The 57,491-nt window shown below is 43.4% G+C and overlaps 4 protein-coding genes and 1 pseudogene across 11 annotated transcripts in view; 4 read left to right on the forward strand and 1 right to left on the reverse strand.

The window, feature by feature from the left end:
* Positions 1–11,610: 11,610 nt before the first annotated feature.
* LOC116587660 (olfactory receptor 1F12) lies at positions 11,611–12,555 on the forward strand. Its single transcript, XM_032338288.1, has one exon. It carries the CDS (start codon positions 11,614–11,616, stop codon positions 12,553–12,555), a length of 942 nt encoding a protein of 313 aa, XP_032194179.1. The 5' UTR covers positions 11,611–11,613.
* Positions 12,556–26,663: 14,108 nt separating this feature from the next.
* ZNF165 (zinc finger protein 165) lies at positions 26,664–34,300 on the forward strand. 5 transcript variants are annotated; one of them, XM_032338181.1, is made up of 5 exons: positions 26,664–27,088; positions 28,235–28,290; positions 30,392–30,875; positions 31,163–31,298; positions 33,309–34,300. In XM_032338181.1, the coding sequence occupies exons 3-5, from the start codon at positions 30,465–30,467 to the stop codon at positions 34,211–34,213; spliced, it is 1,452 nt and encodes a 483-aa protein (XP_032194072.1). In that variant the 5' UTR covers positions 26,664–27,088; positions 28,235–28,290; positions 30,392–30,464; the 3' UTR covers positions 34,214–34,300. The 5 variants fall into 5 exon arrangements, with proteins under 5 accessions (XP_032194072.1, XP_032194073.1, XP_032194071.1 ...); XM_032338180.1 differs by lacking the exon at positions 26,664–27,088 and adding an exon at positions 27,104–27,852; XM_032338182.1 differs by lacking the exon at positions 28,235–28,290.
* A 9,449-nt stretch (positions 34,301–43,749) lies between these two features.
* On the forward strand, positions 43,750–49,379 carry LOC116587577 (zinc finger protein 501-like). Its single transcript, XM_032338178.1, is given in 4 exon segments — positions 43,750–45,584; positions 45,713–45,842; positions 47,774–48,106; positions 48,109–49,379. Coding segments are annotated over 4 exon segments (1,461 nt in total). The 5' UTR covers positions 43,750–45,185; the 3' UTR covers positions 48,708–49,379.
* A 3,021-nt stretch (positions 49,380–52,400) lies between these two features.
* On the reverse strand, positions 52,401–52,717 carry LOC116589458 (annotated as a pseudogene).
* A 4,584-nt stretch (positions 52,718–57,301) lies between these two features.
* The window catches only part of ZSCAN16 (zinc finger and SCAN domain containing 16), a 12,048-nt gene continuing 11,858 nt past the window's right edge, over positions 57,302–57,491 (forward strand). For 3 of the 4 annotated variants that reach the window (XR_004284535.1, XM_032338207.1, XM_032338208.1), the window contains exon 1: positions 57,302–57,491. This exon is cut by the window's right edge and continues 676 nt beyond it. The gene's annotated coding sequence lies outside the window, so the exon portion shown is untranslated. The other variant, XM_032338206.1, reaches the window with a different exon arrangement.

Here is a 57,491-nt window from a genome sequence, read left to right on the forward strand (position 1 = left end):
AAACAAAAACTAAAAGAATTTGCAAACACCAAACCAGCCCTACAGGAAATATTGAAAGGGATCCTCTAAGCCAAGAGAGAGCGTAAAGGTAAAATACACCAGAAAGGAACAGAAACAATATACAGTAACAGTCACATTACAGGCAATACAATGGCACCAAATTCATATCTTTCAATAGTTACCCTGAATGTAAATGGAATAAATGCTCCAACCAAAAGACACAAGGTATCAGAATGGATAAAAAAAAAAAAAGACACATCAATATGCTGTCTGCAAGACACTCATTTTAGACCCAAAGACACCTCCAAATATAAAGTTAGTGGGTGGAAAATATTTATCCACACTAATTGACATCAAAAGAAAGCTGGGATGGCAATCCTTATATCAGATAAATTAGACTTTGTACTGGTACAAAAACAAACACATAGATCAATGGAACAGAATACAGAGCCCAGAAATAGACCCTCAACTCTATGGTCAACTGATTTTTGACAAAACAGGAAAGAATGTCCAGTGGAAAGAAAACAGTCTATTCAACAAATGGTGTTGGGAAAATTGGCCAGCCACATGCAGAAGAATGAAACTGGACCATTTCCTTACACCACACACAAAAATAGACTCAAAATGGATGGAAGACCTCAATGTGAGACAGGAATCCATCAAAATCCTTGAGGAGAACACAGACAGCAACCTCTTCAACATCAGCCTCAGCAACTTCTTCCTAGAAATGTAGCCAAAGGCAAGGGAAGCAAGGGCAAAATGAACTACTGGTATTTCATCATGATAAAAAGCTTTTGCACAGCAAAGGAAACAGTGAACAAAACTAAAAGACAACTGACAGAATGGGAGAAGATATTTGCAAATGACATCTCAGATAAAGGGTTAGTGTCCAAAATCTGTAAAGCACTTACCAAACTCAACACCTAAAGAACAAATAATCCAATCAAGAAAAGGGCAGAGGACATGAACAAATATTTCTGCAAAGAAGACATCCAGATGGCCAACAGACACATGAAAATGTGATCAACATCACTCAGTATCAGGGAAATACAAATCAAAACCACAATGAGATATCACCTCACACCAGTCAGAATGGCTAAAATTAACAAGTCAGGAAATGACAGATGCTGGTGAGGATGCAAAGAAAGGGAACCCTCCTACACTATTGATGGGAATGCAAGCTGGTGCAGCCACTCTGAAAACAGCATGGAGGTTCCTCAAAAAGTTGAAAATAGAGCTACCCCAAGACCCAGGAATTGCACTACTGGGTATTTACTCTAAAGATACAAATGTAGTGATCCGAAGGGGCAGGTGCACATGAATGTTTATAGCAATAATGTTCACAATAGCCAAACTATGGAAAGAACATAGATGTCTACCAACAGATGAATGGATAACGAAGATATGATATATATAGACAGATAGATACACACACACACACACACTCAAACACAATGTTATACTATGCAGCCATGAAAAAATGAAATCTTGCCATTTGCAATGACATGGATGGAACTAGAGGGTATTATGCTAAGCAAAATAAGTTAGAGAAAGACAATTATCATATAATGTCTCTGATATGAGGAATTTGAGAGGCAGACCAGGGGCATCGTGGCAGGTAGGGAGGGAGAAAAGGAGCCAAGATGGAACTGAGGAGAGAGACAAACCATAAGAGATTCTTAATCTCAGGAAACAAACTAAGGGTTGCTGGAGGGGAGGGGAGTGGGAGGAATGGTGTAGCTGGGTGATGGACATTGGGAAGGGTATGTGCTATGGTGAGTGCTATGAAACGTGTAAGACTGATGACTCACTGACCTGTACCCCTGAAACAAATACTATATGTTAATTTAAAAAAAGAAAAGAAAATTAAAAAACTTTTAGACACTAACCACTGTATTCCAGAAAGCCTGTGGCCCCTTTCCCACCCCACCAATGCCAAGCTGATGTGATTTCATGGCAGCCTGGTGGAGATGCACAAATGTTACCAGCACCCAGGAGTAATGTGACCACGCCTCCCCCCTGCTGTCAGTGAAGGCTCTGTGGGGAGGAGTAAGGAGGCACCTATGTCCCTCCCAGCCAGTGTGGTATTAGTAGAACCCTAGTGGGTTTACATTCGTGGGTCCCACAGGGCTGAAGCAAACAATTCTTAACTGGCTATCCCCCCCAGGGCAGCAAACTGACACACCCACATATTCTGTGAAAGAAGCCAATTTTCGGATCTTTTTTTTTTTTTTTTAAAGATTTTATTTATTTATTTGACAGAGAGAGATCACAAGTAGGCAGAGAGGCAGGCAGAGAGAGAGAGAGGGAAGCAGGCTCTCTGCTGAGCAGGGAGCCCGATGCGGGACTCGATCCCAGGACCCTGAGATCATGACCTGAGCCGAAGGCAGCGGCTTAACCCACTGAGCCACCCAGGCACCCCAATTTTCGGATCTTAATAGCTGCTGCATTGGAGTGGGGGGTGGGGTTGTAAATGAACACCCACCTAGGGGCCAACTTCAAGGCTTTCCAAAGTCCTGGAGGCCACAGGTACCATCTTCACTGTGCACCTGTGGGTCTCTGTGAAAAAAGCTCCTGCACACGTCTAGCGTTTCAGCTTTTGTAGCGGCTGCCTAGAGGACACATTCCTCCAAAGCCTCACTCTGGTGGCCAGTGGGGCTTGTGTTCCTGGGTTCGACAGGACAATAGCAAAACAGAGACAGTTCTTCGCCAGCAATGCAGAGAGAGCAGCCAGACATGCCATCTGCCCAGCTTCCCTTGAAAGAGGTATGCTTATAGACTTTCAAACCTGCTGTCTGATGCCTCCTTCCAATCAGTCTACATCAAGGTGTTTTCTGAGACACAGACAGGTCCGTGTCTTTAGGGACACGGACAGGTCCTGGCAAATCCTCCAGTACTAGGGGCTACTTAGAACAAAATGGAGCAGAAATGTTTTGCAGCTGTTGACCAGCTACACCACTGCCTGGGAGCAAGCCTGAGAGAGAGAGACAGAGACAGAGACAGAGGTGGAGGTGGAAGCACAGTTAGGAACTTCTTTAAGCTGCTACATTTTCAGGATCTTTTGTTCTAAGGTCCTTTAATTCACCTTACGAGTTTCACACCCACTTCTCTGGATTTTCCTTCCAGTTGCATTTAGACTCCAACCCTCCACTGCCCAATCATTACATTTTGATGTGCCTCAAACCTTGGTCTTATGTGCTCTTCTTTCTCTAAAATCTCTCTCCATGAGATCTCCAACCTTATGGCTACAAATGTCTATGACACACAAAAACTTGAAAATCCCTGTTTAGAATCAAGATCTTTTCTATAGGGCCCCAGATTCTTTGTCTTAGTCAGTGCTTTTTCAGAAAACAGAACTTGAAACAAAGGTTTGTGCACAAGTACTTCGTACACAATTTATACAGCATCAGGAGTAAAAGGAGGGGAACAGAACAGGGAAGAAAAGTGGGCTTGTCATCAAGTTTGCCACCAGTGTGAGTAACTGGGTGCTCAGTCACATCTATGCCCTTGAAATAGGTCTTAGGGAGATCTATTACCCATCAGTTCCCATTCCCCACTAGCCATATTTCACTCCATGGGGTACTAACTGCCCCATGATCACTAAGCCATCTCCTTATCCTCTACCAAGGTGTGGGAGCATTAGAGGAGCTGTAGAGGCCCAAGATGAGGCATTGTCAGGTTGCACCCAAATAAAAGTAGAGCTCACAGAACTAACTATTGCACCAGTGGTTGAAATCAGAAAAATGTGAGGCTCTGAAGATCTCAGGTGGTACTCAAGAGTCTCCTGAAACAGTCCACCCCTGGCAACATTAAGATCCCTTTGTGTCCAAGCAGAGTCCCTTGCAAGGTAGCTGCCAGCACACTCTCTATAAAATCTTTTTTTTTTTTTTAAGTACACTCCACACCAGGCCTACCGATCAAGAGTCAGATGCTTAACCGACTGAGCCACCCAGGCGCCCCACAATCTCTATAAAATCTTAATGCAAGAGATTTCGTGGAGTGCCAGACTGGCTCAGTGGGTAATCTTGGGGTTGTGGGTTCCATCCCCGTGTTGGGTGTAGAGATTACTTGAAAATGAAATCTTTTTTTAAAAAAAAGAGAGCGATTTAGTAAAAATACTATGATCCCAAGCTACAAGCCATTCAGAAGCTGTTGACCAAAAATAGATTTGATTTATCCTGAGCTATCACTTTAGCCTGTGTAGTTTGCCTGGAATGGTGGTCCAGACATTTATCCTCAAGAGAACTATACCATTCCTTGTCTTCCTCTTATATAGTCATGGTTGCTCTAATTCCACATTCACACCCAGGCTCCAGATACAGGCCTTCCTTTCCTTGTGTGTAGCATCTGCATGATCTACACAGCCACCTACATGATAATCAAAGTCAATCATCCCCCTCCAGTTTCATAACCCCTTTCTTCACCTACTGGTCTAGTGGCATGAGGAGCCCAGAGTAGCCATGAGGTAGTCATAGCTTCAAGTTCAGTGAAACCCCTCCTGTGGTAACATTCTCTTCCTTAGGATCAAATCTGGCTGACCTAGAGGTACAGGTATGAGAAATACAAACTCTAAAAGCATATCATTTGGAGAAATGATTTTTAAAAAAGGGGGGGGTGTAAAAAATAAATAAGTAAATAAATATAGATCTATGTTGATATAGATATAAATATAGATAGATACATTTATATATAGGAGATTATATAATCTCCTACTTTCATCTTTGGTTGATTGCAAAACTCCCCACAGTTTTGCCCTCCTTCCTGAATCTGTATCTTTTTGCCATGTGACTTTTAAGTTTCTCCACCAAGAGGCAGATTCTTTCCCCATCCTTTGAAACTGGTTAGTCTTGTGACTTGCATTGCACAACAGAATGCAGTAGAAGTGACATTGTGCCAGTTTTAAACCTAGGCTTCAATATACCTTTCATGGTTCTACTCTCTCAGAAATCTTCCCCTACCATATGAACATCCTTCTGGAGTATGAGAGATCACATTGAACAGACAGGTGTCATCCCATCTGTAGCCATTCTAGAACACTAAGTCCTAAATGAACCCAGTTACAGGTATGTAGGGGTTTGAATGAGTCTAACCAAGACCAGAAGAGCTACCCAGCTAAGCCTAGCCCAAATTGCTGACTCACATATTTGTGAAATAAATTATGGTTGGTGTCTTCAGCTTCTAAGTTTTAGAGTGGTTTGTTATATAGAAAAATCTAACAGATGCACACCCTTTGACATCTAGACACATAGGCTGTAGCACTGGGGACACACTACCATATATGGTTATTTTTCCATGCATATACACCATCCTGGAATATGGCATCCCTAAACTTCTGAGTGTTATCTCCAAGCTGATATATTAGCTGAAGTTTTACAAGGCCATTTCACTGTTATATCAGGCTGAGTGCTTTGTAGGATTAAGTACATGATAAAACCACTGAATCCTGATCATGTGCCCATTGTCTCATCTCCTTTGCCAAAAAAAAAAACAAAAACAAAAACGCGGGGGGGGGCCTCTTGTCTCAGGCAACACTGATAAATCAAGTATTCAGAAGCTCAAGGATGATGTTGTTTATAGGGTGCTTCAATCAGGGAAGACAAATCCTATATTTAGAGAATAAGTCAACTCATGTTGCAAAAGTTTGTTTCTGGTGAAATGTTGGATATTTGTTGTTTTGGAGCTTCTTGGAAGGTGGAAGGGGAGATAAGTGTTACAAGCCTTCCTGGGAGTCTGTGAACAATTTCCAGATCTTTTAATTCCTTGAATCTCCCTGGAGGATTATGTGCCACGTACATTATCCCTAGGGTTGCAATTGGGAAACCCACAAAGGGGATAAAGTAATTATTACTGGAGCTGAGGAAGCTTGGCAAGACTGGGTTCTCAAGCACTGCAAAGAAGCTATAAACGCCAGTGCTGGAGAGTCCTGAGGTCACTTCAGCTCTCACTGCACCAGATATAGCTGCCCAAGAAGCATCCCATCCCTCAGCCTTGTACGTCCTGGAGGAGGGGCAACATTCTCTTTTTAAAAACTTTCCCATTACTCTTGAGACTTAGAAGCTAAAGTCTCTTCTTAGAAGATTCCTGATATGAGGATCTGGTAAGTGTGCTGGAAAGTGAGCAGATCTGAGAAGAATGGAGGAAGCAAGTCTTTACCTAAGTAAGACAAGTTCAGGTTCTACTCAAGGCCACCAGGCATTGTCTATCATACAGTAATGCCATTTGTGGACTGAATGAATGAGTTGATTAATAAATGGGAGCCCTCCCTGTGAAGGTGTTAAAGCCTAGATTCAGTAGTGGTTTAGTGAAAAGTGGATGAGATTTCAAATCAATTAACTCAGGTCCTGGCGCTGTGAACACCCAGTGAATATATAATGAGGATATGTGACCTATATTATAGAGGTATTATGAGGATTAGCAAACTATGAGAGCATTTAGTATGGCATCTAGTACTTGATAGTGGTAAGCTTTATCTTTACTGTTTTCTTATCTTGGTGAAAATTTTATTATTTTTATACAATTTCAGAATTTACTCAGCAGGTTTCATGTACTTTCCATTGTTTTATCATTTTTCCAGAGTGAAAACATTTGGATGATAGAAAGTAGAGAAGAGGGGTCTTTAATGTTATCACTGCTACCCCATCCTTATGCACGAATGAAATCAATAAAATCTGTGTTTACACATCCAGAGTATTTTCACATGCCCATAACTCCTTCTTCATGTCTCCTATAGATTATTGAAAAGCTCTTTCTGTTCCCTCCAGAGCATTTGTTTTCTGGAATATTTCTTTTGTACATTCTCTGTAAATGAATGTTTCAATATTCAGATCAGTTCTTTAACAGAATCATACAAAGAGCTTAGGATAACAGTTAACAATAAGCTTGGGTCCAAATGAAAGAACACTAGGAAGATATGTATCTGCAGCTGGAAGAGTTGGGTAAATGAGGACCAAATGCCAATGGGCATGAACTTAGCCCCATCTAGGAAGAGTCTTCAGAACTGAGTTTAGGAAGAACTGCTAGGTCAAGAAAGTCAAAGGTGCAAAGGTGAGAGGGAAAATAAATAGGGGATATCCTTTTAGGTGGACAACGCAATTAGCAAAGGAGTCAGAGTTGAAGTAGAATGTTAAATGACTCTTGCTTTTCCTTGAAAATCTACTTTAATCTTCCTCTCTTCAGGTAGGTTTCCTCTGTTATTTGGTCCACATAGCATAAAGTGACAAGGGCCCAAATTCTAAATTTTTGTATCTACTTTGTCCAAGAACTAAGTCACTTCACGTGGCCATTTCCCCCACCATCTCCTAAGCTCCTGGTTAGGGCAGGACTTTGGCAGGACTAGGGCAGAGACTTGGATGGAAGAAGAGCGAAGACTACAGTGGCTTTTTTCTCTTGGGTGTTTCTCTTGAAGCAGAAGTGATGGATTTACACACTAGTAGCAACTGACAAGGCAGAGAGGCATTCTACAACTTACGTGTTAAGTGGAGAAAGGCATGGCACTTCGCATCCAGAGAACCCAGTCATTTGAATTTGTATGTAGACTGCATTTCACATTTCTGTTATTCAATCACCGGAAAAATAGTTCAACAGAGTTTCTCCATTTCCTTTAGTTTCTGTCACCAGACTCTCCACTGCTTTGGCTAAGATACAAGACAATGGCGCTAGGTGGAGAACCAAGAATAGAACCCCAGGGATGCCTGGGTGGCTCAGTTGATTAAGCAGCTGCTTTCGGCTCAGGTCATGATCCCAGGGTCCTGGGATCGAGTCCCACATCGGGCTCCTTGCTCGGCAGGGAGCCTGCTTCTCCCTCTGCCTCTGCCTGCCTCTCTGTCTGCCTGTGCTCACTCGTGCTCTCTCCCTCTGTCTCTGAAAAATAAATAAAATCTTTAAAAAAAAAAATTAAAAAAAAAAAAAAAAAGAATAGAACCCCAGATGGTGTTGTCTTGCACACTCTGGCATGCAGCCCACTCCACCCTAAAAAAACAGCCTCTCTTCACAGGCAAATATAAATCATTGTTTGAGAAATTGGGTTTCCCTAAGCAGAGATGAATAATATACAGTCTATGTGCCCTCCAAAATAGCATGCTGGAAAGGAAGAGTTATGAAGTCAAAACAAAACAAATATATAAATATTTATATCTATACATGTATTTTCAAATGCTATGTAAGCTGGAATTAAAGTCACTCTAAAGTATACATGCTATCTGATATAAGAAAAGTCTTCTGAGAATTTTAGAGGTATATTCATTTATTCAACAAATACATATTGATCTGTATGTCTGCTGCATTATCAGACAATATTCCACCCATATATTGGTTTAAAAAAAGGATCAGTTTCCTGCTTTTATGGACCTCACATTTTATTGATGCATATCACAAAACAAATAAATTGCTTTATATGAAACAAGAAAATTCCAAGTGGTTGTGATACGAAGACAAAAAGCAATAGAGAATGTCTTGGGGGAAGCTTTAGGTAAGGTGGTCAGAGGATTTCAAAGTGAGAAAAGCCAGGGAGACATAAAGCTTCAGTGTGCATTAGGAAATTCTAAGGGTGGGAAATTAGTCACAGCAAGTGATAAGACTAGGCAGGTAAGAAAGGGATAATGAAGAACCGTGTGTGCCATGATAAAGAATTGGGAGTTTGGATTGAAGGCAATTGAAAACTATTGGAAATTTTTAAGAAGGGAAGGAGGGAAATTCTTGTTTTAGAAGAATAATTTCTTAGGTAGGATGAAGAAAGATTGAAAGGGGAAGACTACAGTCTTCTTTCCTTCCTGCCTGCCCTCCTGGGAAGGAAGACTAATGGGAAGGTTATTGCAAGTATCCATAGAGGAGATGAGAGTCTGGCATAGTCAGTATAACTAAGGACAAAGAAAAGCAGTATGGGTGTGACAAAGTCGGAATACCAACATGGCTTGGTCGTGAACTGCATGAGTCAAGGATAACTCTAAAGTTCCTGGCTTTGGTTTGAAGCTCCTCAAGGATGGAGACTATACCTTTCTTATTCACTGATATTTCCCAACGCCCAAAACAGTGCTTTAGTTGTAGTAGAAGTTAAAAATCTATTTGTTTGGGGGTGCCTGGGTGGCTCAGTGGGTTAAGCCTCTGCCTTCAGCTCAGGTCATGATCCCAGGGTCCTGGGATCGAGCCCCGCATCAGGCTTCCTCCTCTCTCTGCCTGCCTCTCTGCCTACCTCTGATCTCTGTCAAATAAATAAATAAAATCTTTTTAAAAAAATCTATTTGTTTGATAATATTCTAAGTTCCCAAAAATAACATCAACAGAGGTTAATGATTGATTGGAGGTAAGTAAAAGAGAGAGAGAGAAGTCCTGGGCTAACTCCCAAGTTTTCTATTCTTGAACAACTGGACAAACTGTGGTACTGTTCATTGATAAAGGACACATGGAGGTAGGAATGGTCTTTGAGCAGGGAGAATATGATGGACTCATTTTGGGAAGTATTAGACATAAGATGTCTGTAACATCCAAGTAGAAACATCCAGAGAGCACTGGAAATACGAGTCTGAAGATGAGAGAGAATTGCGCCAGAGAAATAATTTACAAGAGAGCAGCATATAGATAGAAAAGCCATGAGAGTGAATAGAATCACACGGGAATATGGGTAGGATGGAAAGAAAAGGAAGCATAAGACAAAACAACAACAACAACAAAAACAAAACAGAGAAATGCCTACATTTTATGGCTGTCAAAGGGAGTGCATTCTGCAAAGGCAACTGAAAAGGAATGGCCAGAAAGATCTGAGAAAGTTGAAAATAAATCCAAGGAAGAGTTTCTCAAGAAAAGAATTCTAGGAGGTCTAAAAACAAAAGGACTAAGAAGTAAACATTGGGTTTTTCAAGACTCCAAAGAGCAATTCATTGGTGTGGCTGAGGCAACAGCCGAGTGGCATGTGGGTATAAAGAAACGAAGTCCATGACGAGTTTTGCACTGGGGAGAGAATCAGGAAGATACCCAGAGGTAGACATGGATCTGGAAAGGGAAACCAAAAGTGGGAGAGACCTCAGCTGAAAGTCAGAGTCCAGCAGAGCAGGAGAACATATAGATTACAGAAAGGAGGAGCTGGGGACAACTGACTGGCTCAGTCAGCAGAGCAGGTGGTTCTTGATCTTGGAGTTGTGAGTTTGAGTCTCACGTTGAGGGTAGAATTTACCTATTTAAAAAAAAAAAAAAAAGAGAAGCTGAGGCTCTGGAGACTTGGGACAGGAGGAAAGGAGAGAAGGAATGATGAGTAGAGATGCAGATAAGTTTCCTGTGTTGGTGGCAGAAAGTTGAGCACATCCATCTGACCATGGCTCCATTTTTTCTGTGATGTGAAGGGACATACTGGATGTTCAAGGAGGGAAGATTTACAATAGCCACTGTGGAGACTAGGAAAGAACCTGACCCTCCCAGTTATGGCTGGGTTACCAACAACTTGCATTTATTAAGTAATCATTCTTTGCTGAGAATTTTGCACATATTGAGTCATTTCATTTGTACAACAACCTTTAAGGCAGGTGTCATTATCACACAAAGGAGAATTAAGATTGTAAGATTCGGGGTGATTAAGTGCCTTGGTCACCCAGCCCACAAGTAATGGGGTCTGGTTCCAACTGGGCCAGCCATAGCCCACATTCTCCAAGAACTTTTCTAACTCTCAGGGAGCCCTCCATTCTTGGGCAACTATCTCATCTGTGGATGTGAATGTTTGTCTCTTAATTGTTTTCCAGGGTAGTATTTTTCATCTACGTTTTGATCCAAGTTTCAGGAACTTTCCATTGAATTGTGTTTTCTATAACACCAAGACATGCAGTACCCAAAGTAACCACGATATCTTATAAACATGAACCCAGTTTTTTGTAGTTATGGTTAAAATGCTACAAAAAAAAAAAAACCACTGAAAGGGAATCCTGTAAATGTGCCCCCTCCTTTGATATAACTTTCTCTGTGTTCTTTTAGTTTTAACTACTAAAACTAAAGTAGTTACTACGTGTGTTATATAACTTTTTAACTATTTTGTAAATAATTTCCTATGTTGCTCATAGTCTTCATGTAAACTATTTTGGGGAGGCTTAATTTTTTTATGCTTGTCAAACATGTTACTGTATTTCTCTTTCGAATTTTAAAAAGCTAAGATGGTTTATCTTCTTATAAATCCTAAATAGTAGATGTCTGACGGATGGCTCATAGGATATTGGATAAATATCTGGAAATTTTTTCTCCTTTAAATCTCAAAGCTTGGCTTACAGTCAGTGTGTCAGACTCATGGATGTGTTCCAACACAGGGCTGGCAGCCAGGAAACCACACAAAGTGCAGAATGTACAAGAGTCACTATTGACATCACAGGTAGGAAGAGGGGAGAGGTATGAAGGTCACTTGGACGTCCTGGTGAGGTGAGGGAGGATTAATGAAAAGTCGGCTGATGAAATGGAAAGACATACCCACGGTCAGCAAAGCTCAGGAGAAAGTACCAGAGAGGAGGCAGGATGGCCTAAAGAAAATATTTAGTAAAGGAGACAAGACTAGGTGAATAGACAAAAAAAGGTGGGGGAGGGGATTTTTTTTTTCCTGTCAAAAGTATTTCATCCTCTTGGTTTTCATGCAGATATATCCACTCAATGGAAAAAGGAAACCAAACCAGTGTCTCTGGATTTCTCCTCTTGGGCTTTTCAGGTTGGCCAGAGCAACAGGCTCTCCTCTTTGTATTTTTTCTGTGTCTCTACCTAACAGGGATCTTTGGAAACTTGCTCATCTTGCTGGCTATCATCTCAGACCGTCGCCTCCACACACCCATGTATTTCTTCCTTTCCAATCTCTCTGTGATAGACATCTGTCTCCCTTCATCTACCGTCCCCAAGATGCTGCTGAACATCCAAGCACAGACTCAGACCATCTCCTACCCTGGCTGCCTGGCTCAGATGTATTTCTGTATGATGTTTGCCAACATGGACAACTTCCTTCTCACAGTGATGGCGTATGACCGTTATGTGGCCATTTGTCACCCTTTGCATTACTCCACCATTATGACTCGGCGCCTTTGTGCCTCTCTGGTGGCTGTGCCTTGGGTCCTCGCCACTTTGAATCCCCTCTTGCACACCCTCATGCTCACCCGTCTGCACTTCTGCTCTAACAACATCATCCACCATTTCTTCTGTGATATCAGCTCTCTCTTCCCCCTCTCCTGTTCTGACACCAGTCTCAATCAGTTCATAGTTCTGGCTGCGGTGGGGCTGATCTTTGTGGTACCTGCAGGGTGTATCATGGCATCCTATATCTTCATCATCTCTGCTGTGATGAAAATCCCTTCTGCTCAAGGAAAACTCAAGGCTTTCTCCACCTGTGGATCTCACCTTGCCTTGGTCATTCTTTTCTATGGCGCAATCACAGGAGTCTATATGAGCCCCTCATCCAACCATTCATCTGAAAAAGATTCAGCCACATCAGTGGTCTTCATGGTCATAGCCCCTATGTTGAATCCCTTCATATACAGTCTAAGAAACAGTGAGCTGAAACGGGCATTAAAGAAGGCTGTAGGTCAGACCAAAACCATATCCCAGTGATCTGTACTGACTGAAAGGCGTTCAACCAGAAGCAAATCCTCATGGGTTCATCATTTTCATTCTAGTCATAGTTACAAAGCTGTTATAAAATACCTAACTAAACTTGGCAATGACCTAAATTTGCTACCTAATCACAGGCCTTATATATTTGAGTTCCTGAAGGTATTATTGTTGTGGGCAAACACATTCAGACAAAGCCCCTGAAAATCACAGTAAGAATATGAGATCCACATTTGAATGCATGGTAAAGAACTCCCAGATGGCTCAGGTCAACACAGAAACATACCATGGGGAGTGTGGAATACAGAAGCCCCTGCAGGCCTGTCCTCCGGGAGTAGACAGGAGTGATGTAACCACATCATCATGCATGAAAAACAATAGAGAGGAAAACTATCATGTAATAAAAGGTTCAAATCATAACTGCAATGAGAGGTTAAAGAGAAAAGATATTGGTGAGGGTATGAGAGGTCAAGCAAAGCTTTGAGAAAAAAGCCGCACTTGATCTGGATCCAGGATGTAGGTGATTTTTACATAGAAACAATGAAAATGGGGTGCCTGGGTGGCTCAGGGGGTTAAAGCCTCTGCCTTCAGCTCAGGCATGATCCCAGGGTCCTGGGATCAAGCCCTGCATCGGGCTCTCTGCTCAGCAGAGAACCTGCTTCCTCCTCTCTCTCTGCCTGCCTCTCTGCCTACTAGTGATCTCTGTCAAATAAATAAATGAAATCTTAAAAAACAACCAAAAAAAAAAAAAAACCAGAAAAGAAACAATTAAAATATTCCAAATCCAGGAGAAAGCCTTGTAGGTAAGCAGGAGCATGGTATGTGTGAGTAAGTGTATTGAATAAATTAATCTGGACTGGTGAAGGAGCCAATGAGGGATTGGTGGGAATGAGGGGATGGATTATTTCTCACCCTAATGTTTTTTATATTTAGTCATATTTTATGATTATATTGTATGTATTTCCTATAACCTGTCTTTATTCCCTGGTGTAAAAAGCACCACTTATATCTTCCTTGTATATATGTATATAAATCTTATGATGGTGGCAAAGAATGCCTGGAAGACTATTAATCATCATTTTTAAAATTAAAAGTCTGGGGCACCTGGGTGGCTCAGTCTGTTAAGCATATGACTCTTGGTTTGGGCTCAGGTCACGATCTCAGGGTCATGAGATCAAGCCCCACGTCTGGCTCCACACTTGGTGCAGAATCTGCTTGAGATTCTTTCTCTTCGTCCTCCTCTGCCTCTCCCTCTGTTCATGCTGTCTCTCTCTCTCTCTAAAATTAATTAGTTAATTAATGAAACATCTGTGCTGTTATTTAGAGTTGCCTATATGAGAAACGACTGCACCAGCAATTGATAACATTTGCCTCTGTGATATTTGATTCGGAACTCATAGCTGATTTACAGATTGTTTTCTGGGTCCATTGTGCTGTCTAGCGCCATGAAAAGTGCCTTTTTCCATATGCCATATGTCCCGTATTTTAAGTCATACTATCCAAAACATCTCTTCAAAGTTGGTTAAAAAAAAAAAGTAAATAAATAAAATGCTCAATCATTTTCATATATGTAATAATTAACAGGCAGAAATAAAGATAAAAACTGATTTTTTAAAATCCTGCTATAAATGTTTGTTTTGTTTCTTTATGATGAAAAGACCATTTACAAGTTACCCTTGTGTTTTTTACTTTTTTCTTATGATACTGAGATCAGAAAATTTTGCTGGAGCTTGGAAGGACTCATGTAAGCAACACTGACCGGATGGGACAGAGCAGCACTAACTCTAAGGGACCCATCGAATCCCAATTCGCGGTCTCTTAAAAGACCTTTGTATGCATCAGCTTTCTTAGTTGCAAAGAAACAGAAATCGATGCTGCTTAATTAAGCAGAAACAGAATTTAATCAGACTGTTGGGTAATTCATAAAGATGCTCGGAGGGCTGGAGAACCAGGGCCACGAGCACCTCATGAAGGCACACACGTGAGTTGTGTCCTCCCGCAGTGTCGGCTTTATTCAGTCATAAAGCAAAGGTAAATCACAATTGTAAGCAGGTTCAGGATTGCAAACGCAAGGACAGCTGACCACGTGATTACACCTGGCTTCTGACACAGGACCCCGCAGACCCGGTAACAGGAGGGCGCGGGAAGTCAGCGAACCACACGCGACGTCAGCTCGTGCGCGCGCAGTTGGCATAAGGCCTGGTCGGGTCCTGGGTCCGGTCCGGGTCGGGTCCCGGGTGGGGTCCTGGGTCCGGTCCCGGCCCGCTCCCGCGCTGACTCTTCTGCTGTTCCGGCGGGGCGCGCTCTCGGTTCTGTGCGGAGATCCACGCGGCAGAGGCTCCAGCGGCTGCTGCCTGTCTTAAGCTCAGACGCAGAGGGGTCAGGCCTGAGGCGTCTGGCAGTCTGCTGCCCAAATCCTCCCTTTTAAAGGGTGGCTCAGTGGGTTAAGGCCGCTGCTTTCGGCTCAGGTCATGATCCCAGCGTCTGGGATGGAGCCCCACGTCGGGCTTCCTGCTCAGCGGGGAGCCTGCTTTCTCCTCTCTCACTGCCTGCCTCTGCCTACTTGTGATCTCTGCCTGTCAAATAAATAAATAAAATCTTAAAAAAACAAATAAAAATAAAAATAAAGGGATTTAACCGGTCTTGGGTCTCCGCAGGCTCCTCTGGTTCTGCGCATTATCAGTTGTAGGGTAGAGGCTGACGTTGGTCCGAGCGGTAAACCCCGCTGCGGTACCTTAAGCGCTTGTGTCGCTGCTGGGCACAGGCCCTGCCGGACACAGGCTCCTGCTTGACGGGAGAGACTCCGTTTTGCTCTCTTCGTGCACACCAGGATTCCTCCTGGCAGGTTCTGTAAGGGACACAGAGGAATCAAGTATGTCTTAGAGCAGGATGGGAGTAGTAGTTCGGTAACATAGCAAAGGTACAATTAGGTTGTTTAACCAAGTTTTCAGTCGAAATCAAACAAAATCAATAAAATTCAAACCATGTAAGGTAAAGAGCACACCAAATCCAAACAAGATAGGTATATTAAAATGAATCAAGCAAACTCAGATAAAAACTCCAATTCAAGGGGCGCCTGGGTGTCTCAGTGGGTTAAAGCCTCTGCCTTTGGCTCTGGTCATGATCCCAGGGTCCTGGAATCGAACCCCACGTTGGGCTCTCCGCTCTGCGGAGAGCCTGCTTCCTCCTCTCTCTCCCTGCCTGCCTCTCTGCCTACTTGTGATCTCCGTCTGTCAAATAAATAAATAAAATCTTAAAACAAAAACAAAAACAAAAAAAACCCTCCAACTCAAAGTCATATCTAACTGAATAAAGTCAGACAAAAAGAAGGTAAAAACACAAAAAATATGTACAGAATCTTCAACATAGGCTCTCAGCATATCCAGAAAAGAACAATGAGGGTATGGTTAATCAAAGTCTTTCCTTGATTTTTTTTCTTGTTAAGTTTAAGAGTGCATAATGTTCTAATAGCATATTTAATAAGATATATAACAAAAATGGTAACTAAAACTAATAGAAGAATTTCCTTAATAGATTCCCAAACATGTGTAGAGAGAGAATTCTATCCCATCTTTTGTTATTTTAAAGGATTATGGTCAGACCACGAGCCAGAAAAAAAAAATCACATATTTGAAGGGTTTTGCTAACAATTCTACAAAGGAAATTTTATTTATTTATTTAGTAAGAATTTTATATGATTTCTTATGTAAGTTTTCTCTGTCTTTGTTTAATGCAACTGAGTTAGTATGAATGGGGGCTGAAGCGGCATGAAGGGCCTGCGTGGCGTGTGTAAAGTGCATTAGCTTGTTGCTTAAGGTTTTATGGGCTACTTTGAGTTCTTCCATGTTTTCGTCCAAAAGTTGATCAATTTTGTCGGTTTTATCCCCAGGCATTTCTGTTTATTTTAGCATGGCAAGATGTTGGGAAATCTTTGTATGAATATTCTGAGATATAGGTGCCCATTTTGGTAATATTTATTAAATGTTATGTTAATAGCATACAATATTTAATACATTCATTGTGATGATAGTAGTAGCTTTCATTTTAGTATGATTAAAGAATGTAACCTCTGAAGAATCATTAGCACAAATTAACCAATTAAAGTGTCCCATGTCCAAAAACATTTTCAACAGATGTTCTTGTTAAAGGAAAAAGATTAGCTTTGACTTCCAACTCATGCCAGGTATAGTACGTTATTAGGCCCCTGAAATGCCATTTCTTTGGGTAATAAATATCCATCAATCCACAGGGGTGCATGTGTTGCTAGAAGTGTAGTACCACCATATGTTTGCTGTGATACAACTTATGTGTCATATGCTAGTAGGCTTTGACCTCCTAATAGTCTTAACAGTGAAAGTTTGCATTGCCCTGTATTGTCACAACCAATGGTCTCGAGGTGTCTAATTGTAAAAGAGATTCAGCCCAGTCAGAAGAATACATTTTTCCTGTTACTTTAATGTTTCTAATATCATTCCATGCTCTCTCAAGAAGGTCATTGATTCTGTAACAACTATTTTTTAATTGTTCATTCAAATAAAAATTTCTCAGATTAAATAAATTTTGTTGCAGACCTGAACCTTATGGTCAATATTATAATTAAATTCCAGTTGGTGTGCATGACAATCATAACTAGTTGAGACAATAGAATGCAATACTTTAAATGCTGAGGAAATTTTGAAACCTCAGTTCTCAGCCATAAACATCTAAATGGAATGCAGAGAAATCTCATTAATTAAAGATCCAACAGAAAAGTTAGGATAGCAAAATAAACTGAAAGACTGCAACAGAAATTAATGAATCACATAACAGGGGAAAAAAAAGACTTAAAAACTAAATCTAAGGAAAAAAAAAACTAAATCTAAGAGATGGATATCTTTTTTTTTTAAGAGATGGGTATTGATATGGGAAACAAAGGCAGGAGAAAAATTATTAAATTTCCTTACTACCTAGAGCCCACAGACAAATCCTTGAAACGGGCAGAGTGACATTCCTCTAGGGACTCAACTGCCTCAATGTTAATATTTCACTAAGGGCAAAAGGCAATCCTAAACTGAACCCCTTCCCCCAACCAGGATCTGCTTTAACAGAAGTCTGCTTTAAAATATAAAAAAGTAAGTCTGCTTTAACATATAAAAATACCTTTAGAAATTTCCTTTATCTCTAAATTTCTTTTATCTCTAAACCGCCCAAGATACAGTTGACAATCATCCTCCAAGCATAATGGCCCACTAATTTACATCTGAAGTGTCTCATGACTAAGGTTTCGTTAGACAATAATAAATGACCTTTTCTCAACAATAGCCAGCCCCCTTGAGGTCCTGGAAACCTTGCTTCCAAAATTCCTCAGAGACTTATGCTCTCCCTATCCCCCTCCCAACTTGAAAGTATATAATGGGCCACTCCTCTTGACCACAGTGTAGTTCTTTCTGCCTGTCCTGTCCCTGTGCTTTAATAAAACCAAATTTTGCACCAAAAGCAAAAATTTTGCACCAAAGAGGTCTCAAGAACTCTTTCTTGTATAATTTTTTTTTTCCTAAGTGAATGAAGCTGGGGCACCTGGGTGGCTCAGTGGGTTAAGCCGCTGCCTTCGGCTCAGGTCATGATCTCAGTGTCCTGGGATGGAGCCCCCACCAGGCTCTCTGCTCAGCAGGGAGCCTGCTTCCCCCCCTCTCTGTGCCTGCCTCTCTGCCTACTTGGGATCTCTCTCTCTCCGTCAAACTTCACTGCTGTGTGCGTGAAGTTTGTTATATTATTTTTTATTCTTGTCAATATCTTTGAATCCATTCACAGCTTTTAGAAAATTGAAAAGAAGAAAAAAGAGAAAATGGAAAGTAAATATCATGCAAAAAATATTTGGGGAAATTTCCAGTCCTAAATTTGTGTATTATCAGACTGAAAGGTTCTACTGACTATCCAGTATTGTGAATGAAAAAACTCTCTCACCAGGACATAGTACTGTGAAATTTAAGAACATCAGAAATAAAGAGAAGATCATAAAAGCTTCCAAAATGAAATAGATTACATTTTACATACATACATACTAGAGGTCCCTGCCACATCAACATTATAAAGAGAGCCATTGCATGGTGTTTCACTGTATGGACTGACTCTCACCAGTCCCTTATTGATGGACTTTGGGAATATTCACACACACCCCCTTTTTTTGGAGATTGTATGTATTTATTTGTCAGAGAGAGAGCCCACACAAGCAAAAGTGGCAGGCAGAGGGAGAAGCAGGCTCCCCACTGAGCAGGGAGCCCAATGCGGGGCTCAATCCCAGGATCCTGGGATCATGACCTGAGCTGAAGGCAGACGCTTCACTGACTGAGACACCCAGGCGCTCTGAGATGCCTAATTTATAACCATTACCGCTATTTCTGCTTCTGTACCTTCGCTTGCTAACCCATGAGGAGATGGAAAAATACCAGCAGACTTTCTATAGGCACTCTGTAACCACACAACCCCCGCCCAGAATCGAACCTGGCAGAGTGGCTGTTCCCGGACCCCCACCCGGCTCTGGGCCGAGAGATAACAGCCATCTGGAGCCAGAGAAACCCCCACCCAGAATTGGACATGACAAAGTGACTGCTCCCAGACCCCCCACCCAGCTTTGGGTACAGGAGTTAATAACCATCTGGCACCCCGCGGTTTGACAGGGAGACCCCGGCCAATCCTGAGGGGGCACATACCCTAGCAGCGCCAATTAAGCAGTTTGAAGAATGACAGCACTTTGACCTAACCAGTAATCTGTTCCCAACCTTTTCCCCGCTCTGTAGCGCACCAGTCATATTATAGAGTTGCCGTTTGATTTTCCCACGGTATGTAGTGATTTTTTACAAGATACTATGATGTATGCTAAGTCCCTGCCTCCCCAAAAAATAGTGGATAAAAAGTGTTGTGATCCTGAGCTCGGGACCTCTTAGCGTTACCGGCAACAGTGCGCGGAGGTCCGGGTTCGAACTCGTAATAAAGGACCCTTGCTGTTTGGCTTTGACTCCGGACTCTGGTGGTCGTCTTTGGGGGGGGTCTCGAAATTTGGGCACAACAGCTCCCCCCCCTCCTTTTTATCATAAGCAATGCTACAACTAATTATCTTGTACATGCAATAAGTTGAAAGTGTACAAGTATATCTGCAGGATATTTTCCTCAAAAAGAGCTAAGTTGGGGTGCGTGGGTGGCTCAGTGGGTTAAGCTTCTGCTTTCTGCTCAGGTCATGGTCTTGAAATGCCAATAGAGTATTACCCCCACCTTAAAAGACCACCAGAGACGTGAGTCAAAGCCAATCAGCAAGGTTCGTTTATTGCAGGTTCGAACCTGGACCTCTGCGCTGCTCCTTGCCGATAACGCGGAGAGGTCCGGAGCTGGGTCGATGCAGGATTTTTATAGACAGATACAAACAAGTTTCGGGTGAGGCTGAGCTGATTGATTGATAGTTTGAACAGGCATACTTGGCGTCAGTGGATTGGGTCAGGGGACCCACCTGCGAAAGCAGACAAAGCAATCTTACAGAAGCAGAACTGGCAGATTAGCCCACGCATGCGAAAAAGCACTATCAGGATAGTGAAGGCCTGGTTACTATCAAGTAAAGACAATTGGGAGTCTCCTGTTGGAATGTTACATTCCTGCTATCAAGCATCCTTGTTAATGAGATTTAGGTTTAGAAGAAATTTAACTTTTTAAAAAAAAAAAAAACTTTGAGACAACAATGGAAAATATAAACCTCATTTTTGTCCTGAGAAAAAGAAAACTGCTTTAAGACAAAAGGAATAATAAAAGTAAGTAAAGAATGCATTACTTTTTTATTTAGATTTTTATTTCAGAAGTTTTAGATTTACAGAAGAATTACAAAGATTTCCTTTATATTAGATTCCCTTATTACTAGCATCTTACATCAGTAGGGTACACTTGTTGCAATTGATGGACCAATGTTAATACATTATTATTAAACAAAGTCTACACTTAACTCAGGATTCCTGAGTTTTTGTCTATTTTTTTTTTTTTATTCCAGGACCCCATCCAGGATACCACACTACATTTTGTTATCATGTCTCACTAGGCTCCTCTTGGATGTGACAGTTTCTCAGACTTTCCCTGTTTTTGATGACCTTTATAGTTTTGAAGAGTACTAGTCAGGTGTTTTGTAGAACGTTCATCTACTAGGATTTATTTCTTTTTTTTTCATGATAGAATGGAGCTATGGTGTTTTGAGAGGAAGACCACAGAGGTAAAGTGCCATCCTCACCACATTCTTTCACAGGCACATAGTATCAACATGATGTATCACTGTTGATAGAAACTTTGATCAACTGGCTGAGGGCTTGTCAAGTTTCTCCACTGTAAAGATACTCTTTCCCCCCTCCCTTTCTGTATAGTACTTATGGAGAGGAAATCTTTACACACATCCACATATACGGAGGGCAGAGTATCTGCATAAATTTTTCATTATTCTGCACATTTGCCTATCCTTCCCCACTTGTTTATCAGTCATTTATATCAGTATGTGCTCACGGGTACTCAAATTATATTTTGGTTAATAATCCAAAACTACTTTTTTTTTTTTGCTCAAATTGTGAATTTGCTCAAATTGTGCAAATTGGCCATTCCAATAGCCAAACTTTGGCCATTGGAAATTCTTCCACATGGCTTCTGAGTACCTTCACATGGCTCATCATTTTTACTTCATCTGTTTGTTCTGTGTTTGTTAGTTTTTGAACTATTTCTGACACCATAAGATTGTCTGGACTCATTTTTTTTTTTAATGTAGTGGCATGAAACCCAACATGGACCTTAAACTCGGGACCCTGAGATCAAGACCTGGACTGAGATCAAGAGTCAGACATTTAACTGACTGAGCCACCCAGGCTGGACTCATCTTGTATATTTCCTGTGAGCCCTAGAATAAGCCATTTCTCAACTGCAGAGTCCTGTCAGAAAGCCAGACATGGACACTAGGTGTGCTGGTTGTTACTGAAGTATAATTGCTTCTAGGCCATCTCATCTGACAGGAAATATATGTATATACTAACCTGTATAGGTACACTTATTTATCTATCTCTGTTAGCACAGATAGATCTATAGATAGATATAGATATAGATAGATAGATAATCATGGGTTTATATTTATTCTAGCTGTTTGTCCTTGCCTGATTGCCACCTCCTACTCCAGCAGTGAGATACCTACATCCCACCACCTGCCACTCATTTATTTAACTATTCAACTCTACCATACATATATAATGGTTTCAGAACTGTTAACCCACAGCCCCCACGAGAAAAAGCATTATCAACTAGAGTGCCGTTATATACGGCTCCTTTTGTATTTAGTATTTTCATTTTCATTTTCATTTTCAATGTTACTTAATTCAGTATCTTTTGGTTCCGCCCCTACAGTGGGCGGAACCAAAAAATATGTATCATATTTTTTTAATTTATTCAACAGTGAGTTTCTTACTAAGAGTTTTCAGCAATTGAAATAAAGCTGCTAGATGGGTCAGTTGTTTGAGCATCTGACTCTTGATCTCAGCTCAGGTCTTCATCTCAGGGTTGTGATTTTGAGCCCCATGTTGGGCTCCATGCTGTGTGTGGAACCTACTTTAAAAAGGGGGGGGGGCTGCTAGAAATATTCACCTGCAGGGGTTTTTATCCTGCAAATATAAATTTTCAAGGCAGTTGAGTGAATACCTATGAGTGTGAATACCTATGGTGTGACTGCATCACATGGTAAGACTATGTTAACTTTGTAAGGAACTGCCATCAATCTTCCAAAGTGGCTGTACCCTTTTGCACTCCCATCAGGAATGAGTAAGTGTTCCTGTTGGTCTGCATCCCCACCAACAATTAGTATTGTCAATTTGGGTGGGGGGGGTTGTTGAGCTACAATTGACATGTAACATTATATTAATTTCAAGTGTACAACATGATAATTCAGCATTTGTATATAATGTGAAATGATCACTAAAATGTCTAGTTAATATCCATCACCAGACATAGTTGCAAATCCTTTCTTTTTGTGATGTGAATTTTAAGATCTACTCTCTTAGTAACCTTTAAATAGACATGGTATTGTCAGCTTTGAAAATTTTAGCCACTGATAGATAGGTATGTAGTGATATCTCCCTATTTTGATTTGCACTTTCCTATTGCCCAGTGGTGTTAAATACCTTTTCAACCCATAGACATTGATTTTCCATCTGTACATCTTCTCTGGTGAAGTATCTATTCAAGTATTTTGGCCATTTTTAAATTGTTTTCCTATTATTGAATTTTAATGGTTTTTTGCCTATTTGGGGTGTGTCTTTTCTTAGAAATGTGTTTGAATATATTTTCTCCCAGTCTGTGGCTTATCTTTTCATTCTTGTGTCTTTCATAGAGCAAACATTTTTATATTTAATAAATTCCAACTTACTTTTTCATGGATTATGCTTTTGGTTGTCATCTAAAATATAACCACTAAAATCACGGTTGCTAGAATTTCTTCATGTTTTAAGTTTTATAATTTTGGATTTTACATTTAGGTCTACTATCCATTTTGAGTTAATTTTGTGAAAGTTACGAGGTGATTTTCTTGCATATAAACGTCTAATTGTTCCAGCACCATTTGCTGAAAAGGTTCTTCTTTCTCCATGGAATTGCCTTTGCACCTCTGTCATAAATCAGCCACTATATTTGTTTTGAGTCTATTTCTGGGCTCTATTCTATTCCATTGATCTATGTGTCTGTTGTATAAATCTATCTATGGTAGTTTTATAACAAATCTTGAAATTATAGTGTTAATCTCCTAACTTTGTTCTTCTCTTTCAATATTGTGTTGGCTATTCTATGTCTTTCCCTTTCCATATCAATGTTAGAATTAATTTGTCAATATCTAGAAAATAGATTGGTGTGATTTTTGATGGTTATGTTTTATCAACACATTAAGTCGGGAAGAACTGACATCTTAACCATTCTGAGTCTTCCAATATACAGAACACAGAGTATCTCTCCATATGTTTAGATCTTCTTTGAATTATTTCATTAGTTTTTTGTAATTTTCTGAATACAGATCCTATACTTTGTCAAGTTTATACCTAAGTATTTTCTTTTTGACTTTCAGATATTGACTTTAAAACCTGCAACATTGCCTTAGTTGCTTGCTCCAGATTTTTGTTTTGTATTTTTTTAGAGTCTTCGGGATTTTCTACATAGAAAGTTTATATGTGAATAAAGACAGCTTTATTTCTTCCTTTCCTTTCTGTATACCTTTATTTTTTGTCTTACTGTCCTATTTAAGACTTCCAGCATGTTGTGAAATAGTGAAAGAGGACAGCTTTATTCATTTTCTAAGCTTGACATAAATATTCAGCTTCTCCTTTGTAAGTATGGAGTTAGCTGTGGTTTGCTGGGTAGGTGGGGTGGGTTGTTTTCTGTAGATGTATCAAGTAGAGAAAGTTTCCATCTACTACTAGCTTATTAAGAGTTTTTAATCACAAACAGCTGTTGGATTTTGTCAAATGCTTTTTCTGAATCAAATGATCAGGATTTTGCTTTTTCAGCCTGTTAATTTTATCAGTGGATTATACTGACTTATTTCCAAATGTTGAACCACTCTTGCATGTCTGCAATAAATTCCACTTCGTTGTTGTATATAATTTTTATATAGTTGGACTAATATTTTGTGAAGGTTTTTCCATCTGTGTTTGTGAGAGGGCTTGGTCTGTAGTGTTTTTCTTGTAATGTCTTTAACTGGCTTTGGTATTAGGTATAATATAAAGTTAGTTGGGGAACTGGTATATATTTACTCTTCAACTGCTTGACAGAATTCACTAATGAAACTAGTTACTGGGCTTGGTGCTTTTTCATAAAGTTATTAATTGGGAAAAACAAGGAAGTTCATTGGGAATGACAGAGCAGAATGGGCAAGGAAGAGAGTAATAGATTATATAGGGTATAGGTCATATGGGGTCTCATAGGCCATTTTAAGGACTTCAGGTTTTTGTCTTGCCTGAAATAGGGAGCTACTCAAAGGCTTTAAGCTGAGGGCTAGTTTAGGGATTGAAAAATAATTTTCCCTCTACCACTCTGAGTTCTCAGTTGAAATCTCTGTAATAAGGGGCACCTAGGCAGCTCAACTGATTAAGCCTCTGCTTTTGGCTCAGATCATGATCTCAGGGTCCTGGGTTTGAGCCCTGCATCAGGCTCTCTGCCTGCCTCTCTGCCTATTTATGGTCTCTCTCTTGCTTTGTCAAATAAATAAAATCTTTAAAAAAAAAAAATCCCTGTAATAAAAAACGTTAACAAGAGAAAAACAAACAGAAGTTTATTAACATGTATACTTTATGGGTACACAAAAAAATATCTAGAGAAAAATGAGCAATGAAAAAGTAACAGGATTTAATTTAACAGGGAAAGGGGACAGGAGATGTAGGCCTTTTAGGGGACAGTAAATGATTTTTAGTAAAGATGAATAGGGCCCTTAAGAGAACAGGTGGGAGGTATGACCGATGTGGGAAACAAAGGCAAAAGAATTAAATTTTCTTACTGCCTATAGCCCAGTGACAAGTCCCTGAAACAGGAAGAGTGAACTTCCTCTGGGATCTCAGCTGCCTTGATGTTGTTGACATTTTGCTAAAGTGGCAATCTTAGCTTAACATTATCCTGATGACTTGGGATCCTGTTCATTCTACTTTAACATATAAAAATTCCTTTGGAAACTTCTTTTATCTCCACCCCCCCAAGATATATGTTAGCAATCCAAGGATATGGCCCACTGATACACATCTGAAGGGTCTTATGACTGAGTTCTTACTAAACAGTAATAAATAACATTTTCCTAACAATAGCTAGCCCTCAGGGTCCTGGAAACCTTGCTTCCAAAATACCTTGAAGGCTTGTGCTGTCCCCAACCCCCTCCCAATTTGACAGCTTATAATCAGTCACCCGTCACTACCCCAGTGCAGCTCTTTCTGCCCACCGATCCTGTCCCCAGTGCTTTTTTCCACTGAAGATGTCTCAAGATTTTTTTCTTGGCTGTGGGCTCCAAACTCCATTTCTACATCATGATCATTTGGGACAAGTTTGTCAGAGTGTGGTGTCAACTTCTTTCCTACGATACATGTCAATCTTCCCTAGCTGATGAAAGTCTTGGGGAAGGGTATTTGCAACAATTGAGTTTATTCTGGAGGATCTGTCTCTAAACAGATAAGGGAAATTCAGACAAAGTCTCTTTCCACATTTGCTGTTTTTCAAGTGCCTACAGCTCAAAATGATCGAACTCTCAAAGGCGCATAGGTGAGGAGGTGTGTTCTGCTACCCTTCAGCAGCGCAAAAGAACTTAGACTGCAACAGCATCCTTCCGGCTGCTCTGTTAAGAACAGACTGTGGGGAACACAGGTAGAAGCAGATGCAACTCCTAAGAGGTTTGTTGCCCTAACTAATAGAGAGCCCATCAGCCCAACTGTAGGAAAATGGATGTAGTGCTATTTTCACAACCAGACTATTATAAAGAAAATTAATTGTAACCCAACACCATAGATAAACCGTGGAAACATTGTTAAGTGAAAAAAAGCAAGTATCAGAGGCTTACCTATGGCGTGATGCCTTTTAGATGAGAAACAAGAACACTAAACCATATATTGTTTGACCATGCGTATCTATCTAGCAGACCTGTTCTTTCAAAGTGAATAAACAGAGATTATAGGGGTTACCTCTGCTGAAAAGAAAACCATAGGCCCAGGGTGGAGTTACTTGCTCCCACAATAGCAAACCAGGACGAAATTACAGCTCCGTTCTCTTCAGGAGTGAAATTTTAATCAATAGCCAAGAATTTTCTCATCAGCACCAGTAAGGTCACATGGGCCCCCGAGAAGATGAGGTAATCTGCGTGATAAAACCCCCCGTTCACACGCCACCCCTCCGAGGAAGGCCCCCTTGCCTTGAGACAAAGCTTTTCCTTGGGCTAATAACTCCTCGCCCCACTGCCCTTCCTACAAAGCCCTGGGTTCTGTACCGCTCGGGCCTCCTCTCCACTCACTACGGCTTAGTCAAGTGCAGCTCTTGCCGCTTACTCCGTTGAATTTGGGCTGTTTGCCACCGCACGTGAGTGGAGGTGCCGAGGACGCGAGGCGCAGTGACCCTAAGTTACCGTCAGCATTCCGGACCTCACACTCTGGCCCACCGACCCCAGAAAGGGCGCGCTTCGGGCCACGCGCCGGCCGTCGTGAGCCCGGGGTGTAACCAGCCCCGCGAGGTCTGGGCGCGGCGCGTGCCCTTCCGTTCGACCCCCCCAGACTGAAGGAAGTCCAAGCGAGGCCGCGTTCCCCGCCACACAGGGTGCAAGGACCCCGCCCTAGAGACCCGAGAATTTCAGCAGCCTCGGAAGCTGCCGGGGAAACGGGAGTCAGAACGCGGCGGAGACGCCAAGACTTCTGGGAGTCGCAGTCCAGCGCCGGGCTGCCTTCTGCGCAGCCTCAGAGCCCACGAGGACGGAAGCTTTAAGAGACGGTGCAGCGCCGTGCCCCCACCGGAAGTGTCCGATCGGAACCCCCCTGTAGGAGAGGTGAGTCCGGGTTGGAGGACCCACCGGTCCGACCTTTTGTCCCCTCCAAGCACCCAGTCCCTACCACTTTACTTCGGGATTGCTGCAGCCCCGCGACGCCCCGGAGCCGGGACCGCGGAGGAATCCCGAGGAAAAGTGGCGCGGGGGCTCGGCGTTCAGAGTACTCTGTGCCCGCCTACTTCCAGAGGGGCGGTGGTTGCCATGGTTACCCGCGCCGCCGTTACGTCACCGCCGCGGGCGGGGCGGAGCGCCGGGCTGGGGCGTCCGGCCGCGGTGCGGAGTCGCTGCCGGAGATGGCGAGCCCGGCGGCGGCGTCCGGAAGGCGGCTTCCAGCCGCGAGCGGCTGCCCGGGAGCGGGTGCCGACGCCCGCCTCTCGCGAGGAGAGTGCCGGCCTTCTCGTCGGGAAAGCGGGCGGCCGCGGCCCCGGCCCCGTAGTGCCGCGCGCTCGCTCTGCGTGTGTGTCGTTCCGCGTGTGCCCGGGACGCGGTGGAAGCGGCGGTGGGCAGCCCCGCGGCGTGCTCGGTGCGGGAAGCCCGGCTGCTCCCCCGCGCACCGCGGCGCCCGGCCTCCCGGCACGACCCCTCCCTCCTGCGGGTGCCGGCGGTGTCGGGAGGCCTCTCGGGCTCTCTCCCGTCCAACGACTGAGAGAACTTGGAGAGCGGGAGAGCGTGGCCCTTGACCTCATGGACTAACGGTCATTGAAGAAAAACAGCCAAAGCTAAAAATAAGTCGCGGTGATCTGTGCTGTAGTCACGGGTGTTAGGTAGGAATTCCGCTGAGATGTCACAACAAATACTAGCCCTGCCAGCTCGGCTCTCGGTATGGCTGCTCATTCCCATTTCCTCAGCTTTCCCTTATGCCTTTTGAGTCTTTCCCTTTTGAATCTTGTATTGTCCACCTTAAGGACCAGCACCTCTAAGAAGTATTTGCTACGCCCGCGTGTGCGCACACACACACACACACACACACACACACGTCGTCTCCCTGCCTCTAAACCGTTAGGGTGTTTGATACCGCTACCTTACAACTTGTTCAGTCCTTCGGTTTACAGCATTGATCAGCATTTCAGTGTGTGTTCTGTGAAACATTTAGATATTTAAATGTTTTTAATCCACGTGGGTTTTATTTTACCCAAATGATTTTAGAAACTCAAGCACCATTTGATTCCTTGGAGCTGTACATCGGAATACGGATTTTCCAGGTTTATCCATACTCACCCAGACAGCATCCCAAAAATCAGTTTCTAACAAAGTTTCCACATGATTAATTAGTCAGCTAATTAATGAGCTGGGAACGCAGACTTCCTTGGAAGCCATTGCTGTACAACTTCTAGCCCAGAGTTTGGCTTGTATTTAGATTCTTTGTTTTGTTTTGTTTTTTAAGATTTTATTTATTTATTTGACTGAGATCACAAGTAGGCAGAGAGGAAGGGGGAAGCAGGTTCCCTGCTGAGGAGAGAGCCCGATATGATACGGGGCTGGATCCCAGGACCCTGGGATCATGACCTGAGCAGAAGGCATAGGCTTTAACCCACTGAGCCATCCAGTCGCCCCAGGATTCGTAATAAAGTACATATCAGTCCAATGATCCGCAATCAGCTGGTGAAATGTGTAGTAGAAGGCGGTGCAAGATTAATACTTGCATTCTGCTCTCACATTCTAGGCTTCGCATCTACATTCCTGTTACTCAGTTCTTCACTGCAGAAACCAGACATTCCCATGTGCTAAGACTGGAGGAACTGGTGTTTAATAACAAGACTCACAGTCGACGGATAAGTCCATGGTGCTGGTTTATTATATTTAACTTTCTTGGTGAGATGATAGGACTTAATGTCCAAGAAATGAACTGAGCCACAAAACTAGGAAGATAGAGAAGGAACAGTTGGGATAACAGGAAACCTATCTATTTGAGACCTTTGGGGAAGGAACTAGTTAACAATGATTGAAACTTAACCTCTGACTCTCAAGGAAAGTTGCCCCGGGGCACCCAGCTGGCTCATTTGATGGAACAGGTGATTCTTGATCTTAGGGTGTGAATTCCAGCCCCACACTGGGTGCAGAGACTACTCAAAACCTTTTAGGGGTGCCTGGGTGTCTCAGATGGCTAAGCATCTGTCTTTAGCTCAGGTCATGATCCCAGAATCCTGGGATCAAGCCTGCTTCTCCCTCTCCTGTTGCCCCTGCTTGTGTTCTCTTACTCTGTCAAATAAATAAAATCTATTAAAAAAAAAAAACTTTTAAGAAAAGTTACCCTATTAAGAGATTTGCAAGTAATCCTAATTCCAGGTTTTGAATTAATAATTATCATTTCGAGCTTGTATTTTCCTCACACTTGTAGAAGTATGGCCTCTCTATGTTTCTCTTTTCATTTGCAGTCCATCCTAGAAATGAACATGTTAATCTCCACAAACAGTATTTGTCGGGTCATTCTCCTCAGAAGCTTTCCTTGGCTCCCCAGTGCCTAAAAGATAAACTCAGGATCTTGGCATTGAGGCTTTCTATGGTAGAGCCTTTGCCTCTGTGATTTCCTTATACAAACCTATTGAACTTTTTGCTTTCCCACTTCTGTGATCCTACCATTAACCAGTTGTTCAGACTGTTTGCTTACTTGTAATTTCCTACTTTTCTCTCTCCTTCATCCTATCAAATGCTTTCCATTCTTCAGAAGTTAATTTTTCGTGAAGTTTTCCCTGACCATTGCAGCCTGCTTTGCATTTCCCTGCATTGCAACTCCTTTGCATCTCCAACTTTGTGAAGCACTTTATTGCTTTCCTCTGCTGGTCCTTACTGTCTTTATGACTTAACATATAATTTAATTGCAAGTGACATATTAATATGTAGCATTGCCTGAAATTTTTAAATCTTATATTTATTGTTTCTACCTTAAAGTATTTTGTTTTTATGGGTGCCTGGGTGGCTCAGTTGACTGAGTCCATCTCTTGATTTCTGCTCAGGTCATGATCTCAGGGTCGTGGGACTGAGCCCAGCCTTGGGCTCTGAGATGGAGCCCGCTAGAGATTCTCTCTCTCCCTCTCCTTCTGTCCATCCCCCTGCTTACACACATGCGCCTTCTCTCTCTCTAAAATAAATAAATGAATTTTCCAAAGAGCGGTATTTTGTTTTTAAATTTAAATTTGAAAGTGTTTTGAGGTAGAAATTAGGTAACAATTTTATTCCACAAAGTATTTCAGTGCTTTTACATAGAGTAAATGCCAAGTACACTTCTGGGCAATGGAAAATGACTATTTCTATGATGTGATCTTTCATCTTCATAGACAGTAATAGTTCTTTTTTATCCCTTAGAAGAACCCTTGAAACTAAGTAGGACACTTCACAAAGCAGAAGTGGGTTTCCTGGTAATACATTTCATCCCAAAATGACGACAGAATCAAAGAAAGCTACAGCTCAGAACCTTCAGGAGCATGAAGGGCTTCTGATAGTGAAGATAGAAGAGGAAGATTTTGTCTGGAGGCAGGACACTTCCCTCCAGAGAAGCGACCCCTTTAGGCAGGAGCTCTGCCGACAGCTTTTCAGGCAGTTCTGCTACCAGGATTCCGCTGGGCCCCGTGAGGCCCTGAGCCGGCTGCGGGAGCTCTGCCATCAGTGGCTGCAGCCCGAGACACACAGCAAGGAGCAGATCCTCGAGCTGCTGGTGCTGGAGCAGTTCCTGACCATCCTGCCCGAGGAGCTGCAGACCTGGGTGCAGGAACATGGCCCAGAGAATGGAGAGGAGGTGGTCACTCTACTGGAAGATTTGGAGAGAGGTGCTGATGAAGCAGTAGTCCAGGTACACAGGGAATGGGAGATCTAAGAACTCCACATGGACAGAGTCCCACAGTGGGAGGAAAGGGCCTGAGACTGAGCACCCAGGAAGACCTGCAGGGGCTGTTAGAGCATTGTGTCTTTCTGTCTCCTTTCCACTGCATTTCATGCTGTGCCACATTTTATATTTGAGTCAGACTTAATCGGTCCTGCAGTTTTGTATTCCTACAGCGGGTTCTCTTTGTTTTTGGAAGATATTCAAATCCCAACAGGGATTCTCTCACAAGCCCAAATGTACTTTATTTTTCTCAGGTTCCAGTCCATGCACACGAACAAGAGCTACTCGGGAAGAAGGTGGTGCCTCCTGGATCGGCACTGAGTGTCCAGTTGCAGCCAGTGGACCCCAAGGCCCTTCGTGGTTCCTCAGCACCCCTTCTGCAGGATGGTGGTAAGGGGCAGTAGTGTGTGCAGTTCGTGGCTGGAGGAGTGGGACTGTGAATGTCCCTTCTCAGAGTTGCCTCAATTACCATACATGGTCCTTTATCACCCCATGAGAAGTAGAGAACTTTTCCCTGTGTGTCATTGGCCAATTAAAACAAAAACAGAGAGAGAGAATTTGATTCCTTATCCAGAATATTTACATTTTCCCATTGGTTCTTCATCCAAAATATTTCCAAAACACAGGATATTTTTATGAGTAAACTAAAAGAAAGAAAAATTAATGTGTGAGAAAACATCAGGAAATAAGTAAGCAAAAAAAAAAGGGGGGGGAAGAAACACATCAAGACAAATAACACATGTTAGTAGAAAAGCAGATACAGGGCACCTGGGTGGCTCAGTGGGTTAAGCCGCTGCCTTCGGCTCAGGTCATGATCTCAGGGTCCTGGGATCGAGTCCCGAATCGGGCTCTTTGCTCAGCAGGGAGCCTGCTTCCCTCTCTCTCTTTCTGCCTGCCTCCGTCTACTTGTGATTTCTCTCGTCAAATAAATAAATAAATAAATCTTAAAAAAAAAAAAAAAAAAAGAAAAGCAGATACATAATGATATACCCAGAAGTGGAATGTAATTCACAGATACATAGAACAAGATCCACATTATTGTCTTTTTTATTGTACTTTTGGTCTTACAAAGTTTTCATGTTGTTATAGGAAGTCAGCCATACTTCTGGTGACTCCCTCCATGGAATAGTCATCACTGTTCTAAAACTCCTGTTTAAAGAGTTCATGGATTCAGTATTACTTTAGGTGTAAAAGATCTCAAAAATAAACTCAAGAGGGGCGCCTGGGTGGCTCAGTGGGTTAAGCCGCTGCCTTCAGCTCAGGTCATGATCTCAGGGTCCTGGGATCGAGTCCCTGCATCGGGCTCTCTGCTCAGCAGGGAGCCTGCTTCCTCCTCTCTCTCTGCCTGCCTCTCTGCCTACTTGTGATCTCTGTCTGTCAAATAAATAAATAATATCTTTTTAAAAATAAATAAATAAATAAACTCAAGAATAAATTAGTTTTGGGGGCACCTGGGTGGCTTGATTGGTTAAGCATCTGCCTTCAGCTCAGGTCCTGATCTCAGGATCCTGGGATCCAGCCCCACATCAGGCTCCCCTGCTTTCTCCCTCTCCCTCTGCTCCCCCCACAATAAATAAATTAAAAACTTAAAAAAACAAAGTCATGATCTTTTTAAAAATAAATAAATTATAGTCAGTTAAAAAAAATACCCAAATTCTGTTTTCCCGTTTGTTCTGGAGATATTTCCATCCACTCCATCCAAAATCATATATTTCCCCCAGCCTAAGATCAGCAGTACCTAACCACCTTTCCTGCTATAGCATATTCTAGACAAAGGAAACCCTACAAAAAGAGGAGGTGCTTGATTGCAGCATAATATCGAGTCATAGGCACAGTATAAATTTGTGAGCCAGCAGGCAGGAATTGTGAGGACTTGATCAAAGATGGATCCTGGAAACCAGGTGGAGGAGTTCAGGTGTTGTAGAAGAAAAAGAGAAGAAGGGTTCTGAGTAGGATACAGGAGGTGACAGGATTTTAAGGACAGTAAGTCTAGTGAGGGTATTCAGGATGACTAGGAAGAATAGCTCAGAGTCAAGAAAGCAGGAAGCTGTGACAGTCCCCAAATAGGAAGAGTGACAAGGGTAGTGGTACCAGAAATGTGAAGAAGAGGATGTGTTCAGGGTACATTCAGCAGAACGTACTTACAGAACTTGATTAGCCATGGACATGAAGAAAGGGTAGGTAGATAGATGAGGTTTTCCTCTCCACAGGCATTCTGTTTGCTTTTACCAGATTTTCTCTTTTGTATCCTTGTCCAGCACACCTTTCTCTTGAAAAGCCACATTTTTAGAGTGGCCAGTTGAAGTACCAATATGTAACTCTCTTGGGTATAGCTCAAAATTTTCTTTTCTTCCAACCCAGCAAACAGATATTTACCACTTTGTCTTTTCATTCTTTTAGATAATGAGAGTGAAAACAATGGATTCATGCCAAAGTTGGACATTTTTGAAAAAATGGAATCACAGAGGATTCTATCAGGAAGAATTTCAGGATTCATGTCAGAAGGAACTGCTGAACCTCAAGACATCTGTAAGTCTGCAGGCAGGCTAAAGAAGCAATGGGAAAAAGAATCAGGGGGTGCTCAGAGACCATCATCTGCTCAGGATGGAGGTTTTAGTAAAATCCTTACCCACAAAAATACACTTACAGGTAGCAGTAGCCATGATGGTTGTGAGAGAAGCTTAAACCTGAATTCAAGTGAATTGACACACCAGAAATCTTGTAAACACAGTACCTATGACCAAAGTTTCAAATGGAATCCAGATTTTATTAAGCATCAAAGAATTTATGTTGGAGAGAAAATTCACCAATATGGAACATCTCTCAAGAGCTCAAACCTTATTAAACATGCAGCAATTTTTAGTGGGGAGAAAACCCACCAGTGTAATGAATGTGGGAAAGCTTTTAGACATAGCTCAAAGCTTATCAGGCATCAGAGAATCCACACTGGAGAGAGGCCTTATGAATGTAATGAGTGTGGGAAAGGCTTTGGGGGGAGTTCAGATCTTATTAGACACCAGAGAATTCACACTGGAGAAAGACCCTTTGAATGCAAAGAATGTGGGAGAGCATTCAGCCTGAACTCCCATCTCATCTTGCATCAGAGAATTCACACCAGAGAGAAACCCTATGAATGTAGTGAATGTGGGAAAACCTTCAGAGTGAGCTCACACCTCATTCGACACCTGAGAATCCACACTGGAGAGAAACCCTATGAATGCAAGGAGTGTGGGAGAGCCTTCAGTCAGAGTTCACACCTTCGTCAACACCAAAGAATTCACAAGAGGGAAAACCTGTTAATGTAAAGAACTTAAATTTTCATGGAAATGCAAAAGAAATAGCAACATGAAAAATATTGAATAAAAAATATGGAGTGAGATGAATGACTAAAAGACCAATATCTCTTTTTCTCTCATTCTGAGGCTTAATGTTTTGCTTATGGTCTTCACCTATTGGGGCGGGGGAATGCTTTCTGTGAGTCAGGATCTTCCTCTCTTCTATTGACTGCTAAAGTCAAGCCAGAAGAGCAGAATTTGGAGGAGGCTAATAAAAAGGCTAGTCTATGGCAATGGAGATAGGAAATAACCATGATTGCAGTATGGAGGGGAAAAGATTCAGTAAAGAATCTGATCATCAGTATTAGTTAATGATTCTCCTCAAGAGGAGGTAGGCTAAGCCCTGAAGTGGAATAGTTTGAGCAGTGAGCAATACAGAGCTTTCAGAACATTCCTTTAAATGAAGGCACAGCAAAACTAAATTAGTCATGTCAAACGAGGACCTGTGCAATGGTGGCATTCCAGTATGTAGACCAAAGTCTATGTCTAGAGGTCATGGCAGGAGGTAAACCAGGAGAGAATCTTGGGAAGAGGCCAGAATCCATAGAGATTCAAACAAGACAGAAGAGAAGTAAATTTGTCAGGAGTTGGAATTAGAGGTAAGAAAAGGTGGTCACATTTAGCACTTGCTCTATAAAGTAGAGCTTAATCTTTTGTCTTAAAATGACCTTTTCTGAATTTCCCAGATCATTTAAAGTCATTTTGTACCTCAACCTCAAATTTGGAGAAGACAGTACCACAACTAGGATCTTACTGCCACATATGCCTTTGGCACGTTCCTGGGGTGAGTGGACAGAGACAGGGTTCTCTGGCAAGTGACCATTGTGGAGGAGGGCTGAGGGAATTAGCACTGAAGGTCAGGGTCCTCCAACTGTTTCATGACTGCTGGATGCTCTTCTCTCCATTAAAGACCGTGTAGAGGGCTGGTACCCAAGAGAAAAGTGGAGAGATGAATCCGGCAAGTAAGAACACCAGTGATTTCAGGATATAAAGGCAAATCCTGCCCTACTGTTTTCCCTAATTTGAAAATATAAGCAACTACGTAAGGCTTAAATATCCCATGTGTATATAATGTCTTTATCTGAAAACGAGCAAACAACCCCCAGTGTAGAATTAGGATAATCTAATGTACAAAATCTTTCACTAATAGGCTTTATTTAAAAAAAAAAAGTCTTTCAATTACCTTGAACTAAAAATGTCCTGATAGCATCGAAGTAACCCCACGTGTGTGGCGTGGCGCTGAACGCGTAGCTTCCTGTTTCACACGTACCGTGCTAATGCTTCCTGTGTCGTGACCGTTCCCAGCGCTGATTATACGCCCCGTTTTGCGGTGAAACCCGAGCTGTGACTGTCCTGCTCGAAATACATGGACAGCAAATGCTGCACCCAGGATTCAAACGCGCGCTGTTCCGGGCCTCGCGCCTAACCGTTAACCTGGATTATGTCCCTAACAGTACCACCACGTGACGTAACGCCGAAACGGCCCTCCTGCCCCACAACTTTAAAGTGGGGGGACTTGGTTCGCACGCACGTCGTTAGCCTTTCAGAAGGTGAACGACTCGCAACTCAAGACAGCAGCGCCGCCCCTCGGCGGCCACCACCGAGAGGAGCGTCGGTCAGAGAGGCCCGAAGCGGCGCTGTGCCCCTCGGGGGCCGCCCCTCGGAGGCCGCGCAAAGGTTACCTCCGACAGCGCGATGCCACCACCGAGAGGAGCGTCTCCCAGAGAAGCCGGAAGCGGCGCCGTGCCCCAGGTGGCTGCCCCTCGGAGGCCGTGCGGAGGTTTCCTCCGGCAGCTTCTCCCCGAGAGGCTGGAAGCGGCCGACTTCCGCCGGTGGTTGCTACCCAGTTAGCGACAGGGTTGTGTGGCGGCGGTGAGGGGCGCTGCGTGGCCTGAGGCGGGGACCGCGGCCAACGGCGACGTCCACAGCGCCCGTCTCTCGCTTCTCTGGGGCTGCTGGTGAGGTTTAGGAACAATTCCGAGATGAAGGCGGCGGCTACGGACCGCCCTGACGGGCCCCGAGGCAGCGAGCCCGAGTCCGCCCTCCCGCGCCGGTTCGCCTGTATTCTCCCCTCCGGAGCCGGCTGTGCGAGGCTCGGGCTCCCGGAGAGACAGGACCCTCAGACCTGCCTCTTCATGTTGGAGAACCTCGGCGCCCAGGGTGCCCGTTTTCTGGTCAGGATCAGAAGTCTTATCTTTAGATTTGCCTGTGCTGCAAAACACCAGCACGTTTGCTTTGGTAACTTTCATTTCATTCCATTGGTAGTCAAGCCTCGCATTCTTTCCGCATTAGAAGTTTTAGTTTGTGCTTCCTGTCACACATGACAAGATTCACCAGGATTCTCGTTTCCCTTTACACTTAATCTTTCAGTGAAGGGCTTTTGCTTTGCTTTGCTTTTTTTTTTTTTTTTTCTTTTTTAAGATTTTTTGTTTATTTGGGGGGATGGAGCAAGAGTGAGACACAGCTGACCGAGCCACCCAGGTGCCCCGCATTCAGGGGGTTTCAAGATGACTAGTCGTATCTTTGGGATTCCTGTATGTACAAAATTAAATTTGCTTTTCTCTTGTTAATCTTAGGTCAACTTAGTTATTAGACCAGCCAAAGAACCTAGAAGGGACGAAGAGAAAATTTCCTGCCCTTACCTGTACAAGGTAGGCATGTTATATCTACACGTGAGTAAGCTGGGGTGCTGACAGCCAGGTGAGAACATACTTTCTTGCTGGAACCAGAACTTGGCTCATAGCTCAAAAGCTGGCAGATGGCAGGGTCTGAGAAACAGGAACAAGGAACCCACCATGCCACCATGTTCTTACTCTGTTACTTCCCTGTGCTGGGCAGCCACTTACTAGAAATGATGGCAGAAGCAAAAGGGAAGAGAGCAACACACTGCCACCTTCTTTTTCGTTCTCCTTAGTCCTCAGCAGCTAGAGTTGATAGAATGTATGCCTGTCAAGAAGTGGTGAGTCACCCTGCACTGTGTTTCCACTGACCTGAAATACATATGCACAAAGGAACTACAAAATATGAATTATGTATAATTCGGTAATTCCTAATGCTTTTATATTTGCATTTAAAACTGGTATTGTACTGTGGAGAGCCATGCAGCAGGAGCAAGGAGTCACGTACTAAGCAAGGCATGAGGGGCCAGGGCTGTAGATGGTTTGCCTAAGGAATGCGAGCAGATGCAGGGAGTCACGTACTAAGCGAGGTCTGAGGAGTGGGAGGAGTGAGAGATTAACCCAAGGACTGTGAGTGCATTCGCGGGTGACGTTTGATAGATACCAGGAGTCAAGGGAAAGGCGCATGATCTGTAGAACAAAGAAAACCTATGGAGTCACGTACGTGCTCACGAGCACGATGCATGCACATAGATAGTCCTTCTGATTGGTAGTTTTGTTAGTCGTGGTATACTCTGATTGGATATAGTTCGCACTTGGTGGATATATACTTGGGGGTCTTAGACTGGGTGAGGGTCCCCGGCTGAAGATTGTAAATAAAGAAGTTTGCCACTCACCTCGCCTACGGGTCGTTCTTGCGGGTCGAGAGCGACATTGTACAACATAAGTGAACAGCAAAATTCATAATTAAAATTTTAATTTTTGTTTACTTTAAATGACATTAAATAATAAAAATGCCATGATGAGTCATGAGAAAGCCCATGGTAGGGGATAGATAGGTTTTATATTTTAATACCTTTAACAATATGTTTTTCTTCCTTTTTGAACAAAGGGCTCCACATTTCCATTTTACACTAGTCCTGAAGATTATGTAGCTAATACTCCCTATGTGTATTTCTCTAAATACTTGCTTCTTTAGAGCAAACTTTTTATTGGTACTACTTTTGTCACCTAACGTAAACAGACAGCACAGATACAACTTATTATCTGAGACAGACACCTAAGGGAAAGAGCAAAGGATAATTTAAGCATGTCCCAGATTACATACTATGGGTCAACCTAAATCAAGGACAGTTTAACAGGGTCTATTCAAGAGAGATAATGCTAACACAGTAGAAATCCAGGACACAAATGAGAACAGTAGATCTTTGGCAGTGATTACACTGAAAATTATGAGAGCATTAGAGAGTTATAATGTATATAAAACACTTTCAAAAGATATCTTCATTTAATGTCACAACTCATTTCTGTAAGATAGATACTATGTTTGTCCCCTGTTCAGAGGTGAAGAAACAGAAGCTCACAGAGGTTAAGTAACTTGCCTGTGATGATTTAAAATATAACCATGAGACAACTGACACAACTCCATGCAAAAGATGGAGCCTGATTTCCTTCCCCTTGAGTCTTGGCTGGACCTAGAGATATACTTGCAAAAATCAGAATATGGTGGGAGTGGTGGCAGAGACTAGGTCACAGAAAGCACTGCAGCATCCTTGATCTTTTGGATAACTCGTTTTGGGAGAAACCAGCTGCCATACTGTGAGGACACTCGGGCATGCTGCCAAGAGCCATGTGAGGGAAGCAACTTGAAAGCCAATCCTCAGCTTTCTTCAGATGACTACAGCCCAGCCAAAATCTTGACTACTACCTCTTGAGAAACCCAGAACCAGAACATTCTATAAAGTCACTTCATATTCCTGACCCACAGAAACCATAGGTATGTTTAAGATGGCACATTTGGGGGTAATTTGTTACATAGCAATAAATATGAAGAGGAAATGACCACACTGGAAAGCTTTAGAGACAGAATAAAGAGATTTCTCTGCTCGAGCGTTGTCCCTAAGATGTCTGGTAAAGCACAGACTCCAGATACTTTGATTCCAAATCCTATTTCCTCTTTACTAGATTACTCGCTATAAGGATGAGAAAAGAATGATAAGAATCAAAAGGAGAATCAAAGCAAATGTAGAATTGAAGGATGAATGAACAGAAAAAGTAGTGAATTAGCAAGAGCTATGAAGTGTTAGAGTAAATCTGTCACCATAGGTTAATGCAACATTATGTGAGGGACTGAGGAGGGAAAGACAGTAGACTGGAGAAAGTGGGGACAATGGCCATTGATATTAAAATGATCCAATAGAAATCTGAGAAAAGAAGAATAAGTAGTCAAATAGAAACCATCAGGGGCGCCTGGGTGGCTCAGTGGGTTAAGCCGCTGCCTTCGGCTCAGGTCATGATCTCAGGGTCCTGGGATAGAGTCCCGCATCGGGCTCTCTGCTCAGCGGGGAGCCTGCTTCCTCCTCTCTCTCTGCCTGCCTCTCTGCCTACTTGTGTTCTCTGTCAAATAAATAAATAAAATCTTTAAAAAAAAAAGAAACCATCAGGAAAGTCTGATTCAGTACTGAACCTGATCCTGAAACAAGCCATGGACAGTTTTTGCTGAGGGTGAAGACAGATCTACAGGGATTTGGGAATTTACTAAACGCAGAACATCCTCAACATTTCAAGTCATTACAAGGGACTCCAAGGATCCATGTCTCTGTTTCTCATTTGTTGAGTCACAAACACCTTAAGGCTGGAGTGCTAAAAGTTATTAAATCAGTGAGAGAGTCCAGTTTCCACATTTCAACAAGTTTTCATTGTTCCCTGCCGATTCAATAGCTCTTATTAAGGCTGATGACTTGTTATGTAAATGTTTGTTACATGTTAGTGAATTTTATGGAGGACATACACAAGCCACTCAATTTTCTAAATTCTTCCTCCCCATATGATTCTCCTTCCCTGTCTATTCTAAGGCCCATTTAATAAAGCTCAGTGACTCCCCAGAAAACTTCACTGACCTCCCCAAACCAGGATAAAAGTAACCAGTTTTAAATTCCTGACTACACCTTTGACGAATACAAAATGGGTGTCAGAAGAAGTACTCTGGAAAGATGGTCTGACCAAAGGTGAATTCAAGGTAAATTGTGCTTCTTAACCTCTTCAGAGGTTCAGGGTACTGAATCTCTAAGATTGACAGTAAAGCTATATTTCCATAAGCCAGAGTTGGAAACTCCAAGACCTGTGGCTCACTATTCTCTTTAAAAACATTACCTGTCAAAGGCAACAAGCTGGGACCTGGAGAAAATTAGATACATTTGAGCTTATGAGGGAACCACACTGGGAATTAGAAATAGAAGTCATAAATCACAAGGAATATAATCAAGGGACATAGAACAGGAGACCTAGGAACCAGAAGCTCATCTAGCCTTCAGGCATAGGAAGGCGGATAGCAAGGAGTAAGAGACAGATCTGGAGCCACAGGGAAGATTTTAGCTCAGTAATGATCTGCTCATTCCAATTTTGCATCCATGTCCCCTCCCATCATCCTCAACTGTCCTACCCAGATTGTAACTCTTCTTACCCAGTATCCTAGATTATCAAGTTCTTTCCCTAAAGCTTCCTAGCACGCTCACTTCCTCCATGTTGTGGATGTTTTTCATACACACAGGCCTATACCACTTTGGACAGTATGGTCAAGAACACTTCCAGCACCTTTATAATCTGCTCCTTAACGTGTATCTTGGACCTCAGCCACTAATAGCAATGTTCCTAGAGTTCGCTCAGAGATGTTTTTCTTTTAGGGCCCAGACATTTGTTTCCTGCTAACATTACTACCTAATGCACTGGCAAAAGTTCTGGTGCCAGGATTCTTGTACCCAGTCTGGCCCCCTTCTTTTACTAATAGAGTTTATTTGGCTTTTGGAGCCAAATAAACTTCAACAAGTTTTCACTGTTATCTGCTGATTCAATAGCTCTTATTGTTAAGGATCAAGTTTGCTAAAGTCTTCAACTCCTAGTCATCCTCATCTTGAGTAGAGCTGTGGTTTAGGAAGATTCCTCTGAGTGTTCTGGGAGAATTCCTAAGCCAGGGAAAATTTAACATTTAACATTTCCCTGATACAATTGTCACATACACCCCTTACAGACAAGATACATTCTAACACCACAAAATAAAATCTTGGGCTTGGGTAATGCTATTGTAAAGCTATAGAGATTTTCCCTCCACAATGTCCTTAAATTTTTCAGGCTTTAATACCAACCAAGCAACTAAAAACATTTACTAAGCATTTAATACAACTCAACATATAATACAAAGAAAGATAAGACAGATCCCTGCCATCCAGATGCTGATATTCCAGAAATAATACTTCTGCTTTTGATGAAGGCAGCCTGGGTACCAGGTAAGAAAGCAGAATTTAAAAGGAAAAAAGTAAAATCAAAGAAAAGCAATTAAATCCAGCTAAAGAACATCTGTCTTGGAGCAAGTGGCTCAGTACAGCACACAGGATTTAGAGGAGCTGGAAGAGAAAGCCAGAGATATACTGCCTTTCCTTCCTCTAACCTGAGCTCCTTTCCCACGACAGCAGGTGCTCATTCTTGCAAATCTCAAACTCTAGGGGTGCCTGAGTGGCTCAGTCGTTAAACATCTGCCTTGGGGGCACCTGGGTGGTTCAGTGGGTTAAGCCTCTGCCTTCAGCTCAGGTTATGATCCCAGGGTCCTGGGATCGAGCCCTGCATCAGGCTCTCTGCTCAGCAGGGAGCCTGCTTCCTCCTCTCTCTGCCTGCTTCTCTGCCTACTTGTGATCTCTGTCTGTCCAGTGAATAAATAAAATATTTAAAAAATAAAAATAAAATAAAATAAACATCTGCCTTGGGCTCAGATCATGATCCCAGAGTCCTGGGATCTGGCCCAGCATTGAGCCCCAATTTGGGCTCCCTGCTCAGCTGGAGGCCTGCTGCTTCCTCTCCCACTCCCTCTGCTTGATTCCCCCTCTTGCTGTCTCTCTCTCTCTCTGTCAGATAAATCTTTTTTTTTAAAGATTTTTTATTCATCTATTTGACAGATGGAGATCACAAGTAGTCAGAGTGGTAGGCAAAGAGAGAGAGGAGGAAGCAGGCTCCCCGCTGAGCAGAGAGCCCGATGCGGGGCTCGATCCCAGGACTCTGGGATCATGACCTGAGCCGAAGGCAGAGGCTTTAACCCACTGAGCCACCCAGGCACCCCAAATAAAATCTTTTTTTAAGAAAAATCTCAAACTCTGCAAGACGTTCAACACCAACCTCACTGTTCTACCATCAGTCTTCAATTCAGTCAACCAGCTTTCCAATACATCTCTCTTCTTACAAGGGTGACCTGCATTGTCACAGCTCATCTATGTGTGCCTCCTCAACACTGAAGTTTTACTCATTTGTTACCTTTTAGGCAGTTTCTCTGCTAGTCCTGTAAGTTAGCAAAGCCCATCAGTGGTTCTCTGCTTCCCACTTAACCCAACTTAAAGAACTTCGAGTAGAAGCTTCTTGTATAAGCCCCTGCACATCAGCTGTTCAGCTTTTCCAGTACCCTGTTCTTTACCTGGGATTTCAATTTGCTTAAATTTTTTGGAGTGTCTGTCAACATTCATTCTCCACAGCACTCACGCAGGAGGTAAACTGAAACCTGGAACAAATTAATTACCCCTTTGCACAAGACACAGTAGCTCAGTAATACAAAAATGAAGAGAATAACCTCAAGGAGCTCACTGCCTAAAATAAGAAATCCAGTTACTAAGTGATTTTTACTGTAGTCCATATGAAAATATCAAGTTACTAATCGTTGTAACAGCAATGCGGTATTTCCTAATTGATCAGAACACGTCTATGAAGGTCTGTCCTCTCCGATTTGTAGGGGAAATGACTTCAGACGAGTTCCGCTAAAAATCGGATAACTCGAAATTCCAGTCGAAAGCCTGCCCGACTCCATAGCAGAAGCTGGGAAGCAATGCACTGCAAGCCTAGGCCAGAACCGTCTTTGGGGCGCATACAGTGGGACCCAGCGGCTCCTAGCAACACTACACCCTCTGGGCGCGCAGTTCTACTGTACACAGGTATAAGGGTCACACGCAAGTTTGTCTTGAATTCAGGACACACAGTAAACCCAGAAATGACGTCGCTCTCGCTCACGCAGTGGTCTCCAGCGTGGCCGCGCGGCAAGAATCCCGCTACAGAGCAGAGTCGCTCGCGTCCCGCCCGCGGCGTGCGGACGCCAGCGGGTCCCCGGGCTTCCTGCTGGTTCCCGGGCCGAGACCGGACGCACGGCGGACTTCAGGCTGGAGCGCGGGGGTCGCGGCCGGGGAGGCAGGCTCCCGGGAGCGCGAGGTTGCGGCGCCCGATCCCCGTCTTCACCCAGACGGCCCCCGCCCCTCGCGTCCCGACCGCCGGTCCCCTCCACGTGCGGGCCGACGGCTCTGCGCCCCCGGCGCCCCGGGAGGCCTTGTCTCCGCCGGAAGCGGCGCAGGCCGGGCGGGATTGGCGGGCGCACCTCTGCCAGCGGCGGGCCGGGCCCGGGTAACACTCGCGTTCGGGGACCGCGGCGCCGCGGCCCCGGGGCCCACCTCCCGGCTTGGCCCGGGCGGCGTGTGCGCGGGCCTCCCCGGGAGTCCGGCCCCTGCGGCGCGCGGACCGACAGCCAGACCTTCCGAGTGCGGGCCGCTGTGCCCGCTCGTCGGCGCGGGGACAGGGGACAGGGCTGGCGCAGTCGCCGTACTGTCTCGTTCTTCGGAAGGCGGCACCTGCTGCGAGTCGTGTCCTTCGCTCGGAATGATTGCTAAAACCGGCTTTCTGCCAGCCCTCTGCAGAAGCCCGTCCTCTGATCCTCAGGGCCAGGGAAGTGAAGGTGTGTTTGAAGGATGCCGAGTGGGTCGCAGGTGCGAGGCGCAGAGAAGACACGAGCGGGGCCTCCGTGCGTGGTCCCGGGTTCTGTGCGGGGAAGCCGAGGCAGACGACGGGGTCACGGTGAGAACTGCAGCCTGTTCGGAGGCCTTGCCGTGGGGAGGGCGGGGGGCCGGGATCTAATGCTGTCCGTAGTCACTCTCAGAGCAACGCTACCCAGAGGGTTTAGCCAACCAGTTACTTTCCTGGTCTTGCTATTACGCTGCGGTTCTGTAAGACGTTAATGCTAACGGAACCTGGGTGAACGGTGTAGGGAGTTCTCTGCGCCGTTTGGGGAAGTTTCCTTTAATTCAAAACTATTTCAAAATAATGCATTTTTTAAAAGGTAAGATTTTTACAGAGGGGGGGGAAATAGAGGTTTAGAGAGATTAAGTCACGACACGTAAGAGAACAGCACAAGATTCAAGCGTGGGTCTTCGGGAATCCACAGCCCTTGTCCTTCACCGCAGCCCACCGTGCTGACGAAGCGGTGGTGCACATTTAAACAGATAGGCCCTGCTTAAGTCTGCTATTACATGGAAGACTGAAACCATCTACACCCACACAGCCTCCTACCTACCTAGGTTAAGGTGACTTAGCTATTCATTTGTCTACACTAGGTATGACATTATTCCACTATCTTTATCAACATGACATTGGTATTCTAGGAAATTCTTGCCCCAGAAGATCAAGTTGCAAATAATCATATTTGTTTCGAGAAATTACCCCTCAAAAAATCCACTTGAATGAATATCAGACTCCCAAATTTAAGTGGATAGGATCCAGAAACTCTCAGCTGAAAACCTTCACCTTGTGTCCATCAGTTCTAAACTATTGTGTCATGATCCTTCCCCAATCCTTATTCTGCTTTGAAAGATCTGCCTTAAACTCCAAAACCTCATAAATATCCTGACTGCCTTCCTCCCTGGGAGATACTACTTAGACTCTCAAGGTAGTGCTAGCATTCATAAGAATAAATTCACCTTAGCCTAATCAGTGGATTGTTTTGCTATTATTTTTGGAAAGCAGGGGTCCAACAATATTCTCGGCATTATGAAAAATGCTCTTTCTTGACATTCCTTCTACTTAGAAAACGGCTTGAATGACCTTAAGCACATTTTTTAAATTTTCTTTAAATTTGGGTGAAGCTTTCTTGCTCTTCTGAAACACAAGCATTAGACTTAGTGAGTTCAAGTATTTAATCAGCCTGTGTGTATGTGTGTGTGTTTCTGTCTTTAACTGTGGTTTCTGTAACCTTAGGAGTGTGCCCTGAAAGATAACACTTGTTCTTGTCCTCTCTGACCATTGGAGCTGGAATGGCTGCAGTGTTCCTTCCTCCGGCTCATGAAGAGCCAGAGGGGCTCTTCAAGGTAAACAAAAAAGAAGATCCTGCCGAGGTTCAGGGATCTGGCCCACAGGGCAGCAGCCCAAACAGCCAGGAGTTATTCCGCCAGCGCTTCCGACAGTTCTGCTATAAGGAGACTCCTGGACCCCGTGAGGCCTTGAGCCAACTCTGGGTGTTCTGCTGTGAGTGGTTAAGGCCTGAGATACACAGCAAGGAGCAGATGCTGGACCTGCTGGTGCTGGAGCAGTTCCTCACCATCTTGCCCGAGGAGCTCCAGGCCTGGGTCCAAGAGCATCACCCGGAGAGCGGGGAGGAGGCCGTGGCTATGCTGGAAGATCTGGAGAAGGAATTGGATGAACCAGGCCAACAGGTAGAAAGGGACCTGTGCTCAGTGGGGCGATGGTTGGGAGTGGGCATCCAGGCCGATCCTTTATGGGCTCTCGGAATCATGTACACTGTGGGCCCTTCAGATGCACAGATGAGCCTGCTTGTTCTCAGGTTTCAACCCAGACCTGTGCACAGGAACTGTTCTCTGGGACATCAGCACCTCTGGATCCAGCTAAGGAAGCAACATATCTCCAGCCTCAACCCATGGAGATCCAGGACCCTCAACACCAACAGGATTGTGGTTAGTGTTGACACTTGGGTCATATGGCTCCCCTGGAGACCTTAGAATCATTCGTCATTGTTACATAAATATTGAGTACTTGCTCTGCGCCAGGCACCATGGAAGGCACTGGGTATGGTAACAAGGCAGACATGATCCTTGCTTTCATGGAGCTTACCAAATAAATGTACCATAACAGCTTGTATATGGGGGAAGAAGAAGGCAGGCAGAGGCCTTTTTTGAGGAAGTAACATGAGAGCTAAATCCCGAAAGTAGAATAGAAATTAGCCAGGTGAGTCGGAGAGGGGAAAGCAACGTAGGCCTAAGAGCATGTGCAGAACAGATGGGAAAGAGGTGCGTTGTCAGAAATTATGTTTCTAAGCTATGATATTTTTAAAATAATAATCCAAAAGTTTTTTCTCGTGCTGATAGGAATTTTAGTCCTGTTGTATGTGCAGTGATGTTTTGGGCCCCATCCTACTGTTCATTTTATATTTGCTAATGGCTCTGAAAGATGATGTTCTTTCATTGTTTTTTTGAAGATTGTATTTATTTAGGGATAGTACACTCGAGCACGTGAGCAGGAGGAAGGACAGAGAGAGAGGGAGAAAGAGAATCCCAAGCAGACTCTGCACTGAGGGGGGGTGCCCAACATGGGCATCAGCCTCACAACCCCAAGATCATGACCTGAGCCTTGCATGGGTTGAGGCTGGGAGTCTGGGAATCTGTCAAGCCTGAAGCTACACTCTGGACCATTGAGACTTCCTGGGCAAATGGTCACGAATACAAAGGAGGGTTTCTAACAGACCCAGACCCCCATCCATCCTGACCCAAGAAAAGCACGTCGCCATGATTCCCCTGCCTGTCTCCTACAGAGGTGCCCCTGAGCAGGGTCCCAACACGCCCATCCTCCGGGGTGGGCAATGTGGTCACTTCCTCAATGGTCAACAGTTTCTGAAAAAAGGTGAGATTGTCCCACTCAAGGTATATTCTCCCTGCAGTAATCCCATGTTAGGACCCAGGGTGAAGGGCATTATTTGTAACCACGTAGGAGTAATGCAGGGAAAAGTGATGTGCTTTTAACTCGGTCGGTGGGGGGAGGCCTGGCAATGGGAGGAAAGACAGGTATAGAGACAGCGGAAGACGAAGGAGGCAGTTTACTTCAGCTCTCAGAGAGCTCCCTCCTGCTGCTTGGCCACGGCTCCTTTCCCTCTCCTCCCACAGTATCCTTTTGGCAGTTGTCGCATGCCTCTGCCTGGGGTTGGATCTGATGTAAGCTGCCTCCTGGGTCTTCAGCTGTCTCCATACTTGTCTTTCCTCCCATTGCCAGCCCCTCCCCCTCCATTTAAAAGCCCAGGGGTAGAGTGTAGCTTCAGTTTTCACAGATTCCTAGATTCTCCTTTATTGGTAGAGTACAAATATCTTTGGGGCCAAATCAGTTTCTGTTTGTCCCTACGTGATAACATCCTTTTGTGCCCCATGTTTTTAGACTCTGATCTACTTGTTCTGCATATCTGCAAATAAGGTACTTTCCTGTGCTCCAACCCCTCGTTTTTTGGTTCTCCCTGAGGCCTCAGAGCACCTACACAGAGCTGCTTCACAGCTCCACATCAGCACTGGCCCCCACGGCTTCCTTTCTGCTCCTCCCACGGGCCTGTTCCTTCATCTCTCTCTGCTCTGCTCTACCCTTCCCTCAGAACCTACTCGCATCCCAGATCTTTTCTTCTGTTGGTGACTGACTCCTCCCAAACTTGTCTCCACTCTGCTCATGTCATGCCCTACCAGTCCAGACACTGCCAGTCCTCTCTTCCTTTGCAGTCTCCCACTTTCTTCCTCAAATGTTGTCCGACTGTTTTGCTGGGAGAGTTAAGCTGTGTGCTTCTAGTGTACATGTTTAAGTTTATTTCCTGTATATTTCACTGGTAACTTGAAATCTATTGTTTTTGTTTCAGATGATGTGATCGGAATTGAGAAAGAAGAACTGATTCAAAAGCAGAAATTTACTATAGATATGGAGTCTCCCAAAAAGTCTTCTGGCCAAATGAATGGAAAAGCCCCTGAATGTGGAGAAACCCAAGAACATGAAGGAGGGACAAAAAGATATCAGAGAAACACTTCAGCTGAGAGAATATATAAGTGTGATGAATGTGGGAGAAGATTCACTCAAAACTCAAGCCTCATTAGACATAAAAGAATCCACACTGGAGAAAGACCCTATTCATGTAACGTGTGTGGCAAAACTTTCATCCAGAGCTCACAGCTTATTGACCATCAGAGACTACATAACCGGTACCCTATCAGTGTGATGAGTGTGGAAAAGCCTTTTATTACAGTTCACACCTTGTTCAGCATCAGAGGACCCACACTGGAGAAAAACCATTCCAATGCAATGAGTGTGGGAAAGCTTTTCACTACAGCTCAGGCCTTGTCCGACACCAAAGGACCCACACAGGAGAGAAGCCGTACCAGTGTGGTGACTGTGGGAAGGCTTTCTGTCTGAGCTCACATCTGATTCAGCATCAGAGAGTCCATACCGGAGAGAAGCCATACCAGTGCAGTGAGTGTGGGAAAAGCTTCAGCCAAAGCTCGGGCCTCTTCCATCACCAGAGAATCCACAGTGGGGAGAAACCCTACGAGTGTGACAAGTGTGGGAAGGCCTTCAGTCACAGCTCGGCTCTGGTGGGACACCTGCGCATCCACAGCGGAGAGAGGCCTTATGAGTGCGACGTGTGCGGGAAAGCTTTCAGTTACAGCTCACATCTTCTGGGACACCGAAGAATCCACACTGGAGAGAAGCCCTATGAGTGTGACGTTTGCGGGAAAGCTTTCCAGCGGAGCTCACACCTCATTGTACATCAGCGAGTCCATGCTGGAGAGAAGCCCTAGTGATTGTCGGTACTGACCAGCAATTCCGCAGAAGGCCAGAAAGGCACAGCCAGCAGAGGACACCACCGTGACAGTGGTGTGGGGAATTCTGTGATCACCACTGCACTTTTCACGGTCATTAGAAAAGACTTCTAGAGGCTGAGACAGGTTATCACCTGACAGCTTATCAAACAAGCACATCCTTCCACATCTTAAACATCCTTCTCTGAAGCAGTGGCTCGGGAAGCCTCAGTGATCCACGAGATATGTATCCGCAGTCGTAGAGATGGCAGCGGTCTTGGAGACGGCTGTGTTCCTCTCCCTTCCCTTCTTCCCCCTATTTTCTTGGGAGTTAGAGTAATGATCTTGCGTGAGGTGTGAATTTAGAGTTAACATCTCATCTGCACTTTAAAAATCCTGAATTTTAGATCAGCTTGATAAAAAGCAGCCTATCAATTATCTACACTGAAAACATTGTGCACACAAAACCCGCTCTGTAATCTGGGATGAACGACTCGTGTAGATGGGGAAGTTCAGTGGGGCAAGAGGATGGACGACGCACGTTCCAGTGTGACCTTTCACATCTTCCACCAGAGGTGCCAAACAGGCCAGTGGGCTGTATTTGGGAAAAATCATGTGTCTTTTTCCCACATGGTATTTTTTTTCAATAATATATAAAATTATTTCAATTTTTTAAAGCTCTTTTTTTTTTAAGGTGTATTTATTTAGAGAGGGAGAGAGAATTTCAAGCAGACTCTGCACTGAGCGCAGAGCCCAGTGCAGAGCTTGACCTCATGACCCTGAGATCATGACTTGAGCCGAAGTCAAGAATCAGACACCCAACTGACTGTACCACCCGGGTGCCCCAGTTATCTCAACTTTTTAAAAATCTGGCAATTTCACATAAAATCTAACTTTCCGGATTCTCTTACAAAAATGCATGATGTGGCAACACTAGAGGGCATATTCCCACAAGGCAACAGTTGACTGGGACAGATTATCACTACTGTGTGTTTAGACCCAGTCCACTGCCACACAGCTTCCTGCGGTCTCCCGCCCCTCCTTTCCCCTACCTGTGTGAGCCCTCCCATGCCCTAAGGGCTTCTCAGGGGTTTGTGGGTTCCAGGCCAACTTGCCCAAGAGTTCCACCTTAATTTTATACACCGCACCCCAATAAGATTTTCTGTGAAGAAAGGGCTTTCTAACAACAGCTTGAAGATTTAGATTAAAAAAATAAAAGTGTGCACTTGTGCACGCGAAGGTAGAGGAAAGCCACTTTAAATTTTTCCTTAGACAGAATGTATAGGTAATTACTGAAAGTCAGCTGTAATAGCTTCAAGCCAAACCCATGAAGACTAGTTCTTTGGGTGAGATGAAGACACAACACCCGTGACAGGGTTGGACATTAGTGTCAGAGTGAAAAGGCCTGGGGCGGAAAGCAGGGGTGCAGCTCAGAAAGAGAAGCTTTGAGATTTGAAGCATTCAGTGACAGGAGCAGCTGTGGGAAGGCTGTGGGATGAGGCCCAAATGGGAGACTGGGGAGAGGTGAGAAGAAAAGGCTACAAATACGGGAGGGTCTGGGATACACAGAGGGAAGGAGAAAGGCCAGAAATGCCAGGAAACCAAATTACAAACAGGAAGCCAAAGCAAAGGTAGTGAAAACATTAAGTGAGAAAGCATGATTTAAAGAAATGTGAGGTGGAGGGACGCCTGGGTGGCCCCGTGAGTTAAGCCCAGGCCAGGTCAAGGATCCTGGGATTAGGCGCCACATTGGGCTCTCTGCTCAGTAGGGAATCTGCTTCTCCCGCTCCCTCTGTGCTCTCTCTCTTGTTCTTGCTTTCTCTCAAGCTAATAAAGCAAATAAAATATTTAAAGGAGGAAAGGAAGGAAGGAAAAAAAAAAAGAAGGAAGGAGGGAGCGGGAGGTTGAAAGGCTGGAGGTAGGAGCACTGAGTATTAACTGACCCTCAATTCTATGCCATGTGGGCCAGATGCCTAACATGAAAGACCCTCACCCAAATCTGAGTTCACTGCTGTTTCTTTGTATCACTCAGGACCCTGCCCCTGCATGGGTCTCTGAGTGTTGGGACACGGGACACCTCTCTTTAGATATAGAACATATATATGTTCAATCCTGCTCAGTCTGTCTGGACTCTGGCCTTCTTAACAAAACCAGCCAAGCAGGAGGATTCTCTCCCAGGAGCAAGAATATATTTCTGGTGGGACCCCTGGGTGGCGCAGTCGGTCAAGTTTCCGACTTGATTTTGGCTCAGGTTATGATATCAGCCATAATACCGTGAAATATCAGGCTGATACCATTTCAAGTCATGAAATTGAGCCAAGCCTCGAGTCAGGTGCTGAGCGTGGAACCAGCTTAACATCCGCTCCCTCTTACCCCAACCCCAACCCCCTGGCTGGCCCATGTGCGCACTCTGTCTCTCCCCTTCTCTAAATAAACTTTTTTTTTAAAGAAGTCATGCTTGGGGTGACTGGTTGGCTCAGTGAATTAAACCTCTGCCTTCGGCTCAGGTCATGATCTCAGGGTCCTGGGATCGCGCCCCACATCAGGCTCCCTGCTCCCCCTCTCCCACTCTGCCTACTTGTGATCTCTCTCTCTCTGTCAAATAAATAAATAAAATCTTTAAAAATTAATTAATTAATTTAAATAAATAAATAAATAAAAAGAGTTCATGCTTGGCCTCTTTGGGAAGCATGTGATTTACCCATTCCTCCTAAAGAGGAAAGTGTGTTGTGAGATAGAAATACCCATTATAAATTAATTAAATGATGTAGCAAAAGGGAAGTCCTTTGCAAACTCTGACAATCATGGCTGCCATTTGTTGAACACCAGTTGTGTCCAGCATCAGGCATGTTCCACTTTGTGTAAACGTTCCAACTCATTTGTAGGGTACTATTTATTATCTCAAACAATGTGTCAGTGTAAGCCTTATGAAAGGCTTATAACAAATGAAAAGTTTTTAATACATTTAAATATTAAACAGCCTATAAAAGTATTTTTAGAATATAATAACTATGTATAACATTTAAAATAGTGGAAGTTGGAAGTAATAAAATGTCAACAGTGTATTTAGGTAATGAAGAGGGAGTGATTCTCACCTTTTCTTTCTATTTACCTGTATATTCCAATGGAAAAGTTAGAATTCATCATATGCATAAATAAATACTTTTTAAAAATTAAAATACTACAGAATTACTTGAAACTTTCTGGAGATGATTCTTTGGTAGCCTTTTCGATTATTTCCTTTAGGACTGGTTTATTTTATGTTTTCTGCCTTTTTAAAAAATATTTTATTTTTAAGTAGTCTCTACACCCAACGTGGGGCTTGAACTCACAGCCCCAAGATTGAGAACTGGACTCTCCACCAACTGAGCCAGCCAGGTGCCCCATAGATTTTGTTACTTCTTGAATGAATTTTGGAATTAAAGTTTCTTTTCCCCACCAATTTCGTTGAGATTTTTTAAATTTTTGGTAGCAGGCGTCTTCATCTGCTATTTGTCATTTACAATTTTTAAATGTTTTTTTTTTTTTCTCAACTGGATTTACCATAGGTTTGTGGGGTTTTTTATGTTTCCTTTTTTAGTTTTTTAACTTGAATACCATTAGTTTTTTTTTTTATAAAAGAGAGACATGAAAATTATTCACATGATGAAAGATTTCACTTTACTGGAATGGGCAGCTTCACTTTGTGCCATTTTAGCAATGATTCCAGTCCACATACTTTCCGATGTCACAGTCTCAAAATAAGAAATAATCCTTGTCATCTAGAACTGCTTTGGTGCCTCCATATTCTGGGTGAAGAATTTTATCTCCAACTTTCACACTAACTGGTTGAATCTCTCTACCCTTTCCTTTAGAGCCTGATCCAACAGCTATGAGTGTTGCTTGCAACACTTTTCCTTGAGATTTTTCTGGAAGCATAATACCTCCTTTGGTACAGTTTCAGCTGCACTCCTTTCAACTAAAACTCCATCAAAGAGGGGAAGAAACTTGCTAAATGCCTGCCTTGCCATGACTGCGGCTACCACCACGGTTCTTACAGGTTTGTGGTTTTTAACAGGCTTGTTTATAAATGTTTCATTCTTGGATCTCTTAATGTCACCTTTTCTGTGTTCTAATTCATTTGCTTATTCTTTTATCCCTATTTATTTTCTAACCTTTCCCTTGGGGATTTCCTTCTCATCCTTTTTCTAATTTCTTGAGTGCTTAGTTCATTCGTTTTTCTCTTTTTGAATTTTATTTTTTAAGGTTTTACTTATTTATTAGAGCACAATCAGGAGGAAAGGCAGAGGGAGAGAGAAAGGAAGAAGCAGACCCCTGCTGAGCAGGGAGCCTGACATGGGGCTTGATCCCAGGACTCTGGAATCATGACCTGGGCCAAAAGCAGATGCTTAACCAACCAAGCCACCCAAGCACCCCTCATTTTTTTTTTTTTTAATAATTAAAGCAAGTGAGAATATACATCCATCGAATGCTGTTATTTTTAACAATGTTATTTGTGGGGTGGTTTTTTGTTTGTTTTTGTTAGCTTTGAAAGATCTAAACAGAGAAGAAGAGGGCCCTGGGTGTCATAGCCAGGCTGCCTGCTTATGCCTCAATCGTGAAGGCAGAGAGGCTCTACCCAGGTAGAGGAAGGACGTCACCAAGTCAAGGACCAGAGCAAGGGTTTTACCAGGAAGCCTAATTCTGACTGATGCGCAGCCACTCACGTTTCCACAGCCAGGTGCTCCAAGGCTCTGGCAAGTGGATTGTCTGAAGCTGATGGCTGCCTGGAGCTGGGGGCATCCCTGAAGAATATTCTGGATTCCTTAAGAAGTTCAGGACCTGGAGCAGGGTTTGTGTTTGGAAACTGGTGAGAGACTTTGATGCAAGACATTAGGTAAGGAGGGAGAGACATACCGGTGAGTTCACTGAACCGAAGGGGGCGGCAGGGACCAGTTGAGGGTTGTCTGCATTTTTCACTTGCTCAGCCAGCGATGAGGACGTGTTGTGCCACAGTCAAGGGAAGGGGCTGGCTTTCCATCATGTATTTCTAATAGAAAGAAGAGCAGAAGTTATGCTGTTTTTAAATTTCTCTCCTGGAGAGGACAGTTCTGTAAAGCTGGTTTACTTGGATGTTACTCATTTCTGCATTTCTTAAATGACCCTTCCAGGTTTATTTTTTAATTTTTTTAGGTTTATTTATTTATTTTAAAGAACATGCGAGCTGGGGGAGGGGCAGAGGAAGAGAGAGAGAGAGAGAGAGTAGCAGTCTCCCCCCCGAGCGCAGAGCCTGATGAGGGGTTTGATCTTGGGACCCTGAGATCATGACCTGAGCCAAAATCAAGAGTTGGATGCTTAACCCACTGAGCCACCCAGGCACACCCCACCCAAGTTTATTTGATCACTTATGTTTACCCTACGAAGCATAGTGAAGTTCAATCTGATTTTCATCTTAAAGTAGTTCTATCCTTTTACAAAATGACCTGTCAGGCAAAGAATTTCAGAGAGAAAGGGATATTGATGACATTTCCCAAACAGGGAAATTGTTTGTGGGTTGTGAAGAATAGATGAGGTTTTAAAACAAGTGTCTTTCCTGTTTATACGAGTAACAGATTTTTGTAAAAAGTTACATTTTAGAGGGGCACCTGGATGGTTCAGTCTGTAGAGCATGTGACTCTTGATCTCGGGGTTGTAAATTTGAGCCCCACATTGGATGCAGAGAGATCACTTAAAATCTTAAAAAAAAAAAAAAAAAAAGTTTACTTTCACAGAAATATATAAAATGAAGTTCTCTATGTTTACCCTAATTAAGAACACATTTAAGATAATTATTCTATAAAAACAATCATATACTATTTTGTTTTGTTTTTAAAGATTTTATTTATTTATTTGGCAGAGAGACAGAGAGCACACGTAGGCAGAAAGGCAGGCAGAGGGAGGGGGAGAAGTGAGGCTCATGTGGTACTCGATTCCAGGACCCTGGGATCATGACGTGAGCTGAAGGCCAATGCTTAACGAACTGAGCCACCCAGGCGCCACCCCCCCCCAATATACTGTTTTATAACTTACCTTTTTTTAAAGATTTTATTTATTTATTTGACAGAGAGAGACACACCAAGAGAGGGAACACAAGCAGGTGGAGTGGGAGAGGGAGAACGAGGCTTCCCGCAGAGCAGGGAGCCCGATGCGGGGCTCAATCGAGGACCCTGGGATCATGACCTGACCTGAGCCGAAGTCAGATGCTTAATGACTGAGCCACCCAGGCACCCCAATATAACTTACTTTTTAAATTCAATGTGCCTTTGGCATCTTTTAGTTTTTAAAAAGGTTGGGGGTATAAAAAAAATCTAAGTTCCCAAATGTGGACATTTGGGTTTCCCCAATTTAAGTAAACAATGTTTCTTTGTATATGTTTTAACATTTGTGTATTTTTTAAAAGATTTATTTACTTATTTTAGAGCTTGAGAGCTGGAGGAGAGGGAGAAAGACAGAGAATCTCAAACAGACTCCCTGCTGAGTATGAAGCCAAGTGGGGCCAGATCTCACGACCATGAGATCATGACCTGAGTGGAAACCAAGAGTTGGTGGCTCAAATGACTGAGCCACCCAGGCACCCCTTGTGTAAGTATTTCTATGTAAATAATTCCAAGAAGCTAAGTTGTTGGATCAAGAGGTATGGACATACTAATTTTAAAGTCTTGCCTTCAGAAAATATACAACCCAAGAATACCTGTACTTTTGCACACTTTCCAATACTAAATATGACCAGTCTTTTTATCTTTAGTAATCTGAACAATTTTTTAATTGTTATTGTTTTAATTAAAATTATTACTGAACTTGAGCACCTTTTCGTGATGTCTATTTGTGTTCTATAAATGCTTACCTAAGTTGTTTGCCAATTTTTCTATTGGCTTGGTGGTACTTTTCTTATTTTTTGTAAGAGGCCTTTGTGTATTAGGAAAACCAGTCCTGTGTCTTTCAGATGGTGATATATTTTATTCTGAGCTTATACTTTAGTTTTTATTTTCTTCATTTAATATTCCAAAATTTTACATCATTGGTTCCATTTATCTTTTCCTTTGTGGGTTTTCAGTTCTATGTCTTTAGGGTTTTATGTCATGTTTATATCCCTCCCCACTCCAAGGTAGCAGTAGCTTCCCAGCCTACCTCCCTGCTTCTGTCTTTGTACAACCCCCTTCACTTACAAGTTTATTTTTAACACAGCAGCCAGAAAACTCTTTCAATACCTGTATCTGAACATGTTACTCTCCTGCTCAGAAATTCTGAATGACTTCCCATCTTGGAGTAAAAAAAAATATATGTATCCTTGAATTCACCTTGAAAAATATATGTATCCTTGAAACCCTCATATCGTTCCCTCTCTCTACTCCCAACACCCTTTGTTGCCTTAGTTCCAAACACACGAGCCTCCTTCTGATGCCTAGAATATTTCAAACACACTCCACTCCAGGCTGTGCATTTGCTATCCCTCTTCCTGAAACAGCTTTACCCCTGATTATACACTCACTCATCTCCCTCAGTCCTTGCTTTAATGTAAGTATATTAGTGAGGTCCTCCATGACCACCCATTTAAAATTGCATTACTTCATTCTCACTCCAAACTTCGTGTTTCCTTTATTTTCTCCTTGGCACTAACATGCACCATCTAATATACTATATATTTTTCATGTTTATTGCCTGCCTACCTACCTCATACACAGAAGCACACACACTAAATTACAAATTCCCATTAATTCAAAGGTATTATTTTCCTTTAACTTGTAGTTCCAGCTTCCAGAACAGTGCCTGGTGTAGCAGGTGAATAATCAATATTTGTGTAAGAAAGGGAAAGAGGGAGAAAAAAATTAAGCATTTCTAACCCATCAGATTGGCAAACATCAAAATATCTATGACATTGTGTTGACAAGTATAGGTAAACAGAACATCTCTCTTAGGGTTTCTGATTGGTAATATAGCACTAACAAAAGTACAAATGTCCCTACTCCTTACTCTAGTAATTCTATTTCTAGGAATATATACTATGTAAATACCCTTAGGCATGAGAAAGATTTATGTTTACAGTGATTTATTCCAGCAGCGTTTCAAAAAGAAGATGGGAAACAACCTGCCTGACCACCAGTGGGGTAACCATTAATGGATGATGGCCCACACAATGAATACTGTGCAATTGATTAAAAAGGGCAGATCGAGGAAACCCTTTATGCACAATCTCCAATATTAGTTACTAGGAGGAAGCAAGCAAGGCGCAGAAATGCTACCTTTTGTGCAGGAGGAAGGCGAGGGGGATAGGTACCTGCCTGACCCGTGTCCCGGAAAAAGTCAGGCTGTCAAAAGTAGATGCTGGAGGACACTTACTCTTTTTAAATGTTGAACTGTGTGAATCCATTACTTTTTCATACTACGTATCTAATAAGTAAACACAAAAAATTCTTGAGAGGGGAAAAGTTTTGAAAAAGAACAAAGAGGATACGCCTGCGGGCCCGCGAACAACCGCTTACACACGTGGTCCTCCACGGGCGGGGCCACCGAGGCGAGGTATCCTAGAGCGGCCGGAAGTGCCCGGGGCCCGCGGCGGGGCGCCCATTGGTCGGCTGGAGTCCAGCCTTTGTTCCCGGCCGCCGAGAGGTGGCTGTTGCCGCGGGCGAATCCGTCTTGCGTCCGCCGCTTCTGCGGGGGTGGTCGAGGGTCGGCCCTCCGCGAGTGGACCGTCCCCACAGCCACGGAACGCCGAGCCTGCGTCTCTCGGGCGTGGAGTCCGCGAGCCTCCTCGCAAAGCTGTGAGGC

This window comes from Mustela erminea, chromosome 4 (genome assembly GCF_009829155.1).
Source record: "Mustela erminea isolate mMusErm1 chromosome 4, mMusErm1.Pri, whole genome shotgun sequence".
NCBI lineage: Eukaryota > Metazoa > Chordata > Mammalia > Carnivora > Mustelidae > Mustela > Mustela erminea.

Excerpts from the sequence above, each read along its gene's own strand:
- ZNF165 (XM_032338181.1), top strand. The coding sequence starts at position 30,465 with ATGACGACAGAATCAAAGAAAGCTACAGCTCAGAACCTTCAGGAGCAT. Across the intron at positions 30,876-31,162 it reads CTGATGAAGCAGTAGTCCAG|GTTCCAGTCCATGCACACGA; the intron begins GTACACAGGGAA and ends TATTTTTCTCAG. Across the intron at positions 31,299-33,308 it reads ACCCCTTCTGCAGGATGGTG|ATAATGAGAGTGAAAACAAT; the intron begins GTAAGGGGCAGT and ends TCATTCTTTTAG.
- LOC116587660 (XM_032338288.1), top strand. The coding sequence starts at position 11,614 with ATGGAAAAAGGAAACCAAACCAGTGTCTCTGGATTTCTCCTCTTGGGC.